The following is a 72,089-nucleotide window of genomic DNA, read 5'->3' on the forward strand; positions in this document are numbered from 1 at the left end:
CAGTCCCATGAGACCTAGGAATGCAAGCCCCTCTGGCCTCTAGAGCCAGACACTCAAGGGGTGTTCCTGGGCTGCTGCCATAAAAACTGGGATCCCAATGTAAAAAACCCAGAGTACCAGACATGTGTAAAAGTTCCCCTCCATGAGATGCTGACACAGCGGAGCGTGGCAGAAGAAGAGCACATGAACAGCATTTTCTTGCTTAATGAGGTCATGAGAGAGCTCAGGGATAGTACTCATCAGCTTTAGTGAGACAGAGGGGGATGGCAGGGGTGGCACCTGCTGGCCTTAGCAAGGCATAGGGGGAGCACGGGGATGGTGCCTGGCGGTTTTAGAAAGTCAGGGAGGATGCATTAAGATTAACAACTAAATCTTTTTCACATATAGTCTGGGCACTTTTCAAACTTGTGCTTCTGTTCTGGGAATTGGGGCAAGAGTGTCCACATACTGGACATTTTAAGAATAGTTTTTCCATTTGCTGTAGCTCTATGGTCTCATGGACATATGCCCCAATGGTTTAATGTTTTGGGGGCTCTTATCTCAGGTGCATATATTAAGACTTGGACTTCCTGACATAGTGTACAAATCCTTTGCTTTTCTGGGAGAAGCTCCAAATTTGTGAGATCTGTCCTGATTGTGAGTCACTACACTGAGTATAGGGTTTTTGGCTAGACATAATCTCAGCTTCTCCTACCTGCCTTAACGTGGCACTTTTCTCATTTGATGTGAAGGAGCTGTTCAGTTAGTTTTCAGGTATCTTTCTGAGGGAATTGTTCCCTATGGAGCTGTAGATTTGGCATGTCCCTGGGAGATGGTTAGTTCAGGATCACCCTGTTCTACCATCTTGGACCACCCCCTCCACCATTTACTTTAACTCCTTTTGCCTAAATTTCAGCATTATTTTATTTTTTTAAGTAAAACAATCATCCTTTTCATTTCCATCCTCTCAAACTTTCTCTTAAGTTTTCTTTATACATAAAAAAATTGGAATCATAAATGCATCTCTGTGTGTAGATGTATATGTGTAAGTGTGCTTATTTGAAAGAAAAATGTGTACAAACACACAAATGCGTACATGAAACTTTACCTTTGAATATTTTCTTTGGACTCAGCAAATTATGCTCAGACATTTTATTCATTTCTTGCAACATTCTTCTGAGGTTATGTTTACTTGAACACATTACTTTCAGAAATAATGAATTTGAGGCTAAAGGAGATTAAATTTTTAGCACTTACATTAAAAAGCCATTAATGTTTATCGTGCACTTTCTTGAATTATACGCAAATGGAAATATACATTGCATACCATAATTTTTGTATGTGGATTTTGTGATCTGCAACTTTACTGTGTTTGTTTATTAGTTCTAACAGATTTTTACGTAGTCTTTAGGATTTCTGCATGTATAGTCATGTCATCTGCAAACAGAGATAATTTTACTTTTGCTTTGTGGATTAGATGGTTTTTCTTTTTATTGCCTAATTGCTCTGGCTTGGACTTCCAGTATTACATGGAACAGAAGTGGTGAAAGTGGGCATCCTTGCCTTCTTCCTGATCTTAGAAGAAAAGCTTTCAGCTTTTCACTATGGAGCATGTTGCTAGCTGTGGGCTTTTCATATATGGCTTTTATTATGGTGAGGTAATTTCTTTCTATTTATTGAGTTTTTATCACAAAAGCATGTTGAATTTTTTCAGATTTTTTCCAGCATCTATTGAGATGATAACGAGATTTTAATCCTCTATTCTGTCAAAGTGGAGTATCACATTAATTAATCTGCCTGTGACAAACCATTCTTGCATCCCAGGGATTAGTTCCAGTTGGTCACAGTGAATGATCCTTTTAATGTTCTGTTCATTTCAGTCTGTTAATATTTTTGTTTAGGATTTTTGCAGTTATTTTCATCAGGGATATAAGCCGGACGTTTTCTCTTCTTATGAAATCTTTGTTTGCCTTTGGAATCAGGGTAATACTATCCTCATAAAAAGGAGTTTTGAATCATTCCTTCCCCTATTTCTGAAAGAGTTGAAGTAGGCTTTACAGTAATTCTTCTTTAAGTGTTTGGTAGAATTCATCTGTGAAGCTATCTGGTCCTGGGCTTTTCTTTGTTGGAAGGTTTTAATTAGTGATTCAATTTCCTGTGTGTTACTGTTTTGTTCAGTCTTTTGATTTCTTCTTGATTCACTCTTGGTAGGTTGTATGTTCTAGGAATTTATCCATTTTTTAGGTTATCTGTTTGTTGGTTTATAACTACTCATAATAGTCCCTTACATTGTTTTTTTTTTTATTTCTGTAGCATTAGTTATAATGTCTCCTCTTCCTTTTTAGTTTTTATCCATTTGATTCTTCTTTCTTTTTAAATTGGTTAATCTCTCTAAGAGTTTGTTGATTTGTTTGTCTTTTCAAAGCATCCATTCTTAGTTTCATTTATTTATTTTTTATTGTTTACAACATTGTGGTTGGAGAACACACAGTATTATTTTAACTCTTTTAAATACAATAACAAATTTTATGACCAACCATATGGTCTTTCCTGGTATATGCATTATAGGCACTTGAAAAATATATATATTGTTGCTGTTAGATGGAGTGTTCTAAAGTGTCAATTGGTAGATAGTGATGTTGAGTTCTTCCATATGCTTGCTGATTTTCTGTATACTTCTATTAATTTTTAAAAGAGGTGTTTTTATTTGTCTGTTTCTGCTTTCAATTCCCTCAGTTTTTGGTTTTCATATTTTGCAGTATACTGTTTGGTACATACACATTAAGGATGGTTATGCCTTCTGGGTGAGTTGACTCTTTTGTCATTACATAGTGCTCCTTTCTGTTTCTGGTAGTTTTCTTTGTTCTGGAGTCTAATTTATCTGAAATTAATAACACCAATCTTAACTGGCTTTTATTAATGTTTCTATGGTATATGTTTGCCATCCTCCTTCTTTATACCAACTTTATATCAAAAATATAGTTATATTTCAAGAGAATTTCTTGTAGACAGCATACAGTTTAGTTATATTTTTAATCCATTCTGACAATATCTATCATTATTTAGATATTTAAAGTTACATTTATATTTAAAATTACACTTATGGGATTATTGATTATTACATTTAATGCAATTATTGATATTAGTGATATGTTAGGCTTTGAATAACTTCATTTCAATGATGGAGACATCCCCTTTGGATATGATTTTATTTGCTATGCTGGGTGTAATGACAGACTAGTAACCTAGAATGAACTAGCTCCTCTAGGAAATAACTTCAGAACTGAAACTTGAAGGATTACTAAAACTTAAGAAAATGGAGAAATATTGAAAAAACACTCCCTACAGAGTGCCCAAACCATTTCAGCATCATTACTGGTATTCTCTCTGCGTCTGGTTCATTTGCAAACATCTGATAATGGCTTATTATGACTTCACCTCTTCAATCTATATTTGCTCTCTTGGGCAAAACTTTCACTTTAAGTTAATTATTTTTCTCTTCTTTCTCCCTTGGAATTCATTTTTGGTCTATCTCTACCTTTTCGGGTATCTTTGCTTGGCACCTAGGCAACAAGTCCCCTTAGTGACATAGTCTATAATACGGGCAGGGCTGGCTCTTTGTCTGAGAACTTGACTTCCTTCTCTAATTGTTTCACATCTGTGGAGGCCAGCTTTACCATCCTTAGCTTCCAAGTTTCAATCTGGGTCAAAGGGCTAGGCAAAAACCCTTTTAATGAAGATTCTTCACGCTCTATAACAGCATTCAAACTAATACATGCAAATTTCAAATAATACTCCCCCATTTAAAAAAATGAAATGTCCCACAGAAAATATAATATTGCGTATTCATTAATTATATTTGTATAGCATACTAGGGTAAACTGTAGAGGATTTGAGAGTATCAATATGTGGCTTTATAAATATGTACTTATGTAATGAATTGTATAAACATTCAAATAAAATATTTTAAACATGGTAATGAATAGTTGAGCTTTCTCTTGCAAATACAATTTTTAAATAGACTGTATTTTTCAGGTTAGTTTAGGTTTAGAGTAAATTATGCAAAAAATACAAAGAGTTTCTATATACTCACTCTGTCCCCTTCACAGTTTCCCAGTTTCTGATATCTTGAATTAGTGTAGTGCATTTATTACAACTGATGAATGAATATTGGTACATTTTTACTAAAGTCTATAATTTTCATTAGAGTTTCCTCTTTGTGTTGTATAGTTATACGGGTTTGGACATATTTAATACATCATGTATCCACCATTAGAGTATAAAACACAATAATTTTTCTTCTCTCTAATTTCCCTGTGTTCTGACTATTCATCCCATTACTTCTTCCTCTGAATCCCTGGCAACCATTGAATTATGGTTCTTTTTGCTGTTTCTCCAGGTTATTTTTCCAGAAAAGAAATTTATAATTCATATCTGTGATACAAATATTTCTGTTTCAAGGCCTAAATATCCTCCTCTGCTCTATTTTATTCATTGTTCTAATCTATTAATATTTTGAAATTCACTAAAATTAACTGGTTATGCTCTCTACTTCTAGCTCACATAAATATATTACCCTTAATCTGGACCACCTATGCTACAATCATAACCCAATATTATAAAACATTACCGTAATTGGTATGATTCAAGAAAAACCTTAATACCACCCCCAAAATAGAAAGAATTGTTAGAAGCACAAAGTAGATTTTATCGAAGATACTATTCTGAGCATAAACCTAACAGCCAAAACCTTCCTGAGATCAAAGACCTACCTCAGAAGGATGAATTTCCCCTGTATGGTCTGTCACTTTTCTGGAAGGATCTAAGTAAACACATGGTAAGAACCTAGAGTAAATGCTCAACATTTTGAAAGGAGATTAGGAGATTATATATATTGTTCCTTACCACATGAAGCTTCTACAATTATTTGAATCTGCTATTAATTAGACAGAACAACTAAGTTGAAGGTCCATGATCAAATGTGATGAGACAACTGTTTAATAAATGAAAATGTTTGGAAGATTTATAAGTTACCAAGCTGTGTAATATGCATAAAGGGTGAGAGTATCTGGAAGCAGAAACATCAGAAGGCAGCATAAGAAAGGCAGGGAGCACACTAGATGAAATCCACAGTGATGCTAAGCAGTCAAGAGAGGCAGAAACACAACTTTGAGCAACATCTAAGGTAATGGGCTGTACCACCTGTTTATACTTCATGGTATCTTTTCCTCTACATAAAATTAACTCAACGCTAACCAGTACATGTGTTCACGTTACTTTCAATCCTGAAGGAACTAGCTCTCATACCTTGAGACAGTAGCATATTAGCTCAAAAATAAGAAGATAATATTCTCTGGGGACTTCTTTTAGGTCAATGCAGACTATGAAGAAAATTTTGAAACTTCCAGTCTTCTTTTTATCTGAGATCACCTTCTGCTCCATAACTTCCTCATGGCATTTTTCACTTTGGCATTTCTCAATATATAAGTTAGAGGGTTGAACAAATGTGTCCAACTGAATAAAACACAGATATCAACTTGTCCATGGGGAAGGTTGTGGTGGGGTGTGTGTATATAAATATGCAAGGACCAAACTACAAGATGACCACGATGATGTGGGAAAGGCAGGTGGAGAGGGCTTTTTTCCTCCCTTCAGCACTGTGGTTGCTCAGAGAATGGAGATAATAACATAGGAGGATATCAGCATGACAAAAATCACTGTACAAATGGCCCCTCTGTTGGACACCAAGAGTAGATGGACCACATAGGTGTCTGTACAGGCAAATTTCAACAAAGGCTGCAAGTCACAGAAATAGTGATCGATCACATTGTGATCACAAAAAGGTAAACTCAAGGCCAGAAAAATCTAAGCTGAAGAATGCACACAGGACCCCACCTAGGCCACAGCCACCGAACTATCACAGACCCTGTGGATCATGATGGTTGTGTAGTGCAAGGGCTTACAGATGGCCACATAGTGGTCAATGGCCATGATGATTAGGAAGAAGGTCTCCAGACAGCCAAAGTAATGCAATGAAAACACTTGGATCATGCACTCATTGAAAGAGATAGTGGTCTTCTTCAACAGTGCATCCACAATCATTCTAGGAGCTGTGGAAATAGAGAAGCTGGTATCAGATAAGGATAAGTGGAAAAGGAAGAAGTACATTGCACTCCTAAGTATCTGGCTGGTCTTTATGGTGGTAATCAGCAAATTACCCTGCAAGGTCCCCCAATAGAAAACCAAGAATGTGACAAACACTATTTTCTTCCTAACAGGATCCTGGGTCAACCCAAGCAGAATGAACTCAGTCACATTATTGTTCAGCTACATCATTTTATTAATTAAAAGAAAGGATGTGGGGCCAGCCCGGTGGAGCAAGCGGTTAAGTGAGCGCGCTCTGCTGCGGTGGCCCGGGGTTCGCCGGTTCGGATCCCGGGCGCACACTGACGCACTGCTTGGCAAGCCATGCTGTGGCGGCGTCCCATATAAAGTGGAGGAAGATAGGCATGGATGTTAGCCCAGGGCCAGTCTTCCTCAGCAAAAAAAGAGGAGGATTGGCAGATGTTAGCTCAGGGCCAATCTTCCTCACCAAAAAAACAAATGAGAGAAGAGATGAACGTAAAATGGTTTATCTGCAAAAGATGAGGAATTAATTTATGATGTGATATGCAATCTTATGGAACATTTTAAGGAAAAATAAATACTCCTCTTGGAGGACATCCTAGCTGTGCTTTTTAAATAATTCATGTTAACACTTTCTTCTTTAAGTTTTAACAAACACTTTAAAGGGTTGTACAAAGTTTCAAATAAGCTTATGAATGTGATTTTTTCCTACAGGACTTTTCAAAGAAAATTCCTTGTTAGCTTTGATATGATTTTGATTAACTTTGCCAACTTATTGAATGCATGATTGAAAGACATGGCTGTGTTTTGTTATTTCCTTCATTTTTTCTCATATTAAAAAATCTTAGGGCCCATGTTTTGCATGGTGTGTAACTTGGCATTTAGGAAACATTTGACTGCCTTAGGATGTTCATGATATAAATATAAAGTCATACACCACTCTTAAACCTATAAATAATATCTTATTCATACATATATTTATGTATTATATATTTGCTAGACATATATACTTCAAAATATATATTATTTATATATATATTTAAAATGCTCCAACTCTTTCCTGAACACTTGATCCCAGATGTTATACCTTGAAAAAAGGAACTGGAAACATTTATAGCCTTTAAATAGTCTGCTATAATCTTCAAGAATGTTTGTGATATTTAGTAACACACAAATACTAATGAGCAAAAGTGAATATTATTTCATATTTGGTATATATCAAACATCCCCATTTCTATATTTCTATTCACAATTTTTGAAAATCACCCTTTAGAGCACTCAGAGTCCCTGAAGTTACATTTCTAAATGAAGGAGGTTGAGTTATTACTCTATAGTACATGTTTTTTGATTCAGCATTTCAGATCTCCAGTGATTTTTTTGCAGGGTTATGTGTCACTGGTGGTTAGTGTAGGACCCAGTCATTGTTGCATTCCCAGTAGAGTTTGTATTCTTCAAGTATCTGAAAACTACGGTTCCCAGAACAGAGAAAAGAAGACAAAGAGGAAGGGAGATGTAGTTTTTTTTAAAAAAGGCATAGTAGAGAGTCAATAACTGACTTCTTCCTTCAATTTGTTTTTTTGTCCTGGCAAAGACAATAATTATTCAACTTGGAAATGTCACTTCTTTCAATGATTTTTTTCACATCTGGAAAAAAATATCAGGGGTCTCACTTCCAAAAACAAAACTTTTCTCTAGATCTTTCTACTGAAGGCGATGCTGGAGGTGACACTATGTGCAAGTAAAAATGTAAACTGAAATATGGTGTATTTAAATATAATCTGGAATACTTATTTATCCTATTGTGTTCCTCCTCAGTCCCACTCAACCTTCAATACATTGTCTTGAAAGTTGTGAGTGGGAAAAGCATGACTATGAGAGACTAAATAGACACAAGATTTGCCTTATACATTTTTTCCTCTCCCTTGGTCAATTTTCCTCTTCTTAACAGAGTTGAAATATCACTTATTCCTGCAAATCAAAAACAACTCTAGGGAAAAATGTTTGATGAAGTTATTCAGCTTAGTTTTCCAAGGATTAAAAAATTGATCTCTGTGCACTGATCTTGAGCAAAATCTTAAACCATAAGGGAAATGAGTCTTGGTATCTTAATCATTATAAGTTCATTCTTTCCTTTATTCATTTAAAAGAGAGATGTATCATAAAATATTGGCCCTTGAAAGTATGGTAGGTATTGAGAGCAAGATGATGTGAAAGTCTCTGCCACATCAATGCTCCATGATATTGACCATCCCTTTGAGTGTACAGTTTTCAATCCTATTAGCCTGTCATTTTTTAGGACAAGCTTATTTCTTTCTTTACATTTGGATAGATATATTTAAGATAAGTTAAGAATCATAAATACATGTGATTACTTAACTTGTTAATAATTGTGTGTCCTGATAAAATATTTGATCAATAATTTCAGGATAACAGATCCCAGTAGAAGTTGCGTTTAGGGGGTACAATAATCATCATGAAGTTGAGGATGAAAAGGAAGACAAAAAGATGAAAAGGCAAGCCACCCTGTTAGCTGTGGCCCTCCAGTCTACTGAAAGTAACTCAAGGGAGAGAAAGAAAACACCATGGGTGAGTAACCCTTGCCCCCACCAAGTGACTGGAAAGCTACCAACAAAGTTGGGGGCTAACTAGTGCGCATACTGCAAACAGGAAGGGCACTGGCAGCAGGCTTGTCCAAACCATCCCCATAGAGGGAATAGATTGAACAAGATGGAGCCGTGGCAACTTCCCTTGACTACAGACTAGATGTGATGGGGCCATAGGGCTCCTCAGTTGGCTCCAGGCAACCAAATCTTCATCTGCCCTGAGGAGCCCTGAGTGACATTAACAGTGGGAGAAGAGCGTGTTGAATTCTTGCTCAATACTGGAGCTACATTCTCAGTGCTGAATACCCAAAAGAAGAACCTTTCAAAAAGAAAACATAGTGACATAAAAGGAGTATCATGAAAAGGAGAGAACAAAAGGTTTCTGGAGACCTTGACCTGCGAAGTGGGATCAAAATTGCCAAAGCATTCCTTTCTGTATGTACCAGAATGCCCTGTTCCCCTTCTAGCGATGGATACACTTTCTAATTAGGGGCCTCAATAAGCTGAGAGCAAGATAAAATAGAGATACAAGTCCCCAAAAGTTGGGGCGTTGAGTTTATGGCCCTATTAGAGGATACATCAGCACCTGAAAAGGAAGAGATTCCCCTTAATGTTTTAAGCCAAGTTAACTCAAAAGTATGGGAACACAGACAGGTGGGGCGCGGAGCCGGTGCCACACCAGTAAAGGTAAAATTGAAGCAGATGGATCATTGGCCCCGGGTAAAATATTATCCCTTGAGGCCAGAAACCATAAGAGGAATCCTTCCTGTAATTAATAGGCTTTAGAACAGGGATTGATCAGGCCATGTAGATCCCCATGGAACACTCCAATTTTACTCATTAAAAAAACAGGAACAGGAGAATATAGATTTGTTCAGGACCTTAGGACTGTCAAAGAGGCTATCCAAGACATACATACATCCTGTAGTGCCTAATCCATACACCCTGCTAGTTAACCTCTATGGGAACAGAAGGTTCTATACAGTACTGGATTTAAAAGATGCTTTTTTCTGCATACCATTGGATCCTGAGTCCCAGGAGATATTTGCCTTTGAATGGGAGGAAGCAGAAGCAGAATGTTGCTTCTGCTTCCCACCAGAAGCAACATTATTGCTGTACTGTCTTAACCCAAGTGTTCAAAATCTCCCCCACTATCTTTGGGGAAATCCTAGGCCAAGATTTAAGGGAGCTAAAATTAAAACAGAGTACTGTGTTACAGTATGTGTATGATATCCTAATAGCCAGCCCTACTAAGGAGATCTCCGATAGAAACACTATAATTATGTTGAACTTCTAGCCAGTAAGGGATATAAAGTGTCTAAAAGGAAGGCACAAATATCTAAAGAGACTGTAAAGTATTTGGGGTTCATCATTTCAGGGGGACTATGCAGCCTTCCCCAGGAGAGGAAAATGGTAATATGCCAACCTGCTCCACCAAAAACTCATAGGCAGCTACGAGGATTCTTGGGGGTGGCTGGTTTTTGCCATGTTTTGATCCCTAACTTTGGATTAGTCGCTAAGCCTCTCTATGATAAAGTACAGGGGCCAGAAATGGATCCCTTTGAATTGGATAAGCTATGTGACCAAGTTTTCAATAAGCTTAAAAACTTGCTAATAGGAGTGCCTGCACTGGCCTTACCAGGCCTGAATAAAGATTTTGACCTATATGTTTATGAAAGACAGGGAATAACTATAGGGGCGCTAACCCAAATGTTAGGGGCCCTAAAAAGAGTGGTAGCCTATTTCTCAAAACAGCTAGACACCGTGGCAAAAGGATGGCCCCATGCTTGAGAGCTGTTGCTGCCACCTGCCTGTTAAGAAAGCATAAAATCTGTCTCTGGGCCAACCTATGAAAGTATGGACCCTCCCCCCATCAAGTCTCTAGCCTACTAGAGACTAGAGGACATCTATGGCTATTCCAGAATAGAATACTACAATATCAAGCCATACTGCTAGATTCCCCTCAGATTTCCTTAAAGCCCTGTCATACCTTAAATCCAGCTACCCTCCTCCCTGATTCTAATTGGCCAATTATCCATGCTATCCCAGAAGTGATTGATCAGGTTTACTCTAGATGCAGAGATCTCCAGAGTGGACCATTACCTAATGCAGAGGACATATGGTTTGTAGATGGGAGCAGCTTCGTGAATAATGGACAAAGAAGAGCAGGTTATGCAGTAGTGTCCCTGCATGCAACCATAGAAGCCAAGGGGCTGACACAAAGCACCTTGGCCCAAAAAGCAGAAATAATTGCATTAACAGAGCTTTGGAATTTGGAAAAGAAAAAAATAATAACAATATACACAGACTCTAAATATGCTTTCTCTGTAATTCATGCTCATGGAGCCATTTGGAAAGAAAGAAGACTGCTTAATAGCAGCAGTAAAGAAATTAAACATGGGCCAGAGATCCTTAATCTGATGGAAGCAGTACAGGCCCCAAGGAAGTAGCTGTGGTCCTTTGTAATGGCCGTCAAAGTAGGAAATCTGAGGCTGTAAATGGGAATAGCTTGGCAGATGCAGCTGAAAAAAGGGCTGCTATATCAGGAGAGCTTCTCCAATTGACATTAATTCTCCTCTACCCTTCTATGAGTTTACACCAGTGTATTCCCCTGATAAAGTAAGGGAAGCCATGGCACAGGGTTATCAATGGTCCCCAAGAGTTAAAGGCTGGATGATTTGGGTCCCCAAACAAACAGCTTGGAGACTCCTTAAGAGTGCTCATGATTCTACCTATTATGGAAAAAAGACCTTATACCTATGGCTGATGGAGGTCATAAGCACATCAGATATAAAAGAACTTATTGAAAAATTAAGTGTATAATGCATTTATTGCCAGAAGAATAATGTACAGACCAGACCTCCTGTACCTCCCCTGGCCAAAGCAACTCAAATTTGGGGAACTTTACCAGGGTAAGACTGGCAAGGTGATTTTACTGTTATGCCCACAGCTCCCAGAGGGTACAAATACCTCTTGGTGTTTGTGGATACATTTACTGGATGGATTGAAGCCTTTCTTTGTAGGTCAGAAAGGGCAAATGAAGTAATAAAAGTGTAGTTAAAAGAAATAATTCCCCATTTTGGGTTGCCTAGATCAATTCAGAGTGACAATGGGCCAGGTTTTATATCAAAAATAACCTCTGAAGTAGCCAGAGTTTTAAAAATTAAATGGAGTCTACATGCCTCATAGAGACCACAGTTGTCTAGAAAAACTGAGAAGGCAAATCAAACTTTACAGAAAACCCTGGCTAAATTGTGTCAAGAGACACAGGAAAATTGGCTAAAACTGCTGCAAATAGCCCTCACTCGGATAAAGGCAGCTCCAAAAGGGAAATTGAAGCTTAGCCCCTTTGAGATGACCTATGGGAGGCCATTCCCTAAAGACTCAGATTTGCTCACACACCCAGACCCCAGAGGTTTCCATGGCAATCAAACACATAATCAATGTGAAGCAGGTGGTAGATGCACTCAATAAGTATGGAAACTCTTGTCTTCCCTTGCCTATGGAGGTCAAAATCCACCCATATGAACTGGGAGATTGGGTCTATCTTAAAACTCGGAAAAGCAGTTCATCCTAAGATCAGCTAAGTCCTAGTTGAGTAGGGCCTCACTTGGTGTTACCAGCCACACATTCTTCCCTAAAATTAGAAGGAGTCACTCCTTGGATCCACCACACATGGGTAAAAAGTTGTCTATGCAAGAACATCAAGAGAGATTGTCACAGATAATTGATGACTCCACGTTTTCCTGCAAACCACTCTCTGATTTGAAACCTTTGTTTCAGCGACACCATGCAGACAAGTAATGACCAGCTACCCACCCCAGTCTCTGCCCTGGATCCTAACCAATCCTATACCATTTAGGCACAGTATGCTTCCAAGGATGTTGCAGGTTCCTGGGCAGCAGGACTAGGTTCATCAGAGAAATGGGCAACCCAGTATCTAGACTATAAAGAGCTGATGGAATCTAGAGGAGGAAGGGCAAGTATGCCCAGATCCTAAACACATTGGGGCTATAAAATTACAGATGGTTGTTATGAACAACTCGGGGCTAAGCCTCTGGTAACCCATAAACCTGTTTGAGATTAGCTGGAAATTCTGCTCCTCTACTGGTCCCTATGACAATGCCCACGCTCAGCAGGAAGTAGTTACAGAAGATGGACCTTTGACTTGTGCCCCTCAAGAATGAGGATCAGGATAAAACTAGAGGGGACATTTGTCATCAACTAGGTTCCTTGAGAAATTCAATTAGAAGCAATTGACTGTTTTTCCAAGTTGTTTCTTTTCCTTTTGTATGTGAAGGAGATGTAAACACCAGCCATCCTGAAACTGACCAAGCGTTACCACAAGAGCTATGCCTATAACCTTTGCCTTATCTTTAATGCAAAGATCTCTCCAGGAGGATCTTAGGCCTCATTATGTGGAAGCATGTCCTCCAACTGAGCCTGTGTAAGTGAGCGCCTACCTCTCCCTTTTGAATATCCATTCCCCAACTGAAATAAAATTTCTTGCTTCCCTTTGTTTGGGGATGTCATGACTTTGGAAATGATTCATCATGGCCTCCTATTTGCTGCAAATACACTTTGCTTTGTGAGACAACTTCCACTGGTGTAGAGTCTTATTTCACTCACCAGGAGGCAAGCCCACTTGGTTTGGTAACACCTGGGACAAAATGAAAGGTTACCAGCCATATAAAAAGATAATACCACATGATTAGAAACCAAGAGAAAAAACAGACAATAGAAACAGCCCACAGGAGAGCCACACAAAGGAATTTTCAGACACAGATTTAAAATAACTAACACTAATATAATCAAAGAAATGAAAGATTGAGAAGTCTAGCGAAGTGAAAACTATTAAAAGTACAAAATAGAAATTCTAAAACTGAAATTAAAAACTAAATAGATGAGTGTAAGAACAGATTAGACATAGATGATGAAAGAATCCATAAACTAAAATGATAGCTCAGAAGAAAATATGTAGAATGATGCATGGAAAGAAAAAAACATAGGAAATACAAAAGAGAAGAGGGGAAGCAGGGAGGGAGGACAGTGAAAGGGATAATTAGGCACATGTGTGTGGTGTAATTAGTATTTGGGTGGTGAACATGAGAACATGATGTAATCCATGCAGAAATAGTAGTATAATAATGTACACCTGAAATTTATACAATGTTATAAACCAATGTTACCACAATAAACAAAAATTGAAAAAATAAAATGTAATACAGTGAAAAGGCCTAAAATGTGTGATTAGAGTACCAGAAAAGAAGAAAAAATGGTAATAGGCTGAGAAGTTTTCAAAAAAGAAAGATATAATGTTGCAGAATTAAGAAGCACAATCAAGCCCAAGCATGATAAATACAACATAAGAAGAAACTCACCTAGGCACATCATATTCAACTGCCAAGAACCAAAGAAAAAAGAAAATCTAAAATACATCCAGTAAAAAAATAAAAAAGTTTGAAGGAGCAATAATAAAACTATCTAAATTCTCAACACAAATAAATCAGAAGAAAACAAAACAACTTTAAAGTTCTGGGATAAAAGTAACATCCAACTGAGAATTCTCTACCAGGTAAAACTATTCATGAAAGTGAAACAAGGTCATATTCAAACAAACAAAATCTAAGAGAATTTTGTAGATGTAGGCCTGAACTAAAGATAATACTAGTGAGTTTTCTTTAGTCAGAAGGAAAATTACTTCTTATAGAATCTCAGAGATACAGAAAGGTATGTATTTCAATGGAAAAGATACATATTTAAATAATTTTAAATGGATATTAACTAATAAAAAATGGTAATGTCTTGTATAGAAAACTGAAATAAATTATAACAGCAACATATAAAGCAAGATTGGGGGAATAAAGTTAAAGTGTTCTAAGATCCTCCCATTATCTGGAGAGAGATACAAAAACTAATTTACATTACACTCTGATACCTAGGCTAGGTAACCCTAGCCACCAAAAGAGTATTACACATTCTTATGTATAACAACAAAGTAATAGTGAGATTATCCACTTATCATGTTAGAACTTTTTTCTTACACTTAAAAACCATACCATCTGACCATTGAATAAGTATTTATTAAGAAAATACTATGTCTAAATACTAATTGAGATGTATCAGTTTAATCAAATAACATACTCATGTGGATCTTACATTTCATTGAAGGAAGATAAACAATAAATTTAAAAACCAATTTAAGTGTATTATAGATTGGAAGGTGATAAATGTTATGGATAACAGAAAAGGTAAGCCAGAGTAAAGAGAATCTAAGTTTCTTGGCGGGGTAGTGATGGTAAAAAAAAATTCAGTATTAAATGTTAGAATAAATCTTATTGAGAAAATGAACTTCAAGCAAAGGCAGAAAGGTGTGGAGTTCCCCAAGCATGTATTTGAGGATGAATAATCTCAAGCAGAGAGAACATTATTACAACAACTATGAAGGGACTTCTGGTTTCTAGTTGTGCATGTAAGGAGCTTGGAAATCACCACTCTGTCCTAAAGCTCAAGAGACTGAAAAATCAACTCTTCTTGGATCTGTAAGAGAGGAGACACAGGGCAAACCACTGCCACCAGGATTGGAGAGACAGGTGAATGCAGGGAGTCACAACTCACCAGAGCAGAGACTCATCAGAAAACCAGTGTGGGAACCAGTGCCTTGACAGGAAAACCTGAACTGAATAATATTGTGAGATTTACCTCCAGGAGCTCAACCAGGTCCCTACAGTAAATATCATTGAAAAATCTCCGTATGCTTCCAGCACAGGGAGGAGAAAACAAAACATTTTAAAATACTACACCACGCACTCTGTACTTCTTAACAAGGCTGCCCTCAGGAGAAACTTGTTAACTAGAGCCTAACCTGCTGGGGTTTTATCAGAGCCTAACTGTCCTGGGGAAGGGAAATACCCAACTCCAGCCCACTTAGCCATCCTGTGCCAATTTACAGGGGAGAAAAAAAATCTGGAAAACACATGTGAAGTTCACAATCCAGAGACATTGCATCGCTAAAAACTGAGACCTAATCATAGGACTATAGAACACTTCTCCTCCCCTGACAACTCACCACCACATCACTAAAGGCCTATTTATAGCAGCCCCTTTAACCGGGTACATCATGTTTAGCAATAAATAAAAAAATACAAAGCATACAAAAAGGCAAAAAACACAATTTGAAGAGACAGAGCAATCATCAGAACAAGATGTGTCAGGAATGTAGGAATTATCAGACTGGGAATTTAAATCAACCATGGTTAAAATGGTAGAAATCAAGAACACTGTAACAAAAATGAAGACTGTCTTTGATGGGCTTATTAGTAGACTGGACATGGCTGAGAAAAGAATTATTGTGCTTGAGGATATGTCAATAGAAACTTCAAAAACTGAAAAGCAAAGAGAACGAAGTAAAAAAAAAAAAGACTATCTAAAGACTGTGGGACAACTACAAAAGTAGTAACATAGACACGATAGGAATATCAGAATAATAAAGAGAGAAAGGAACAGAATAAATATTTGAAACAATGACTGAGAATTTCCTCAAATTAACATTAGAAAACGAAGCACAGAACCAGGAAGCCAGAGAACACCAAACAGAAGCAATGCCAACAAAAACTATACTTTGACATAAAAATTTCAAACCACAGAAAATCAAAGATAAAGAAAAAATCTTGAAAGAAGCCAGAAGTAAAAATATACCCTCACCTCTAGAGGAACAAAGATAAGAATTACATCTGACTTCTCAGAAACCATGTCATATAAAAATCGATGACCTCTTCCCAGGAACCAAATATTGCAAATTAGGATATTTCAGTGTGTGGAGGTCTTAATTGACAGAGAATTTCCCTACTTCTGATATTGGGATTTGCCCACCCTTTCTTTACAAAATAAGGAGAACCACTTTAAAGATTTACAGAGCAAACACAAAAATGTACCTCCAAGTGAATTTCTGTCACTGCCTAATATGAAGAATCAGCTGGGAACAGTTCTCAATAATAAAAACAAAACAAAAATCTATCTTAACATGCACCACATTATGCTTATAAAGACTGAAGGAAAAAAAACATGGTGCTATAAGAGCAAAATACAGAGGAGCTCTAATTGAGATTGGAGAATTAGGATAATTCTCGGAGTGGAAGCAACACTTAAGCAGTATATGAAAAAGAAGTAGACATCCATTTCAATACGGTAGGAAGAGAATTCTAGGCAGAAGAATGCATTAGGATATCAGAAGTGATAATTGGTTTGAATATATTTGCATATACTTGGAAAAGGAACAGAGAGAAATTCAGGAAATTTACAATTATCACCTGCTTCCTGCTGTTCTCCTCCTAATCCCCTTTCAATAGATTTTGCATCATATATGTTTAAGAAACAATTAAAAACACAGACAATACTTCAGTTTTCTTACTAGGACATGACTATCTCAAAAGGTGAATTGTTGTTTAAGGCATGTTATATAATTAAAATACAGAATAGAGCCATTTTAAGGCAAAATCTGACGGGAAAAGAAACTGTTGGTCTTTTTAGATAAAATTAGGAAAATTACATTTCCCGTTGTCACACCTAAGCCCAAATTTTAACAATTCTTAGTAAAATGGCTTTGGAAAATTTGACACAGACTTAATTGTACATAATCTTTGACCTAGCTATTGCTGGGGAAGAGGGAGAATCCCCTCCCATCCTTTCCCTTAAGGTTCTTATGGTTGGTCAAATAATTAAAAGACAGTTTAGCAGGAGAAAATAATATCAAGTTTAATAACGTGTATACATGGGAGAAACTAGGGAAACTGGGTTTTCTCAACAAAATGGTGGAGGTTCTCATCTAAATACTATCTTCAGCTAAAGAAAATGAAGATGTTAGGGGTGGGGGGATTCAGTTATGGAAGATTACCAGAAAAGCACAGTAAGCAAGAGTAAGGTTATTATTCAGATTTAAGGCCTCACCTTCCACATTGATAAGTTTCTAGAGATGAGGTCATTCCCACTCTTCCTAGTACAGAGAGGGAGATGCCCTTACAAATGGAGATTTCCCTTATAAATGTAAATGTTTGTCTGACAATCCTTTACAGGGCCACCTAGAGAATGTAGCTTGGAAGAGACAGAATTTTTGATAAGATGGGCTTGTTGGTGCTTTTCCTATTGTAGCATCTATTTTACATTATATTACAGCCATCATATGGTAGTGGCTCCTTCCTGAAACAGGCCTTCTATGTTAAATTCTTTAGATAGTTTGGGGGAGGTCAAATGTCCATCAGAGAAAATAATCAAGGTAAAGAGATATATTTCAGGATGGCCAATTTTGATCTCCCACACTATCTTGCATTTGAAAATCTATACTATAGAAATATAAATACCAGGCACAAAGGTTGCAACATCATCTGTAGGAGGAATAATAGAAAACAACCTGTATTTGTATCATTAAAATAAACATGCATTCTTTCTATGAAATGTCATGCTACAAAAACAGTAAAATGTAGTTTTGTATGGACATATTTATGATGATATTTAGTATACTTTTCAAATTTCATCATATTTGCATTGTGTTATTTTTAACTTAGCATTTTGTTATCATTTCAAAGTTTTTAATAAGGGGAAAACTTAACCATTATATATGAAAATTATAGACTCTGGGGGAGGAATTCAGATCACTAGAGGGAAAAAGTCAGAGACTGAAGCCTAGTGTTGATGAGAATCTCTCAATTTTACTTAGCTTTTGACAAAGATTTCATTCACCAACGCTTAGAAATGTTTCATGAAATAAGAGAATGTTAGAAGGTATAAGTAGCCTTAAGAGAAGGCATTGGGCATATCACCTCAATTTATTTATTTACTGATATATTCATTCATTCATTAAGTTTTAACACAGATTGCAGCTTTTCATAAGTGAATTTTAATGACAAAATTAAACATATTTGTTGTAAAACAGGTCCAAAAACTTAGACGAGTATGAAACACCCTCTTTTACTACTTGAATGTCACACTGCTGAAGTAACCAATGTTAACAGTTTGGCCTGTAGCCTTCCACACTTCTCTCCATGGTCCTGTACATATGCACGTATCAATATATTTTACACATTAGGTAAGTTTTACTCCCACCTTTCTTTTTTCTTACAAAGCATGATCAGTTCTACAAATTAAACTTTGTCTTGATTTTTTTCCAACTATCAATGATTTTATCAGGGAGTTTCCTCCAAAGCATGAATATCGAACTCATTATTTTTATAATTAACTGCACAACATTTCAAAGAAAGAATGGTGTTGCAACATTTGTGTCTGGTGTTTATATTTCTATAGCATAAATTTCCAAAAGGAAGATAGGTCAAGGATTATGTGCATTTTAATAAAAATCATCAAATTAATTTCTGAAAAAAATAGCTATTCACACTCAGCTACAGTAGCTAAGTGTAAAATTGCTGTCCATATCCAAATGGTAACCTTACCAGCATTGCACATAATCATTTTAATGTTTGCCAATCTGATGGATGAAAAAAAGCACTGCATCGTCATTTTTATTACATTTACATGAGTAGTTGTGAAGTTGAGCAATTTTTATATATTTTTTTATTTCTAGCCATTTGCATTTCCAATTGTGCCAACTGCCCATCCATTTGTTGGTCCTTTCTACACCACGTTTCATTTCTCTGCTGTGTTTCATATACATGTAGATATAGGTTCCAGCACTTTCCTACTGGGACATTAACTCATTGTGACTTGCTTGTTTTGCAATTCTTCTCTCACTTTCCACTGTCTAACTTTTAACAATGTCTATGGCACCTTTGTTAATAAACTCTCTTAATCTTTCCCTTATGATATTTGCTTTTCTGGTCTGTAATAAAACGTCTTCCCACATATAAGAATATATAAATGTTCTGCATTTTCTTCTGGCATGTGTTACATTTATACTTTTAATGTATCTGAAAAATATTTTGTATTCCCCATCATTTTGCAAGTGAGAAGACTGAAGAAAAAAACAATATAAACAGGATTTCCAGTATACAAGTGACCTGGTAACTGGAAGACTTAGGAATTAAAGAGAGTTTCTAATTCTCAGTCCAGTATTCTTTTTACCACACATTATTGAATCAACATCTGTGGTGCGGAACAATTAGAATTCTATTTTGTCTACTTCCTATAAAGTTTTTCCTTTCAAATTTACTCATGAATGCATTTTTCACCTCCTTGTTCCTCAAGCTGTAGATGAGGGGGTTCAACATTGGTATTACCACAGTACAAAATAGAGAAATCACTTTATTGATATCCAGGGAGGAACCTGAGCCAGGTTGAACACAGATAAAGAGTCCCACATAGGATGGGGATGGCTGCCAGGTGAGAAGAACAAGTGGAGAAACCTTTCTGCCTCTCATCAGCTGTCTGGACCTTCAAGATGGCCACCAGGGTAAAAGCCTAGGAGACCATGATGATCAGGCCACTGAGTATTCCTACAGATCCAGCCCAAAACTAAAGCATAAATTTAATCATCGAAGTGTCCACACATGCAAGAAAAAACAGTGGTGAAATATCACATAAAAAGTGATTAATGAAATTTGGACCACAGAAGGGTAAGCAAAAAGTCCATGTCATAAGGGTCGTGGTGCTTATAAGAGCCGTGGCATAAGGTCCTACTACCAGCTGCACACAGACCCTCTGAGACATAATGAGTGTATACAACAAGGGCTTACAGATGGCCATATAGGGATCATATGCCTTTCAGTTGACACAGAGACCAGAGAACCACATCTGTGCAGCACAACTCATGAGAGAGGTACCTTTTTTCTCCACAAAGGTATCAAACAGCATCTTGGGGGCAATGGAAGAGGGGGAATAAATATCTACAAAGTGGCTAAGGGAAAAGTACATAGGAGTGTGGAGTCTGGGATCAATCCATATGAAGGTGATCACCCCCAAGTTACCCCACAGTGTGATAAGACAGACAAGGAGAAGCAGGACAAAGAGGACAGTCTGCTGAGGGAGATGATCTGTGAGGCCCAAGAAAAGAAATCCAGTCATTGCTGTCTGATTCTCATCTTCCATTGCACGGTTGTAATCTGTTACAAGAAAGAAAAAGAATTGTTATCATTAAAAAACTCAATCATTAGCAGTTACAAATAATATTTTAAGCTAATAACAGATTATTTTACAAAGGTCTATGACAAACTAGTTTTGAAATGTTGTTGAACTGGAAGACGGTATTTCCAGACACCAGGTCTGGGAGTTGTACAGATCCTGGCAATTCACCCTTGATATCTTTGGATTCAGTCCTCTCCCATAAAAAAAGAGGGGTCCAACTATTTTATCTAAAACTCTCTCAAGTTATATAATTGTATTTGAAATGAGAATTGCTCTCCATGTTACATCTTACTATATTACAGGATAATAAAATACACTTAAGAATATCCATGCTGGGAATACAGTACAAACCAATGAGATATTCAGATCCTAATATTAGACATCTGGGAAAGACTTTTCTTGTTGAATGATCAGTACCATTCTAAGATTATTAAGACACAATTCATACATGGGTTTATCAGTCTACTCCCTGCTCCCACATATCATAGGATGTGGGAAGAATAATGTACACAATTGACAAAGAGTTTACTCATTCTGAAGATTCACAGAAGTAAATGATAGCTGTTCATGTTCATAAAGAACTGCCCTGAAAAACAGTCAAAGATTTAACATATGACAGATGTGAAGACAGAAAAGCGTCACGAACTGAGGGTATGAAATGACAGATTAAGAGAAAGGATGGGGGTAGAAATTACTCCCAACCACATAACTCAGTAAAGGAATATGATGCCAAGGAATGAACAGAGATGTGCTGCCTTTGTGATCAAGTAATCTGGTAAATGTTGGACAGCAGATTGCCATGGAAATTAGACAGAAAATTAAGCAATTTTTGCACCAAAATAATGTGGAATTATTTTACCTGATTTCTCTATTTTATATAAACTTATTTTAAAGCATTTATGCTGAAATTTGTCAGGCAATATCAATTATAGTAATAATATATACATCAAATATCAAATGCATAATATTTTATGCAGGGAACACCTTCAAGAAAATATTACTTTCTGACTCATTAGTCAAGGAAGAAAAATCAAGCTGTTTAAAATTCTTAGGAGAAGATTATTATGGAATAATTTATATGAAAAAATCTGGTTTTAAATAATATTTATTATCATTTCAAGTAATGTCTTCTTTAAATAAAATTAAAACGATATACTACTCTTGATTATACAAGAGTTAAGGTGGAGCTCCAAGGTGGAGCTTTATATATGATATAAATAATGACTGTATCTATTAAATTTATAATCATATTATCATTATCATGATTATTTATTTAATGCTATGTGGAATATATTTTCAGCTGTCACAAAGACAATTCTAGGCTTACTAGGAGCATTATCCATTGAATGATTGTTTCTGTTTATCCTCATCCAAATATGCCAATATAGTTGTGTGGAGGTATCTCTTTCTTATTCATTTGAATATAAGTCATTGTTAGTTTTCTATAAAATGATGAGGAAGATATCTATATCCCTCTCATGTCTAATATTCTGTGACATTAGAATTCCTCATGGGCTCTGAAGTATCACTATATTATAAAGAAATAAACAGGAAATTCAGTTCAGAAAAAGTCACACAAACCAATAGCTTAGTCTCATAAAGATGTGGACAAAATGCCAAATCTTCTCTCCTTAGAGAACCTGGGGTGGGGAGATCATTTTCCTAAAGTTGAAACTCATCCTGATGTTTCTCCACAATACTTCAAAAACTTCATATTATCCACTTCTTTAAGGATACCCTTTATGTAGTTCCCTTAACTGCTTCAAAGGAAAAGATCATTTTCTAGAAGGAATGTTGGAATATTCCACTCTTCTCATGGTGGTGACCTTTCCCTAGGGGCAGGACTCTCTAGGTGCTTGGTGAAGAAGAGTAATCCCCCACCTTGAAGAGTTTGGGAGTAATGAGATATTCTTTGACCTGCACATTGATTCATATACTGCATGGAATAAGGGACATTTTCTTGAGAATTTGCAATAATTTAGAGCCAGGTCTCCAAAGAACTAAAATCTCAAGAATTTACACCTGAAGGGACAAAATTAACATGATCTTGGTGGCATTTTGACCACCAACTATTATTTCCTAATTGTCTTTTCTCAAAGAGAGGATTCCTAAGAAAACAGAGCTGTCCCCCCCCCATTGGGATCCTCCTTTGCCAAAAGAGAGCCTTGTTTTCTATCAGTGGGGAGTGAAGCATTGCGCAGCCAGCACCAGCTGAGATGAAATAGTTTGCTGCCTGGATTCTGGAGCCACATTGTCTGGGTGTAAATTGGAATTCCATAGTTACTGGCTGTGTCACGTGGAGCAAGTTTTTAAATCTCTCTGTGCCACATTCTCTTCATCTCTAAGATAAAGATAAATGGTTTCTAGCTCATAGAGATGTTGGAAGGAGTTAATGAAGCAATAAATTTCAAGTACTTCAAAGAATGTCCAGCACTGAATTAGTTCTCATGAATGTAATTTAGTATTACTAGAGGTCTATAGCATAGTTGAGGAGACAATACTGAGACACAAAAGTAAAACAGCAGTCCAAAAGAGCATTCGCTTATCTCTAGGCAAAAATTTAAAAAATGTTCACTGGACTCCACAGGAAGGACAGATCTCTGTAAGCTAGAATAGATTTTCAGAGAAGGAATTGATCTGGAAAGACAGGTAAAACTTAGAAAAACTGAAGTTAAGAGGAAAGAGATTCCAGGCAGTGCTAAGGAGATGAATAGAAACAGGAAAGCAGGAACAGAAGCGAGGAAATTGTTCGGGATGGAAGCGTCACAGGAGAGAGAAGAAAATGTAGAGTCTGATGACATAGGTTGAACTATCTCAATTATCACCTTCTCTCAGAACCTTATTATTTATCCCAAGAAGAGCTGATATCTCATTCTATCAACCCCCATAGCATTGCATTGGTAGCTCACTGGTAGTTCAAATTATCTCTCTCAGAAAGTTTCCAATAATAGGTGTTCTGTGAGTATTTGTCGAATTAGTGGAAAATAAACAAACTAAAAAATAAAAAATCTATCATTCATAATGGCTTTTATTTAGTATTTAAGGTTATATTATACACTTTTGAATAGAGATATCTAAGAAAAAGTATTTCTCCCTGTTATTCTTCTTAAAAGCAATAAGAACAACAACAACAAAAGAATAAACAAAAAGAAAATGACACCTCTTTAAACCTAAAAAGGAAAATAATAGGAAAAAAGTATTTTCTTAACAGAAACAAATATAGGAAAATTCTTTATTATATTTTTAAAAATAAAAATATCTATTCTGTGGAGTGGCAAGGTTGAAAAAAATAACCAAATTACAGCAGGACATGGGAAGTAAGCAGACTGAGCCCAAGAAAGAAAACGGTGTGAGAATTGTTGTCACATAGAACAAAACAGAAGCGGAGTATAGACAATACTTAAAACAATCACAGAAGACATTTGAGAAAATTTAAAAACATAAAATTTAAAAATAAACCACAACTTCAAATAGTTTAGAAAAAAATGGTTAATAAGGCAGAAAGGAAGAGGTAACATACGAATAACTGTATCCCTGAAGAAGAGAGATGTAATTTGTAAAAAACTTTCTAAAACATAAGAAGATCTGTATCTATGGAATAAAAGAACACAAATATGTCTTAAGGAAAAATATAAGATAAATAACTCATAGTTCATTCTGGTAAAGTGTCTGGACTTCATTTGTTTTTCTTAATTGAAAAGGAAACACTCAAAGTGTTCTCAAAATTCTCCATAATATCCTTCTACACTACATTCATTACTGTGAATACTCTTATAGATGATGAGATTGAAAAACCAAGGGGATTATAGGAAATGGTGATATGACACTATGATATAATCAATAATGATACTAATACATCTAATAATAATATAGTAATATAATAATTAACACAAACTTGAAATGAAAGAAGAGGGAATTTTACAGATACTCTTAGCCCACCAATCCCCTCCTCTCAGTGTAGGGGGTTATTAAATACTCTTTAAATGTGATAAAGACAGTATTTTAACGTAAGTATGTTCTAAAACATAAAAAAAATTAGGGATGTTAATACAATCTATCAAAATCAGTCTGTGGAAGAAAAATAAGAAGAAATACAAATGTACAAATATTAACATCCTTCATAGTGATATGGTTTTAAAGTAATAATTTAAGAAATGGAAGTTTATTATATACAACACTAAAAGTTAACATCAGAAAAGATAAAAATAAGTTATACAAACTTCAAAGCATCATAAGAAATGCACATATTTTAAACATGCTGCAAAATATGAAAAAGTCATACTATAAAGTAAAATAATTTTTAGAAGAGATATTAAAAGCAGAAAGCTTTAAAAATGAAATGGCACAAGTAAGACAAAATCATTTATTGTTGCAGCATTAGTTAAAATAGCAAAAGATTGGAAATAATTTCTTATCAATAAGGGACAGATTAAATAAATAGTTTTCAAAATGCGCCATCATTAACTATCAGGGAAATGCAAATCAAAACTACAATGAGATATCACCTCACTCCTGTCAGAATGGCTATAATTAACAACACAGGAAACAAGTGTTGAAGAGGATTTGGAGAGAAGAGAACTCTCATACAATGCTGGTGGGAGTGGAAACTTGTGGAACCACTATGGAAAACAGTATGGAGACTCCTCAAAAAATTATGGATAGAACTACCATATGATCCAGCTATTCCACTGCTGGGTATTTATCCAAAGAACATGAAAACATCAATGCATAAAGATACATTCACCTCTGTGTTCATTGCAGCATTATTCACAATAGCCAAGACTTGGAAGCAACCCAAGTGCCCATCAAGGGACTAATGGATGAAGAAGATGTGATATATATACACAATGGAATACTACTCAACCATAAGAAAAGATGAAATCCAGCCATTTGTGAGATGTGACAACAGCGTATTATTCTAAGTGAAATAAGTCAGAGGGAGAAAGTCAAATACCGTATGATCTCACTCATAAGTAAAAGATAAAAGCAACAACAATAGGGGCTGACCCCATGGCTTAGTGGCTAAGTGCACAGGCTCCGCTGCTGGCGGCCTGGGTTTGGGTCCTGGGCATACACCTACACACCTCTTGTTTGGCCATGCTGAGGTGGCGTCCCACATATAGCAACTAGAAGGATGTGCAACTATGACATACAACTATCTATTGGGGCTTTGGGGAGAAAAAGGGAAAAAAAGGAGGAGGATTGGCAATAGATGTTAGCTCAGGGCCAGTCTTCCTCAGCAAAAAGAGGAGGATTGGCATGGATGTTAGCTCAGGACTGATCTTCCTCACAAAACAAACAAACAAACAAAAAAACAAAGAAATACATAGATACAGAGGTTGGATTGGCGGTTACCAGAGGGGAAGGAGGGAGGGAGGGGGCGAAAGGGATTATTAGGCACACGTGTGTGGTGATGGATTGTAATTAGTATTTGGGTGGTGAACATGATGTAATCTATGCAGAAATAGAAGTGTAGTGATGTACAACTTAAATTTATACAATGTTATAAACCAATGTTACTGCAATAAACAAACAAATAAATAAATAAATAAAGGGAACAATTTGAGAACAACCTAATCGATAATAGGGATACTAAAGTAAAAGGATGTTACATCCTTAGTGTGGAAAATTATGTAGCCATTTAAAGTGCTGCTTTCAAATAATATTTTACAGGAAAAAAATAATAAAGAAAAATATGCTAAGTAGATAAAAGCAGGAAACAAAATAGCATAGATGATTTAATTTGCCCATTTTTTTAAAAAAGATATAAATACATAAGTGTGTATATATGTGCTTATATGTGTGTGTGCATATGTGTGTATATAATGATCTCTCTAAAAGGGAGGTGGCCAACTCTGTGTGGTAGAATTAAAGGTAATTTATTTTCTTCTTTATGTTTTCTATAGAGTCGGACATCTGCCATTTCACTCTTTGCTCTACTGGAAATAGGGCTCATGTATATTCCTTTGGGTAACTACCTCTCCTGGGTTGACATGGATGTGCTTCTAAGCAGGTAACCTCTTCAGGTGGATTTATGACTTCTTGGGCTGAGTTCATGAGTGGGATCCAAGATCTAGGTTGTGAACATGGCGTCTCTCTTCCTGGGGCCTTAAAATGAGAGTCAATCCGGTCTCTTTTTTTTGCACTATTGGGAAAGAGATGCTTTTTGTATGGATTTGAAGTTCAAACTCTGCTAGCATTTACCAGGGAAGTAATATGCCTGAGAATGAGGCCAACATGGAGAAGAACCAAGTTGAAGGTGGAGGAAAAGAGGGGAGGACCACGTCTTGAAAAAATCACTTTTGCCCATTAGATCTAGTCATGCTTAAAGGCATGCATAGTTCTGGACTTTTCAGTTTTTTGAGCTAATGAATTATCTTTTTACATTACTTTTTGGGGAAATACATTGCATTTTTTCTTAAAGCAATTTGATTTATGTTTTATCTGTCAACTAATGTAGTAATTATGGACATGATACATCTTTCAAGAGTATAGTACAGATATTGAATCAAAGAGGTCACTTCTAGCCTGAATGATTGGGAAAAGCTTCTCAGAGAAGAAGAGAACTGAGCTGGACCTTGGAGAAACAAAGGAGAAAGCAAGCATAAGAATCAGAAGTAAGCTTGTTTTTACATAGGTGTAAATGTAAGGTGTTTGGTAAGATGCTTCTGAGGTAGAGAAGGTGTTGGCCAGCAGTAAGAGATATGGTAGGGCCCAAATTTTGACAAGCCATGTAATGGGTTTAGAAATTAGCCTATGAAATCTGAAAGATTCCTTAAAAGTTTTTTATAAGGGTGTGTGACATTTTGAAAATTATCCTCCCAGGAAAATAATTTAGTGGGAGTCTTACCTAATAAAGGTGTACAAGGGGGTTTCCCTTTGGCACCCTCCTTTACCTTTCTCTTCCTTCTATGATCTCTTTTCAAAGAAATTTACCAGCTAATCTTCTAGCCTTCCATCTACTCTCTGATTTACCCTCCATACTTTTTTTAGATGGATCTTTTCAAAATATGTCTGAGACACTTAAAAAGCCAAAATGTTTCTTTTTTGAATTTTATTTATTTATTCATTTTTTTGTGAGGAGATCAGCCCTGTGCTAACACCTGCCGATCCTCCTCTTTTTTTGCCGAGGAAGACTGGTCCTGGGCTAACGTCTGTGCCCAGCCTCCTCCACTTTATATGGGACGCCGCCACAGCATGGCTTGGCAAGCAGTGCGTCAGTGTGCGTCCGGGATCTGAACCTGCGAACCCCAGGCCACCGCAGCAGAGCACGTGCACTTAACTGCGCCACCAGGCCGGCCCCCAAAATGTTTCTTAATGTATGTGCTGCAACTTGGATAAATCTCACACTGATTGTCTTGAGTGAAAAAAAAGCCGGACTCCCCCTCCAAAAAAATACTTAGCATATGATTCAATTTACATAAAATTCTAGAAAAATAATAGATATCCAATTAAGGATTGCCAGGAATTAGGATAGGGCTGGGGGGGATGTGTGAGAGAATGACTACAAGAGGTCATGAGGAAAATTTTGAAGTGATGCACATGATCAGTATCTTGATTGTGGTGATGGTTTCATGGATGTATATCTACGTCAAAACTCATCAAGTTGTACACTTTATATATGTGCAGTTTGGCGTGTTTCAATTATACCTCAATAAAGCTGTTTGAAAAGAAAAAGAAAAACAAGACAAGATGACCATGTGGTCTAGTCTTAAAGCAGTAAGCAAAAACGTACTGCAGAACTAAAAATTAATTTTCAATATAGTGCAAGTTCTTTTCTTGGGTTTCTTTAACCCTATAGCAATAACTCTCTAAAACATCCCTATTCACTCTTGTTCTCATGTCTTCTGGATCACTCAGCTGCTCTCACATCTCTTTACTTTAAACTTCCTGAAAACTTCACCTTCAGCCACCAGTCTAAGTAAATATATTCTTTATTTTTCTAAGTCGTATTAAATCTAATTCCAGACCCCAAATATTGGCAAGAATTTCCCAAGTCGAGCATTTTTTAGTGCTACCCTTTGCCATTTTATGGAATGAGAACCTCAGGGTTTACCTGGCACTGAAGGAAATAAAATGATAGAGGATGCCCCATTTTCATTTCATAGCAGTCACCCTCATTACTGTTCGGCATTTTTAGCTGTTAACATTTATTGACTCTTCCATTGTGCTGTGCATTGAGCTAAATGAATTCTCTTATTCCTTATAAGAACCTATAAGAAAAGTGCACAGTACCCGCATTTCCCACTCACTTGCTGTGTAACTTAGGGCTGCTCACTTGCCTACTCTGATCATCAGTTTTCTCTTGTAAAGCAATATGAAACTATGTGTCTCTTCCAACTCTGACATTGGCTTTTTCTCTTTCTTTATTGCAGATAAAAGTACAAAAAGAGAGACTGTAATAAAGGAAATAGGAAGATTCCATGCTATAAATGTGTCCCCTTTCTCTGGACTGGCCCTCTAGGGACATTCATTGGCCAAAAGTGACTTTGTTACTTGTGCAAAATACTGTGATCCTCTGAGGACAGATTCGGACCACAAGGAATTCTCTGGAAGCATAGATACAGTCAAGTTCTCAGAGACTTTCTGATCGCTATAAGATCTTGGTTTCTAAATATAATTTCCTGTTAACATGAACCAAATGGCTGATTCCATGGCAGGAAAAGTGAACCTGGTACATCTTTGTATGCCAGGAAGTAAGGATGTGCTCAAAAGTTGATGAGGATATATCAAAAGAACAAAACATCAGCTTGAAAGGGCTTCCTTTGGCCACAATTGGTAAAATTTGCATGAGGAATAATGATAGGAATGGATAAAAGTCCATTGATTTAAAAAGAGTCCATGGGTCCTTACTCATAGAAATAAATTGGATAGATAGATAGATAGATAGATAGATAGATAGATAGATAGACAGACAGACAGATAGACATACAGATAGAGGTGTCCTTATACACGCAGTGTGAAAGAAATGAAGCAAATGTGGTAAAAGTGTAGGAGTATGCACTTCTTTATTCTTGGGACTTTTATGTAGGTTCCAGATTTAAAAACATGAAAATTTGGGGAGAAAATTGAACCAAGTGATGTTGTTATTAAATGACTGTGAACTATGAACTTCAAAAATTCTCTGGAAATAACATTTTATCTCTCTTTGAAGCCAAGAGGTCCAACAGATGCAGTGATCATTGATCAATAAAATCTCACCATGATCATCCACAAGTACTTTCTGAAATTTAATTAACACTTTCACGAAGACAACCTTCATGTTCCATTTCGTCAGAATGTTAAGTTTTGCTATCCTTAATTCTTATAAAAGGTAAATTGTTTTGCTATGATAATTAGAATATGCATAGTATATATCTTAACTAATAAGTTTCTAGTTCTATGTTCAACACTGATGTAATAGAGGTGATGAAAAAAGAGGTAAGAAATATTGAATGCAAAATAAACAAGAAATTTATTTTAGTTATTTTCAAAAGGCCTCCACACGTCATATGAATCACCATAGTGGATTCCTATCTTCACACACAAAGACCTGCCCAGATTGTGCCTACAGAGCAGCTTACTCTGGCCACATGTTCTTCCTTCTTCTCTGTGAAACACACACACAGAAACACAAACACACACAGACTTATTACACATGCACTTAGGGGACTAACCACTAAGATGATGAGAAGAACAATGCTATTTTTCTCTTCACTTGAAGAGCATGGTGAAGAGGACTTACTTTACTAATGTCTGAAATGTCCACTGAAGGGGAGAAATAAAGGAGAATAAAGAAAAAAGGGAGAAAGAGGAAAAGAAGAAGAGAGGGCAAGGTGAAGAAGGAGAGAAGAAAAAGGCCAGAAATAGATGAGAAGAATCATCAAGACTTCAGCTGTATGACTGAGTCTATTTCAATAAATCAGCATGTTTCAATAATATTTGCCCACAAACTTGACCCCAAGCATCCACAGTGGATATGTAGGAGGGGTATGTAAACACCTCTGGATGTAGCCTTCACATCCTAGAGGTCAAATGATATTATGCAAGGTTCAACAAATCTGGGGACCATGAGCAGAGTGTCATATGAATCCACACGATAAACCTACAGTATCTTCCAAAATTGAGATGAGACTATACTGGATATTACTGAGCAGGAATCAAAATTGCCATGAAGTTTTAAAATAAAACTGAATTAACCAGTCATTTGAAGCTACTTGAAGCGTGACCACCAGGGCATGCATTTATTTTCCTTGCATATTATTTAGGGAAAAATTTTAAGAGGCCATCTCCATCTCCACCACTTTTGAGCAGTCTAATCCCTGGCACTGTATTTAATCTCTCTGAGTCTGATTTCCCCAGCCTAAGACATGGGTCTAATAACACTTACCATATACCACTATCGTGAGACTCAAGTAAAATGAGGTAGATAAATATGATGGATGAGTGGAAATCCTTAACAAATGTCTCTTCTCTTTACTCGTTCTCTCCACAAATGAAGTACCTGAGAGACCAGCTAAAGGTCACTGGTGAACCTGAAACTCAGTCCCATCCCCCAGTTGTTCATTCATGCATTTATTCACTTATTTAGCAAATATTTAATGAGGGCCTAATCCTAGGCCAGACTCTACAAATAGAATGACAAACCAAACAGGAGAAATTACTGCCCTCCTGGACCTTAGAATTTAATTTCCTCTTCCATCTTCTAGCCATTCTCCTCTCTTCTTTGATGAGTTGAGCACAGAAAATCTTGGGTGTTCATGTTTTCCTTTTCATGACTAGGGCTCCATTTCTCCATTCTCTCTGTGAGATAAGGCAGTAGCTGAGACCACAAGAGTAAGTGATTGTGATGAGTCTGTAGGAATATGAGGCCGCGTCGCCCCACTTGAATCCTGCTCATGGTAGGACCAGGGCCAGCCAATCACCAGCTGTCTGGAGAGCAGCTGAGTGCCAGGAGCCTCTGTGCCTAAGGATGTCCTTCCTGAACCTCTGCACTGTGACCAAGCGACTCTTCAAGGCCAAAGCACCAGTAGCGATTTGGGGTGTTTTTCCAACAAACTTTGTTGAAATAATAAGGCTCCTGGGCCTTAATAACAATGGTCATTTAAACGAATTTTTTTAAAAAAACAAATGAAATGAATTGAAGCCCAGGGAGCTGAGAAAATAACTAATAGACACAGGTAACTACATTCCTGAGCAAAAATTAAAACGTGTACAATAATAATAATAACAGCTGCTACATCTATTGAGTAACTCCAGGTATTAGGCACTAGCCTAGGTTCTTGCCATATGTAATACAACTTAATCTTCTCTACAAATTTATGAGTAGAGTTTTTGTTCACCCTTTTTTATAGAATAAGAAAACTGAGGAACAGAGATAATAAGAATCTGGTTCAAGAACACTCAGCTTTGATATGCTGGCTCAAAAGTTTATGTTGTTTCCAGTATTGTAAACAGCCTCCCTGCTTCCAAAATGAAACAAGTACAAATGTTTTAAAGGAATGGGTAGCTATTTTTGTAGTCTACTTGATATCTAACCTGGCACAGACAGGAAACTAACAATTCTAGAGCCCTTGCTATGCACCAAGTGTTTCCAATGGTAACGCCAATGGAGGGATGTGAAGGTCTTTAGCTATCTCCCTCAATACACACACACACTTCACACCAGTGTGTCTGTGTTGTGTGATACGGCAAAATGACACTAACTCAAGATTACATACAGTGCCAGCCAAGTCCCCTGGACAAGCCCCTTACCTGTCCCTGACAAACTTCCAACCAGATTGTTGCCCTCAAACTTTGCTTACACTGAAACTCTGGACCTGTCCTGAATTTATGTATTTAACCCACTAAATGAACGAAATGTATATATGTTGGATTTGTGAGACTCCCATTCAGAAACCATAGATACTATCGAGGGTTTCTGTAAATACCATGGCACTCATGTTAATTTACTGTAATCCTGAAAATTGTGCTTATTCTTTCATTTTACAGATGGGAAAACTAAAGCCCAGGGAAGTAAGGTAATTTTCATGATATTCTATAGTTAGAAATTGGTAGAGTTGAAATACAATCCCAGATCTAGCTCCAAAATCCATGCTTTTTCTTTCTTTCTTTCTTTGGTTCCCTATTTAAAAAAACAAACAAAACAAAACCTGCTTTTTCTAATTTATAAAAATAGCATGTATTAATTTGTAGAAAATTTGCAAAATACCATAAAGAATAAAGAAGAAAAACACTTCAATAATACTATAATCCAAAGAGAACTAATGCCAACATTTTGACATTTTTCCTTTGTTGGAGAAGAGGGAGAATCCCTCTCCACCCTTTACGTTAAGGTTCTTATGGCTGGCCAAATAATTAAAAGACAGCTTAGCAGGAGAAAATAATACCAAGTTTAATAACATGTATACATGGGAGAAACCAGGGAAACTGAGTTTCTCAACAAAATGGTGGCAATTCTCATCTTAAATACCATCTTCAGCTAAAGACAAAGGAGGTTCTTGGGGTCTGTGATGGTTTTGGATTTCAGAGGGGCAGAAGACAATTCACATGTAAAGAGAAATGTAAATGTTTGTCAGACAATTCTTTGCAAGGCCACCTATAGAGAATGTGGCCAGAGAGACAGAAATTATAGTAATCAAGAGCATGTAGACTTAAGTCTTCTCCTTCCATCTTGATAAGAGTTTCCACAGATAACGTCATCCTCCCTCTTCCCAGTACACAGAGGGAGATACCTTTACAAATGTAAATATTTGGTAAACAGAACTTTGAAAAGATTGGGCTTAGTGAGGACCCTGCCAGTCTGTCCATACCCAGAGTTAAATTCCTTCAGGCAGTTAGTGGGGTAGGTCAAATGTCCATCAGAGAAAATAATCAAGGTAAAGAGATATATTTTGAGGTGGCCAAATTTTGATTTCCCACACCTTCCAATCATATACTATTCAGTAAACAGAATTTTATCGACTAATTTTTTCACTTCTTATATTGCAAACATGAGTTCATGTCATTAAAAATTATATAAAAACTTTGTTTTTAATATCTATATAATATTCAATATATACATAGTAAATCAGCCTTTTTCTTTATTGTTGGACATTTAGGCCGTTTCTGATTTTTAACAATTATAAATATGACTGGAATAAAACCTTTAGTACATAAATCTTAGCCTGACTTACTGCTGATTTACTTGGGACTCATTCCTAAATATGAGAATGGGCTTTTTCTATTATTTCATGCTGCCTTTTTTCTTAAAATTAAGATCCTCTCCTACATCTCACCCCCATCACCAAACTGGAATGTCTCCTTCTCCCTCCTTTCTAAACCACTGAGTCAAGTTATTATTACACATGTATGTCTAGACTCTAAGTTTGGAAAATAGAGTGGAAAGTGTTTTGATTTGGAATCAGAAAATCCCAATTCACGCACCAGTTAACTTCTTGCTGAGAGGGTGACTCTGGCAGTTACCTGAGGTCTTCAGCCTGTATTTTCTCACCTGGTAAAGGGGACACCAGTAGCACCTTCCTGAAAAGATCAATGTGAGGATTAAATCAGATAAAGCATGTGACAAGGGCTGAGTAAATCATCATGTGTTCTAGCAAATGTCAGTTGCTATTACCTTTAGCCATATTGACAGACTTTGTCAGCTTTCAAAGGGAAATAAAAGAGATAAACTGGGGGGCCGGCCCCGTAGCTTAGCAGTTAAGTGTGCACGTTCCACTACTGGTGGCCCGGTTTCGGATCCGGGGCACGCACTGACACACCGCTTGTCCTGCCATGCTGAGGCAGCATCTCACATACAGCAACTAGAAGGATGTGCACCCATGACATACAACTAGCTACTGGGGCTTTGGGGAGAAAAAGGGAAAAAAGGAGGAGGATTGGCAATAGATGCTAGCTCGGGGCCAGTCTTCCTCAACAAAAAGATGAGGATTGGCACAGCTGTTAGCTCAGGGCTGATCTTCCTCACCAAAAAAAAAAAAATTAAAAAAAAATTAAAAAAAAGAGAGATAAATTGGTTAGCTGTTGATTTTCCTTTTTGGTAAACCTAAACCATTCTTTGAAAAAAATGTTTTTAAAGAAGTTTAAAAATTCTCACATGCTGAATTAACAAATCTAAATGTCTTCATTCACATGCATGTCAGAGAGCTGGTGAACCCAACCCAGCCTGGCACAGAGCAGAGGAGTCATGTGACCCAAGCCTAGCCCCTCCTCCCTGGAGCACACTACAGCATTCATCCTGGCTGCCATTGGCCTCAGCTCTACCCTAAGGGTCATTTAACTTTGAAGGATGATCCTGCTGAGATATCAGCCAGGAGGGAGAGGAGAAGTGAAGATGGAAAGGTGGCCCAGCCTCCATCAGGGCAGAAAAGGTTCAAGACAGACAGAGAAGTTAGAGGCTGGGAAGGTGTTCGCTCTCAGTTTGTGAAGAAACGCTATGCGAAAAGGTTTTATGAGTAGGAATCATACTGCTATGGAATAAAAGAAGAGGAAAAGGGTCATTTTATAGTCCAAACAGAGGTGAGGATTAGGAATTTCAGGAGTCAACCCAGAAATCCCTTGGTTCAATGATAATGAAGTTTGAAGAAAAACATGAGGGCAGTGGGAGCCCTACAGGAAAGAGTCAGCCTTACCTAGGTGAGAGGCATCAGGGGAACAGGAAACCAGCAGCAAATGGGAAAACTGAGGCTTCCCTAAAGCAGGAGGCAAATGTGCAGTGTAACATGCCTGAAAGAAGCCTCAACACGTACAGCTGGCAGGAGATCCAGAGACACAATCAGGAGGCTGACCAGTGGCTGGTGATCAATTGCAAGGTCTATGATGTTACTAGATAGGCCGACAGGCATCCAGATGGGCGTGAAGTCCTCAGCCACTATGCCAGGGAAGATGCCGCGGTAAGGAACTCAAAGCTCTGCCCCCTCTCTCTCCCAGCTGCTGGGTGGTTGGGACCTTGGTTCTCTTCCCACAAGTATTTCAAGAACACGTTCAAGCTCCACAACCGCTCCTCTCCTCCCAAACCAATTTTTCAGGATTCCTATCCCGTGAGAATTTGGAATCAAATTAAGCCTCAAAGTCTACCTATTATCTGCACTGGGTTTGGGATGAACTCAGATGTTGACGTTGGATAGTATGTTTGTGTATTCTGGGTTTTGTTTTGTTCCTGGTGCTTTGATTGTTTTGAAGTGGAGTCACTGCCTTGTAAGAAGGAAGTTACAAATAGGTGAGTAAAATTGGAAAAGTATGTCTGCACACAAGTAGAAATATCTCAGACTCTTATAAGTGGAGTGTATAAAAGAAAGACAGCGTCTGTTAGGCATCAAATGTTGTTAGTGACAAATGATGAAAACCGACAATTACATAGGCTTTTAGAGTTTGCAGAGCTCTCTAGCACTCTATAGCTCATTCAGCGTAATACAGGTAATACAACCCACTTTTACAGAAGAAGAAATTAAAATCACAGAGGCTAAGTGACTGGCCCAAGGTCACTCATTGGCAGATCTCAGATTCAAAACCTTTATCTTTCTTAAACTCTATTTTTTCCACTTTTCTTCACTGCTTCTCCTCATCACCCTCTCCCACTAAAATGGCTAAGAAGAAATAAATGAACATTTATTGGAGGCTGAGAATACCCTAGACACATTCAAATGAATCACCTCACTTACACCTCACTATGAGGAAGGTGCGTATTATCCCCATATTACGGATGAGAAAATTAATGTTCAAAGAGGCAACTAATGTATCACACAGCCAGCAGCTAATAGTGCCAAACTTTGAAATCAGGTAGGTTTTTGAACATAAAGCCTTTTAATCCTTAATCCACTTAATCCTTATAATAACTTAATGAATTGAGTTGCTATTATCATCACCCCCATGTTGGAGAAGAGAAAATACAAGCAGGGACAGATCAAGAGACTTGTCCAGCATTACACACTGGTAAGTGCAAAAGCCAGAATTTAGATGGAGGAAGGCTGCTCCAGGGTCCACTTTCGCAGTACTATGCAACACTGTCACTCCAGAGCAATGTGTATGACTTCCACATATTCAACTTACAACCTTGGTTATATTTCATTTTAATCACTCCTGTCCCCAACACCATAATAGAAAGAAGTCTAGCATCTTTCTGTTGGAGAATCTTCCTTCCCCCAAAACTGTTTAAATCCCTAGGAGGCAAGAGAATATCTCTTGCCTCCAAATATGAGCAGGATATGAGAACCACCAGTGCTTCTCATAGCCACTTAGATTTGCTACTTAACATGGGACCTGAGATGCATTTGTCTTAAGCTACCATCATCAACTTTCACCTGTCTTTCTTCAAAAAGAACTTAACTCAAAGGTTTCATTCTCCTGGGCCTTGGCCAAGAACCAAGAGGGAGATTTTGATCAAGATATGATTTGCATAGCTGCGTGCTCAGTTTCTGCATGGCTCAGATAGTGTGAGCAACTTCCACAACAAGCCTGATGTTGGACATTAAAGATTCATCATGGCACATTAACTCAAGCCAACTATTTCCTCTGGTGCTCAGTAAAACAAGCAGTGATATCCTCTAATGCTTGCGGATAACCTGGCTACATTGGACTAGCCTAGTGAAGCAGTGCATTCAGTAGGTGAATCTCCAGCATGAGGTTTTCAGAGAAGGTTTCCAAGGGTAATTTGATCAACTTGAAGCATCAACCTGGAGTTAGAAGCAAATTATCTATAACAGATTTTGTACTGGTTCCCAAGATGAGCACAGGATGAGGTAAGGAAAGGGACTAATCTGTGGATATGCATGTCTCTTTTAAGCTTCTAATAATTCTCTCTGACTTACAGGATGTCTTCAGAGCCATGCACCCGAAGCTTGACATTGCGCAATTGTACCTTAAGCCACTGCTCATCAGAGAGCTTCCCCCAGGAGAGCCCAGCCAGGAGGGAAACAAGAATGTGAGTGAGGTCTAAGGACTCAAGAGTGTGTAGAGGGATGGGGAGAAGGCATATTTCAGGGCCAATTTATCATTTTCTGTGAGAAACAAGCCATCATGCCTGGGTGGACCAACAATAGCATGAATGAGTAGATTCCGCATATTTCAAAAACAATGTCATCCTCCTTAGACCGTCAGAGCTCTTAAATCTCTCTGAAATAAAGGAATGGAATTTTCGCTCCTGCCCCAAACAGGAATTCCACGTTTCTAAGCACCTACTTGAGGTGAGGCAACCGATGCCTATAATTTTTTTCCTGTGACTGCTTGTAATTAGTTGCTTGTTGTTTGTGTCTATGTTTCCTGTAAGACTAAGGTCCATGAAAGCAGAGAATATGTCTGTTTTGCTTATCTCTGTGTCCTCAGCATCTACTCGCACAAGTTCAGACGTGCATTAAGAACTCTCTAAATAGCTGTTGAATGAAACATGTGAATATCTTAACTACAGCCCTTTTTACATTTGGGGAAATTATAGTTCAGGGAGAATAAATTACTTTCTGAAAGTCCCACAGCTGGTGTGTCAAAGAACTGGGACTCCAAGTCACTTCTTTCTGGCCCAATTCCTTAGGTATTCCCAAAGCAGGGCACCACTCTTTCTTCCTCTAACACTTAGTCTATCTGAAATACTGTCTTTCAAAGGACAGGGTCTCCATAATACTAAAAATTCAGTAGGGTGGTTTACTTTAAGTTTAAAGGTATTTTAACTAATATTGAACTTTTCATTTTTTTGCAATTTATTTTGTTAAACAGCTTACATTTCTATAATTCTTTTAAAATAATTTGCACAAAGTGTTGATCTATGTATCACTGTGAGGCAGACAGAATAAGGATTATATTTATGTTTTAAGAAATGAGGACATAAACTCACAGGAGGACAGGAGGCATCTGAGGTCACAGACCAGGCTACATGCCGACCTGAGACAAACACTCGGGCTCGCTCCTTAGGGCCACATGCCTCCCGCACATCCCACAAGGCTGGTGTCAGGAAGCGCAGCTCTGCATTTGAAGGGTGAGCTCTGAGGGTGGTCAGCCTGGACTCACAACCCAGCCTTGCCACAAGTTGTGTGGGTTTAGGCTGATTACCAACCTCTCTGTGTTTCAGTTTCTCTCTATATAAAATAGCAACAACAATAGCACCAACCTCATCAAAGTTATTGCGCAATTATTGAAAAAGTTAAAGGCATTTAAACCACAGGGTCTGGAACTAGGGAAAGGCTAAATAAATTTTAGATGCTATCAACCACATGAACACAATGGTGGCACTAGTAATTGACAAACCTATAGATATACCCCCATAATTTGGGACAGGAAGCCCTAGGTTAAAAAGGGAAGATGATGCAAAGCTTAATTATTTTTCCTAAAAATTTTCTCTAAGGAAAAGAAAATCCCACTAATGGCTGAGGGCTGTGAGATAATCATTCATTATCTAAAAGAGTGTTGGTCTCTGGGGGTAAAAGTCCACCATAAATTTTGTTTAGTACATCTATGTGGTGATATATATATGAGAGAGAGAGAGAGAGAGAGAGAGAGAGAGGGAGGGAGACAAAGAGAGAGAATGACTGTTTGAGCATGAAACTGGGTGTGTCTGGAAGTATAGGTTTAACTCCAGCCTCTGTCACTGACTTGCTGATGGTTTCAGACCTGTCACTTTTCTGGGATTTGGTGATCCCCTACTATGTACAATAAATGGGTTGGAAAAGATGACCAGGCTGGGAGGCATTCTAGAGATGAGCTATTAAAATGGTTGATGGCAACCTGATTTCCAGTGTTGATGGGGGCTTGAGAGATGAGTCCATCCAGACTTTTCCCAGGCAGTGGATCTTTTAAATGTTGCATCATTAAATTTTGAAATAAAATTTTTGCCTTCTAGGATTATGTTCATAGCTTTTTCTTTTTTGTTTCACATTTTTCTCCTTTCTTACACCTGAACAATCCTGCTCTCTTTCTTATACCCTGGTCACTTTCTCAACTGTCCTGATTTTAAACCCATTATAGTCATTTAGCTAAGAGAGATTTGCTTTCAGACTTTGCACTGACTCTCCAGCATAATGTGGCATGCTTGTAAACCAATGCTATCATTATACATACGCACACAGGCGTATGTACACAGGACCAGGACCCCTCCAACCAGCAGACACACACCAAGGTCACTGGAGACCCTGTGTCTTGTTTCTGGAGATCCATTGAGCAACTCACAGGAAAGTCATCCTTTGAGCTAATCTAAGGGAATTATATTTGTCTATTATTTATCAGCATCTATGCGAGAGCCCTTTGCACATATAAACAGCTGATGACATTGAAAACACTTAGTAAACTCTACCACTAACGACAGTAACACAGATCCATATAGACAAGAGAGTTCCCCAAGACATAACCAGAGATCAATCAACACCTGAAATAATGCTGTTGGTTTAAAGGACAACTATTAGACTTCTGTATCTCTTTACTGAGCACTCCCCACTCACGAAAAGAAACTAATTCTAACTGAATTCCATAACAGTTTGAGGACAGTTTGCAAATCACTAGTCGTCTTTCTCTTCTCCAGGGGAAAAAATTATCATAACCTTTTTAAAGGTTTTGTTGCTCATTATTTTTTGTAATTCTGCTCAATTAAATTTATTAACATTCATATGTTTCTTTTTGTGTGTGTGTGAGGAAGATCAGCCCTGAGCTAACATCCATGCCAATCCTCCTATTTTTGCTGAGGAAGACCAGCCCTGAGCTAACATCTATTGCCAATCCTCATCCTTCTTTTCCCCCAAAGCCCCAGCAGATAGTTGTATGTCATAGTTGCACATTCTTCTAGCTGCTGTATGTGGGGCGCCACCTCAGCATGGCAGGACAAGCGGTGCATCGGTGTGTACCCAGGATCCAAACCCAGGCCACCAGTAGCAGAGCGCACGCACTTAACCACTAAGCCACGAGGCCAGCCCCAACGTTTATATATTTCTATTAATAAAATTAAAGATTTATAAGTTAATAAAGATTATTAATTATGGTCATTTGTGTTCCTTTTCCCCTGAAGAAACTAATTCCTTCCTTGAATATTTATTTCACAGTCCAAGTTGTTGGAAGATTTCCAAGAATTGCGGAGGAAATTAGAGGCTATGAACATGTTCAATGCCAATCTGGGGTTCTTTTTGCTTCTCTTTGCCCAGATCTTGATTTTGGAAGCCCTGGCTTGGCTGATGCTGTGGCATTTTGGCAATGGCTGGCCTATTACAATATTCATTTCCTTTCTTCTCACAATTTCTCAGGTAAGCAGGTATCCTAAGCCCAGGCAGTGGCTTCTGGGGAAGGCTCAGAATTGTTTCTGCTCTCTCTAGATTGGTTTCAGCTGCTGCCTAACACTTCTTGGCAAGCTGCTCATCATTGCCTGACACTAGCAAGTTACCAAACCTCGCTGGGCCCCGGTTCTCTAGTCTGTAAAATGGGGATGACAAACTTTTTCATGGAAATATTCTGAGGAGGGCTAAACAAGTTACTGTGTAAAACACCTAGTATATGGTAAATATTTAATTCATGACAGTTGCTACTCTTTGCCCGATTTTATCGACACAACTTCAGTAACTGAAGTTCTATTCTCTGCCAGGTAGCACACATATTTATCTTTCATTCATTTACCAACCAAGATTTATCAATGCATCAAACCATGAATTCTTCGAGAGCAGAGATTACATCTTATTATATTAGGATTAAGAGTGTACGGATTTCGCCAGAGAGGCCAGCCCCGTGGTGTAGGGCTTGGATTCCAGTGCTCCATTTCAGCAGCCTGGGATTCACAGGTTCAGATCTCGGTGTGGACCAACACAGCACTCGTCAAGTCATGCTGTGGCCACATCCCACATACAAAAATAGAGGAGGATTGGCACAGATATTAGCTCAATGACAATCTTCTTCAAGCAAGAAGAAGAAGATTGGCAACAGATGCTATCTCAGGGCCAATCTTCCTCACCAAAAACAAAAAATAAAGAATGTATGGATTTCACCATAAATGACAGCCAGCAACTGGCAGATAGCAGGGCATTTGATAAATCCTTGTTGAATAAAGCATGAATCTGAGCATGGCCTTCCAGGAACACAGCACTGTATTATGGATATAAAGGCAAATGCATCTCGTCCCTGTCCTTGGAAAATGAGTTATCCACTGAAGGACGCTGACATTCAACTACCTAAGCATACTATACGACAGAATGACATTGATGCCAAGGAGAGGAACAAGCATGTGCTGTTTGAGCAGAAAGAGGCATTTAATTCTGATTGGAACAACTGGGGGGGGGGGGCGGGTTATGGAGAATTAACATCACTGTTAATTCCAGAATTTTATATGTTAATTTTTTTCTTGTAAAGCTAACTTGCTTTATTCCTTAAAAAGCAACTTTTGGAAACAAGAAAAGAAATAAACATTTGTTTAGTGCTTAGCACTTTACATATATTTATGTTGTATAACAGCTCCATAAGAAAGGTGTTAATATCCCTGCTTATCAGACAAAGAACTGAGGTTCAGCATGACTGATAAATTGCCAAGAGTCACGCAGCTCATTAGTGGTGAAGAATGGTTTAGAACCCAAATCCACCTGACTCCACAGCCATGCTCTTTCCACTCCACACTGGAAGACTTTGACAGTGGTAAGGAGAGTGTTCTAGGCTAAGAGTGCCACCTGTGCAAAAGCACAGAAGTGGGAAAGAACGGAACATGTGTGGGAAATAGAAAGTAAACTTAGCTTGAGATCAGACGAGATCTCCCACTGTTCTTCTCAAACGGGCTCCTGAATCTACTAGCAGACTAATTTACTAATTTCTTGACTCCCTCACTTCTCTAACAATAACTTCATCTCTTCTAGACTCAGAGTTCATCTTTGCTGCATGATGCAGGACACTAATCCGTATTTAAGAAATCCAAGTGGATCCACCTGGTGCACAAATTTGTGATGTGTCATCTCAAGGTACGGGATGCTCAGAGAGCATGGTGGGATTCTTGTACATCATTTCCTAACACAGTGGTTTCCAAGTTTCTTTGTGCACTCATATCAATAAAAAAATGTTTGTACAACCTCACAAATAAATGTAAATATACTAACAATGTAGATATTATATATATACTAATATGTAATATCACATTATAATATATAGGCTAAAATTAGAATTTTATGAGAAAAAGGTTTATTTTTATTTAAGAAGTTCTAATATTTTTCCTTACCCCAACAAACTGTTTGGCCCAATCCCTGGCACCCCATTAAGAACCACCTCACAGGGGAAGGATTATGTCTTTATAAATGAAGATGTGCCTGAAAAATCATGAGAGGGAAAATTCTTAGAAGAGGTCTGGACATTTATTGCTGGGAAGCTAGGGGAATCCAGCAAGCCTGATTAGTTCTGGGTGGGTGGGGCTATGAAGAAATAAAGGAAAAAATGCAGGAAAATAGATAAATGTGATGAGAAAGAGAATAATGGACAAAGAAGGTCAGATGGCTCTGTTCAAGAGTCTAGGGTTGCAAAACCTAGACTGCTGGAAAAAGCAGGTGGCAATGACAGCAGTTGGTCTCATCCTCCTATAACATAAGCTCCAGGAGGCAGGCACACTGTCCTATGCACCATCGCAATGCAGCAGCTAGCAGAGTGCCTGGCATATAGTACGCCTTCAATAAGTGTTTGTTGAATGAATGAATGAATGAATGAACGAACGAATGAACAAACAAACCAAGGTAACAGTACAGGATTGCTAAGAGTGGCTTTTATCTCTGGCTCTGATAATGCTCACTATGTGACCTTGAGTAAGTCACATACTATCTCTGGCCCTCAGTGGTTTCAGCTCTAATATTAGGAATTAAATTGGATCTCTGCTTTTTCTATAGCATTCTAGGATTTGGTGACTGTCTACTCTGGCCCAGACTAGCGTCTAAGGGTGGGCGGGTGAGGAATGCCTCTGAGGCTTCAACTAAGCCAAATCCTTGCATTGAAGTCAGACCATCTTAGGAAAACTCATAATCACTGACTCAGAACTTATTTGTTTTTCGTTAATTTGCTGGGTTTATACTGAGTTGGAAAAATCTTAGAAATCACCTAGTCTCGTCTTGCCTGTTTCCGTTGAGCAAACTGAGGCTTAAGTAGATTAAATAACACAGGATTGGATCTGGATTAATATTAGAAATATGTCTGTCCCTCAAACGGCTAGAATGGATACTATATTGTCATTCTATGTGAAAAGTTTCATTTAACTAGAAAATAGATACATTCCTGGTTATCCAGTTCCCCAGCCTCTAGCGACTTGGAAGTCACCAACTAATAGGAGAGTACAGGGAATGCTAGAGTCACACCCACAGAGTAGGGAGCAGAAACTACTGATAGTAAGTGATAAGGATGGCAGACAGGAACTCACATTAGATGAGACCCTGCCAAGTTCCAGGTTCAGAACCAGCTTCTTTAGGCAATTATCTCATATAATGCTCATGTGGTAGGAGATTACAGTGCCCGTATTTTACCACCAAGACTGATGTTCAAAGGGGTTGATTAACTATTTAAGCCAATGTCCATAAGCTGATGAGTGAGAGAAATCATAGCACGGTATTAAATTGTGCATGCTGCAGAGTAGTCATTTTGGCTTCTCCATTCTGGCTGTCATTTAGAGTCATCTGAAGAGCTTTTAGAAACACTGCTGCCCAGGTACCCTCTCGAGAGATTCTGATTTAAGTCATCTGTGATGGAGTCTGGACATCAGCACTGTCTTGAAAACTCCTCCATTGATTCTAACCTGCAGCCAGGATTAGGAACTGCTGCTCTATAACAGACCTGCCTTCTGTGGGAATTCAGCCACTAATTAGATGGGTCACTTTGAGGAAGTTACTTAATGCCTATGAACCTCAGTTTCTTCAATTGTAAAATGGAGATAGATGATGGTTTCAACCTTATAAGGATGTTGTTAGAGTTATATGTGATATCCATGTGTTGTGCTGAACACAAAGCCTGACATGTGGGAAATGCTCAATTATTGTTAGCTATTACCACTACTAGGAGCAATCTTTCCATAATCAAAATGAGGACCCAGAATCATTAAGAAAAATGTTTAATTGTGATGTTACTGAGAAGATAGGCATGTAGACCATAAATCACAGCGTCATTAAATTGGAAGAATCTTAGAATCACCTAATCTTCTTATCTGCTCTCTTTCCAGTTGAGCAAACTGAGGCTTAAGTAGATTAAATAACACAGGATTGGATCTGGATTCGTATTAGAAATATGTCTGTCACTAAAATGGTTAAAAGGTATAATATATTGTCATTATATGTCACAAGTTTCATTTTACCAGAAAATTTCTGTAGACACACTTCTCTGCCCTCTATCCACCAGTGTTAGATAGTTGAACATTTCTGGATTCACCCAGAAATCTTTATCATAGAAATAAAGTAGAGATGGATTCTTATGTCATTGTGAGATTCAACTAATGGACCCTTCCACCCTCCCTCCCCTGTCTGAGAAAATCAGAGGAAAAGTGAGACTCATCTGCCCTGGAGGTAATTGGCAGTTGGTTTAGTGCCGAAGTATTGAATATTTGAAATCAGCCCAACCCATGCTGATGCTTTTTGAAAACCTCAATGCTTTTCCATTGGTCCAAATTTGTACACAACTCTCTCTATAAATTGTGTCTCTAGAAATAATTTTGCACTAGTTGAAATAAATGTAACTTTGATGACTCATGAATAGAGAGTAATGGGAAATAGCTCTGAAAGCAAACCAAGTAAACTATGCATTTTTGCAGGCAAAAACCAATGATTCATGAGCAATATGAATATAAGCTTCAGCTATGTGAGGAGAGAAAATTACTTGTGGTATGAAAAAGTGAGTGGGAGGGAGGTAACAAAGAAAATTCAGATATAAACATCAACATTCCTGCCTTATATGTACATCACAATTTTAAATTTCAAAATTTGATTTCATGTCAATTTTCCATCCCCCTGAAAAAGGCAGAGATATTGAGATTCTTTGGAATTTCCATTCACTAGCTGTGCAAAAATATATAAGTTCTGAACTTTGAAGCTTTTGCACAATAAAAGACCCCTCCTGAAAATAAAGTAGGAAATTGCACACATTATGGACTTCTGTGCAATGCTAAAATCAAAATGGACTCCCTTTTAGCAGAATTTTCAGATCACCGCCAGTGTGTATGTTTCAAAACTATAAGAATCAAATGATATTATAGGGATAAAAATGCAGAATATTTGAAATTAAGACCTTCCTTGAAAATCTGGCTTATACTGTTTTCATGACCACATCCAGAAACATTTTTGGTAGGAGGAGTATCAAGCATGTTATTTCTGTAATCCTTCCAGTAACCTCATCCATTTTACAGATAAGGAAGTTGCCCAAGGCCACACACCTAGCAGCATGGATTTAAATTCAGGACGATTTCAGTCCAGAGTCTGGATTCCTTATGCTGCACCAAGAAAGGACCCAACTTGGAAATGAGGAATGACTTAGGGTGGGTTCTGTATGGAACTTGGTGCAGGAGCAGCCTATTTTACTTGGAGCTGATAACTCTTACTTCCTTTTGGATCACTCTCTCGCTGGTCTCCAGTAAGAGTGGCCTCCAGACAGATAGGCCAGGGTGGAGCCAGCTGCTTTAGATCACACCCATAATTACTCTAACCACTGTTCTAAGCTCCAGTACCTGGAGCTGTCAAGATCTACTCCCCAACCTATCATGAATCAAACCTGTCTCTCATATCAGCAATTTCCACAATTAGGCATTAGCTGAAAGGGTACAGTCAGCTAGTAGAAGAGGTCAAAATGATGACTCTCAGAAGATTTAATTGAAAAAGAGAACCGTTCCTCATCACAGTGTTACCACACAAAGGGCATGATCTGCTCACCGCGAGACAAAAGCCAATCGTCAAGAAGCAAGATGGTGGAAAAGAACGGCCAATTTATTACAGCTTGCTAGCAAGGGGGAAGATGGCCAACTAAAGTCTCAAAGAACCATCTTCCAGAACAAAGACCACAGGCCAGTTATATAGAGGGCTGGTCTCTGAGTGGGGGAGGCATCTGATCCCAGGGTGGGGCATGCATCTGATTACTGGGTGGAGACATCTGGTCTAGGGGTGGGGGCATCCATCTGGTCTTAGTTCCTGGTAGTCCTTTGTTTTACTTGATATGCATCAGAGACTGGAGCAATGCCCTATACCCTGATCTTTCAGTTGTCATTGTTGATGGCTGTCAGCATAGACTCTCTGCCCCGGGGGTCATCACATTCCTAAGAAACTCAAAGGAACAAAGTTATCAACTTATAGCAGCTGAGAGGGGCCATAAAGTCCAGAGTTAGTCAGAGGTCATTCCAAGTCACAATATGGTTTCCCGTCTACAATATGGCTTCCATTATGTCAACACTGTGTTGAGCCAGTATCAACAGTGTTCTTGTTTACTGCTCCCATTAGATTGTATGTTTCATAAGTGTGGGAACACCATTTTATCATATCTATCTTTATACTCCAAATGCCTATCTCAGTATCTGACACATGGGACATACTTCAGAATAAATTATGGATGGGTGAATAACTGAGTGAATATAGAATTTTAAGAGTGAATGAGTGGTATGCAATTTAATAGGAGAAGTGTGGAGTGTGATGGAGCCCCAGAAGGGGGAATAGAAATTGAGTAGCTTACGTTGAGTTTGAAATATCATGAGACATCCAAAAGGAAATGTTTGGCAAGTGATTGCCCATTCAAGCATAAGATTCAAGAGAGAGATCTGGGCTGGAGAGAGAGAGATCCCACTGTAAGGATATTAGGGAATGTTAGAGGTGAGAAGAGAATACCATTCCTGATGGATTGGGGTAGGGAGTGGGTTGCTAAGAGAAGACTCAACAAACACTATGGAAGGTAACACTTACAGATTTTCAAACATACTCGTGCCCCTCCACCATAAATGAATAGACTAACATAGACCAACAGAAATGTAATGCTAACCAGATTTAAATGACATAAGCCATTTTAAATTTTCTAATAGCCACATTTTAAAAGGTAAGTTTATTACCCTACATATATGCAAATATTATCATTTCAACTTGTTATCAGTATAAAATTATTAATAAGATATTTTACATTCTTTTTACATCCAGAATCTTCAAAATCTAGTATGTATTACACACTTACAGACCATCTTAATATGGTCACATTTCAAGTGCTCAATAGTCACAGGCTATTGGCTATAGGCTGGTGGCTACTGACTTGGACAATGCAAATCTAAAAGATGTATAAGCCAGTTACTGAGAGATTCAAATACTCAATAAAAAACTACTGTTACTGCTTATTCTTCTGTAAATGATTAACATACTAGGGGAAAGGAGGGGAAGTGAAATATGCAAACATTTTACATAAAGCCTTTCATGACTCCCCACACGACCCGTGGATGTAAATGTCATTATACTATATTCACTGGAGATGAAATTGAGCCTCAAAGAGGGTGGGTAATTTGTCCAAACCACACAGCGGTATTTATACATCTAGTACATGAAACTAGGTTGATGTGCCTCTGAATCCTTTGCTCTATTAAAACCTTCAGACTTTCATTCAAAGAGATAAAACCACAGACTACCTCATCAGAGATGATTCCAGCTTGGCATCAGTTGAAATATTTTTATTCTCATTTATTCTTATATGAGAGCACTGACGCCTGTTCATGCAATGATCTGAGCCAACTGCTCCTAGGAGATCACTTTAGATTCCTAATTCTTTGAAATATTCATTGAAGTAGGATTCTTCAAAGTGAAGGGGCCATTTTTCCCCAGAACTAAAGTCTTGGAGCTGAGGTTTCTTTAATTGTACGATAGGAAGAATACTCTCTGCCCCACCTACAGTCAGATTATTTTAAGTGAGAATCAAAAGCAGAAGAATGGAAAATATTTTATTTTGAGAGGTTTTTATGAGGTTTCATTGTCAAGAGTTGTTTTATCCTGAATTTATGTTCTTGAGTCAGATAATTATTATATAATTATATCTGATAACCATATCAGAGATGTAGGCAGAAAACTCTGATAGTGAAGGATATTCAATGAGAGAAACTGTGCAGTTAATGAACCCTCTCTTCTCCTCAGGACTTACCAAGAAACTGGTGGAATTATGGACACTTCCAGCATCATGCAAAAATGAACATCTACCCCAAAGACCCAGACATTTATATGGGCCCAATTCTTCTGGTTGGTGATCTGCAACCTGTCAAAGTACATTTAGAAGTGATGGGCATCAGAGAAGTGTTCCTGAAAGTGGTTCTTGGAAAAGCCTACAGCCTTGTCTTGGAAAGATCAAGCTGGAATTTCCAGCTTCAAGCATATTCTGAAATCACCTCTCCTTCTTTTACGTCCAGGTTACAGATTTGAAATAACTGAATATAGCGTTGTAATAATAGAAGGAGATGTGGAGTGCATGACTCTATGACCATAAAGGTCATTTAGTCCAACCTCCTAGAGTAGGAAATATGATAACCCATATCACTCTGCTTGAGCAATCCTGGTGACAGAGGGATCCCTGCCCAGTGGGTGTCACTACCTCTGAGACAACCTAAGCTCATGTTACATAGTGAAACTAGATGACTGAGATTGGCAAAGACTCTCCAAAGTTTAACAAGCATATAGAGACACTCATTCAGAGAAAACAGTTCAGTGTATTCAATAAGCACTAAATCACAACTAAATATTTAGTTAACTAATTCCAGCTCAGTTAGAAGAGGCTATGCTGTTATTTTTAGACCATGTTCATTTTGGTTCATTTATACATGAACCACAGCCCAAATGCCTTGTAAGACACTTAGAGACCTCACTTCTTAAGCAATTTGGACTTCTTAAGCAATAGAAAGCAAAGGTGAAAATTCAACTCCAGAAATACTCGTTGATTTTTTTAAAAAAACCTCAACTTAAGTCATCATCTAAAGAACAATTACCAAGTTTCTTAGAAGGGTGTCTTGTCCCACAAAGGAGGCTTAAGGACAGCCACAGAAGTCTCTCTCCTCAGGGGGACATGAATCTTGAGAACCAAGTACTTAGGAAGAGTCTGCTATCTTTTTCTAGAAGAATTTAGGAGTTGTATAAAAATAAAAGAGCGTAGTTTTCTCAGTTGCTGCCCAAGCCTTGGGCTGCATAAACCAAAAATTGTACAACTTTTTGAAACTTTTTGAACTTTTTTCTCAGCTTTGGGGAACTCAACCTCTTCCCCAGCTGAATTAGGAAACAAAATATCTTACCTAGATTTAAAAAGAAAATCTTTGGCTATGATCACAAATAATTTGCTTTTGACAATGGCTCCACAAACAGATGCTTTAATTTCTCTAATCATGCTCCCAGAGCTGGGGAGATTTGTCTCACTGAAGTTCCTGAAGCAGCCTGACTTCTCCAGGAGTGCCTTCTTTAGAGCTACATTCGATACATGTGTTGCATCTTCACCAATGATGGAGGCCACCTCTCCGAGTTTTACAGCTGCTCTTGTGACCTGTCCTTTGAACCCCGGAGTTCTGTACAAGGTAGTTTCAAAGCTACCACACGAGACATTACTTAAAATTATTTAAACTTTAATTATATAAAATTATTTAAAATTCAGTTATTTCAAATCAAAAATAGTTCTGATGAGTCCAGAACTTTTCCTTTTTACTCATTTTACTGCCAGTCTTTATACTGCTTTCTTCAAACATTCATTCCTCCAACAAGCATGAATTAAATCCACATACCAGGTCCTGTGCACCTGGAAGACTCAGAGTCCTCCTTTGCAGTGATACTCCAGTTGAATCCTTCACTCAGGTTTGCCAACTCCCAAGTATTTTCTACATACTCTTTCTTCCATGTTTCCCACTACTGAAATATTTGGACATTTGAGAGTAACTGCAAATAGCTATCATTACTTCATCACCATGATATTTCTTTTTACAATGACAATAAGAGAAGGAAGGAAAAACTCTATTATCCACATAAGAGAAGACATCTATATGTAGGAGAGAAGGTATCAAAGGAATGAGGAAAGCAAGAGGCAAACACCGCCCATAGTGTTGTGACTGAGTGAACATATAGCAAAAATACAGAGTGAATGTAAATTATCATTTATTCACTCATTCCTTCAATTAAACATTGATTGAGTGTCTTCTAGTTACTGGAGATATAACCATTACTTCTATGCCTCCTCTCAGGATATTTGCTGACTTTGTGCACTGAAACACTAAATTAACTAAGGATACCTGAAGAAAATAAATCAAAGTCCTAGTCTTGAGATTATATATAATATCATCATGCCTTAGAAATAGTAAATCACAGCATGAGATCCATGATGAGAACACAAAGCAGGAAAGATGAGACAGACAGGAGGGACCACGCCTATATCTTTTGTCACATGACCATTCAATAAACATCTGTTGAATGAATGAATATAGATGGTGACTGAGCTTCAAGCAGAATTCTAAACACCACAGTTGAAGAACAGCTAGAAAAACTCATCAGAAATATTCCTTCTCAATCACCATTCCACTCCACATAAGCACAAAACATCTCAAAATGGCTTCAGGGGAATAAAAAAAAAAAGATGATGGCAATCCCCATAGTCAAATGCAATAAACCATCCACGCAAGAATTTCCCAAGTTTAATTAAAGCAAAAAGATGCTACAATATTTCCCTCACAATATTTCCTCCCATTCCAGTTCTGGTTCTTCTGGTGCCTCAAATCTGTCAGCCAGTGTACTCTGATCAGATCTCTCTTTCATAGAGATTTTAAACACTTGCACACACACATACACACACACACACATACACACACACACAGATGTCCTTGAGCATAATGGCCAGGGGTATTGTCTTTTATCTGAGTTGTATTCTGTCTCTTTCAGTATGGCAAGAAGAAAATCAAATACATTAACTATGAGAAGCAGCACCTGTACTTCTACATGGGTGAGTCTCCTTGGAGCCACGTTCCTTGTCATCCCATTTCCTTGAGGCAGAGTTGTCAAGCCAGAAGTTAGACTAGAACCCTTCCTTAGAGACCACCCCATGTCTTATTGTGACCAAGAAAAACAGCATGTGTTATTTCAGACTTCCTGGAGTTAAAACATGAAAAGGAAAAGGAAAAAGTAAATAGCAATTTTTAATAGTCATCTCATCACTCTGGGTACTGGGTAGGGAAGGAGATGCTTCAAGAAGGATGGAAGGCAGGATGCCAATCAAGGGGCTTTGCATCTGGGATTCTCATCCTGGAAAGGCTAAACACATGCCCAGAAGACAAGAATAGTGGTATTTGGGTAAGAAGGAAAGAGAGATAGGAAAAGAGTGCCAAAGCATTGACAGTATGATGCCAGAAAAAGTAGAGGCCTGGGATAAAAATCACCTATAGAGCTTCTGTGTGGAAGAAAGCTGACTGTTCCCACAGCTTCCATACAGCTGTAGAAGATATCTTAGTGGACACATATACATATATGTAGGTCTAGTTTATATATAACTGATATATATCTGCATCTCTCTATTGAGCAATCAATAAATAGATTGCTAGATAGGCATAGGTATATATAATATAAGTCTGAACGTGGTCCAGGCAGAAAAAGAAATAAGATAGGTGAATAATGCTGGTAACAATAGAAAAAACATCAAAAGCAAAAATGCTTTGCTCTTAATCAAAATAAAACTCAAACAGCTCACAAAGAAAGGTCTCATGGAACACAAAAATATGTTTATCTAAAACATTCGGGAAATAAACTCATATCCAGGAAGGTCCCAAACATTTCTTGTAGATCAGTGATTCTTTACCAGGAGCAATGTTGCCCTCAATGGGACATTTGATAATGTCTAGAGACATTTTTGGTTATCGCAACGAAGGGGGAGGGATGGTATTGGCATCCCGAGGGTAGAAAGCCAAGGATGATGTTGAACATCTTACAACACATAGGACAACCCCTAATGATAAACTATTATCTGGCTCAAAATGCTAACAGTGGTAAGCCTGGGAAACTCTGTTGCAGATGACCTCATTTGCCCAGATGTTTGTCACCAGTGGTCATCTGTAACATGCCTGACCAGAATGTCCTGTAGGCTCATTTTTTTTGAGATATGGGAGTCAACTACCACTGCTGCCCCTGCTGGAATTTTAGCCCCATCCTATGGTCGTCATCTGCTCCTTTTCTTGCGTGGCCAAAAAGAGGAATGAGGACATTGGTGCCCCATTTTGAAAAGTAGCTGATCCCCAGCCTAACTAGATGTGTGTTCACATAAGAAAAAGCTGTTGGAGTTTCTTTTCTGAACTCTCCTCCCTCCCATCTGTAGTGCTGCAATATGCCCTTACCTTATGAGGACTGAATGAATGGTGTAGAGTCACTGCAGAATGCCGACCTCACAAACCATACTGCCCTCAGGAGCTGTTTCATTGTGCCTTTTCCCTTCAAATGCTTACCTAACAACTTGGGTACAAAGGAGTCATACTCAAACTGTCAAAGAGAAACAGAGCTGGGCATTTGTTAAAGGTGACAAGACAGATTGTATTCAAGCTACTGCAGTAGGAAAGAGAGTCGTCAGTACAAATTGAGCTCAACTTTCTTGAAACAAAAGTGGGAGACTTTTTAAATACTGGGGCATGATAAATGAAATTACTGAAAGACGTTGAGGGGAAGGGAAGCTGGTCAATGTGATTAGGCCATCTGTCTTAGGCTCCTACCCTCCCACAGAGACATGAAGAGAGGGCCCTATCCTTGTTGATGATTATATTTCAAAAAGATGATTCCTAGGTCCTTGAGAAAGACATTTCTGGATTTAGAAGATACATCTCAAAGGGACATAGAAAGAATTTACAATTGTAAGTTTTCTAACATAAATGCTCCAAGAAAAGGGAAGTCAGAGGCCTATATTAGGTTTTGCCTTGAACAAACAGTAAATTCTTTTGACAGTGTTGAACTTTCTTAGGAAGGAACTTTAAGGGGGCTGGGATCATACCAGAGATGTGGCTTTGAGCTGTTAAAAACTATGCTAGTGTTTGTTCAATTCTCTTTGTGTGGAGGTTTGATGAAATAATTTGTGCTCAGAGTTTGCAGAGTTTGAGAGTTTGTAGACCAATGCTGAAGCCTACTCAAGAAGAGGATTCAGAGGACTTGACTAAAGTTTGGTCTGGGAGAGAGTCTGCCAAAAACCAAAGGGTCTCCAGATCACTCCTATGTGCTCTAGGCAGCCTCATTAGTCCTGGGGGGAAAGCAAGTAAATAACTCTCTACCCAGGAAATGAGTACAACTTCTTCACTTCTGCCACATCTGCATGTTGCAACAGGGTCCAATTCTAAAGACTGTGGAGTGAAGGATTCCATAGACCTTGAGAAAACTGGAAAGCTCACAACAGAAGCTCTTCCAAGATGCTTCCAACAAGAAGGACTCAAATCTTCAAAGCTTCTCTAGTCTCCTTGAGAGAACATAAACCAAATTCCTAGGTAGCCTCAGAGACTCAAAAAACCCAGCGGAGTCTAAGATGTGGTTATGGATCTCCACCTTACATCCCTCCTCAGGGGCAACGTTTCAGGGGTGGCATGTGAAGGAGATAGACTCCTGCTGCCTTGAGGTCACAGTCTGTTCATTTATTCACCATCTTTTCTTTTGTTCTTCTCCAGTTGTGTTTCCCTTCTTCATGCCTGTATATCTCAACATGCAATCCATGTGACCGATGTACCTCCAAAGGTGTTGTGGGGTGAGGAACTTGACTCATTCTCTGAAGCTAAATCAGGTAGAAAATGGGAAATAAAAATGCGTCTTCTCTTCTAGCTGTAGCTTCATTGAGTAACAGGACATAAGATTTAGCCAGTACATGAAGGGACTGTAACCCAATGAAGGGGAACTGAAATCGTATTCAGAACATCTAACTTTCAAACACTTCTCTCTGCAGGATATTGCCTGGGTCAGCAGTTTTTACATCGGCTATTTCATCACATTTGGCCGTTTCTACAGAATCTTTGGAACCATCTTGCTCATATATTTGGTGAAGTAAGAAAGCAAGAATATCCTCTTATTCCCATAACCTGGATGGTCCTCTTACCTTCCTTATCTAATCTATTTGTGAGTATCAGATGATTATGACACTATGCCCCATTCTCTATAATAGACATTTCCAAGAAAAGGTAGGGAAAAAAATAGTTGAAATAGTTGAATAAGAAGAGTTCCTTGAAAAAAAATTCCCAATTTTCTCATTTTTTTCCACTTGCTTCCTTCACAATTGCATTATTCCACCTGGTCCCCAAGTCCTTTGAAATTATAATCCAGTTGCACATCATAGTACTTGCCAAAGATAATGGAAGGACAGGAATTTTTTAACCTTATTTTATGACTAGGGATTTTCCAAAAACCAAAGTTAGAGAGATTAAATCACTTGTCCAAGCTTACAGAGCAAGCAAGGACCAGTGGCTGTGCCAAACCAGAGTTTGGAATCAGCTCTATCTGATTACAAAACCCAGGCTGTCAATCACTTTGCATATGCCCTTAAGTTTCCTAGATATCTTTTTATATGTAAACCAATGCTACAGCAAATTTGGGGGCACTGCTGCTATACATTAGGCAGCAAGGCAGGTCATGTGACCAAATCCCCAGTGTTATCTCTAGATATAAAGGGCCTCCAAGGAACAAAACAAACGACCACCATTTTTTGGAGCTTTGGGGTCTCTTCCATTTCCTTGAATGCTCAGCCAGCTCATCCAGCCCAGATATTGGAATTGAAGCACTCCAAGGGGTCATCACTTCCTCTTTTTATTCTCTTAAAGATCTCTTGAAAGTCCCTGGATGGCATTAGTTATCCAGATGAGCCACATACCAATGAAAATGAGCAGAGAAGAGAATCGGGACTGGCTTAGCACTCAGGTAATAATGGAGTTCCTGGAAGAGGCTACTTCAAACCGTACTGATTTAGAGTCTGGTTACATCAAATAATAATAATTCATAGTAATTGAATGCTTTCCGGGGGCCAGGTACTGTCAAGTGCTTTGAATGCAACTACTTGAGGAAGGTGTTATGGTTCTTCCCATTTTACAGATGATGAAATTTAGGCATTAAGAAGTTGAGTAACTTGCATAAAGTCACACATCTAATAAGTGTAGAAGCAGGTCTTTAAACAGGCCAAATCCAGCACACTGCCTGTTTTCATAAATAAAGTTTTATTGGAACACAGCCGTGCTCATTCATTTACATATTATCTATGACTGCTTTCATGCTATGACAGCAGAATTGAGTAGCTGTAACAAAGATTTAAAATATTTACAGTCTGGCACTTTACAGAAGAGTTTTACTGACCCCTGCTTTAAACCTTCACATGACACAGCTTTTCACATGAATCTGAGAGTCATAGAATTGCAGAATGAATTTTACCACTAGAAGGACCCTAGAATTCACCTCACTTCATTGTGTAGAACAGAGACCCAGAGAGGAGACATGACATGCTCTCCAAGCATGCCATTGATGATTAACAGGGTTGTGATCAATGCAGAACACCCCTGCCTCCTAAGTCTTCCGCTAGCCATGCCATGATTACCTCCAGAATACAGTCATTATCCTGCTTCTTTCTCCAAGCTCATTCCCAAACTCACTGGACCTTCCATGGAGCATAGAGTAGTGATTCTCAAACCTTTTGGTCCCAGAACCACTTTACATTCTTAAAAGTTACTGAAAACCTCAAAGAGCTTTTGTTTGCATAGGTTATATCCATCAACATTTATTGTATTTGAAAATAAAACTGAAATTTTAAAAAAATTAATTAATTTTAAAATGACAAGAATGAAACCAATGCATGTAAACATCAGAGTTGTGATGCCATCGCATGTTTAGTAACCTCTGGAAAAATCCGTTGTACATGGATAAGAGAATGAGAATGAAAAAGGCAAATAATGTGTTAGAGGGATTACGGAAATAATTTTCAAACTGCAGCTCCTCTGAAGGAATCCTAGGGATCCCAAAGTTTTTCTGAAGTACGCTTTGAGAAACATAAACATACAACAGCCACAAAAATAGCATTCAAAGTGGCAACAACCCCAACTGCAATTAAACCTTAGAAAGGCATTGAACAAAATGACCTTCATAAGAGTTCTTAATCTTGGCAGTCTGGAGAAGACTATGAACTCCTTCTCAGAATAAAGTTTTTCAAATACATAAAATAAATACATTAGATTACAAAGGAAGTCACTAATATCAAAATGCACTTCTATACATAGAACTATTGAATGCCTTGCTCCCCATTTAGAACTCCTTCAACTTCACTAGATGGAAATGGTATTCTAACCTCTACCATCTTTACCAGAATCTTACAATCCCATTTCCAGCTTCCAAAGTCTTCGTTCATGACACATTAGTCTTCTGTATTCAAGGGCTGATAGTGACTTAGCCCCCTCAAATCCTGCACACTTTTTCATTTCTATTGCCTTGTATATACTTCTTAGTAAAATGTCTTATTGCCTTTTTAAATTATGAGCTCCTTGAGACCCAGGACTGTGTATCTTTTTTACTCTTCATAGTTTCTTACACAAAATAGGTACTCAATAAGCACTTGTTGAATGATTGACTGAATAAAAGAATAAATAAACATTTTCTTTGTTTGACACTTGGGCTCAGTCACATTTAATGTGAGCTTTTTCTTTCAGGTCTTGGCCACCTGTAATGTTGAACAGTCCACTTTCAACAACTGGTTCACTGGGCACGTGAACTTCCAAGTCGAGCACCAGTGAGTGATAGAAACAGTGATAGTAGTGATCACAAGGGCAAGAGGGCTGTCACTTATGACAGCCCCCCAAAACAGTCCAGAGCAGAGCCCTAGGCTCAGAATCTCAGGGGTGGGGGGTTGAAACAGAATTATCTAAAGACTGCTCTCTTTCTATTAACATCAATAGTAAGGAAGGGAAGAGGGAAAAGAAGGAGGTATAACAGATTTGAGTAAATGGAGTGAAATCTTGGAAAAGTATCAGTGCCTCAGTTTCCAGATTCCTATGGACTTAGGAACTGGTGATTGTTTTATTTGCACTTGATTTGTTTGCAAAACTCAAGAAAAATTATACCACTTGGGTAAAGAGTGGTAATGAAACGTAATCACGATTTAATTTAATTATCTCCCTATATCTGTATCTTTAGAGCCAAGGTTACAAAATAATCAAAGATAGAATCCAATCCCTTCTGCAATTTCCAAACAGTATCTGGAAATACTTTACCAGTGGGTCAGTTAAATAGACATGCCCTAAAGAAAGAGAAAATGATAATACTTTGAGTGTCAGTCTCTCTAGAATATTCCAGGGAGGGACTTTCCACATCCTATCCGTCTAAGCCGTATCTGTGACAGTCAGAGAAGGAAAGAGATCTTCTATCTACTCATGATATTTTCTCATCCTTTCTCTCACATCAGCCCTTTAAAATGTTAGCAAGAAAAGAGAGGATTATTATTCATATTTGGCCGAGGAGGTTAAAACTTGAGAAGGTGATCCGGTGATTAGTGAAAACCTTGTGTGTAAACCCACTTCTTATCCCTCACTTCACATCCCTGTCTTAGGACTCCTCCCCGTGTATCACGACTGCAGCTTATTGAACACGCGTCTGTTCGTGGTGCAGGAGTTACATGACAGACAGAGACGGAGAGGGAGAGTGCACGTCTCCAACTCTCCAGGCCATTCAAACTGGAGGAAAAACCCATGCTTTCATTTGACCTGGCCAAAAATAAACATTTTCAATGGAGCTAATATTTGTTCTCTTAGCTCTTCTTAAACTTTTGCCACCCACAGGACTCACCGAGGGTTAAGAAATAAAATGAGAGTGTTCTGGCAAGAGTTTTTGAATTTCCCAGGACAGAAGTATTATGCAAGATCATGGTTGGGTCTGCATTGCAGATATAATTTTATTTAGTAATAGGGGAAAGACACTTCTGCTTCGGGTTTCTCTTTAGGTCCAGTTTTATATCTCCCCTCTCTGCTTCCCTAGTCTGTTCCCCACAATGCCGCACCATAATTATCACAAGGTGGCACCTCTGGCGAGGTCACTGTGTGCCAAGAATGTATTGCAGTATGTGGAAAAGCCCATGTTGAAGGCATTTGGAGATATTGGTCGGTAATAACAGAGTCTCTTTGAACTCACAGCTCTCATTTCTTCACTGCTGGTCCCCAGACTATTCCCTGCTTGTGATTCATTCACCCAACACCCATTCATTAAGGAGCATCTGTATGCCCACTACGGACATGAGACTCTACAAGGCACAACCTCAACAACAGCAATGATAATAATAATTCTTACTGTTTACCTACTGACTTGTAGGTACTGCTTAGTGAAAATGCCTTGCTGTCCTACTAAATGTCAAGCTTCTTAAAATCAGGGCTGTGTATTATTTGTCTTTGTATCCCCTGCAGAACATCTACCTGCTTTAGATTTAAGTGGGGGAAGGGAGTCTCAAATCACCTGGTCCAGGGTTGCAAACTTAGATGCCTGCAGGGTTTGGTGGGACATAAATATGTGAATCAGGCAGGGGTGAGGGATCCCCCATATCTGACCCCGGGGTAACTGACTAAGAGTTGTGAGGCTTGCATAAATGGAAAATCCATACTCATCATGAAGCGTTCACAAGTCCCTAGAGAACATCATGCTGGTCAAATTAACAGCCAGCGAGCTGGGTTTAATAACTTTCTGTTTATCTTGGATGAGGCCCAGCCGGCCAGGCCCAGTCTGAGCTGACCCCTGACCAGCGCTCTGGTTTCAGACTCTCCACCACGCCCTCCTCCTTTTCTGCCTCCAGATGTCTGGCCTCCCCTCAGTTGCAGCATGTCTCCTCGCCCCTTGACCTTTTATTTCTTGTGCCACCTTTTCTTCTGCCTGGAAGGTTCTTCATCCCACCACCTCCCTTCATATCACTTTGTCAACTTGCATTCACTCTCCGAGGCTCATGTCAAAGGCCTTTTCCTCATCTCAGTCTTTCCGGACCCCCAGGCTGATTCCACCACGTGCTCCTGCAGCACCTGGGTCTCTTCATCCATGACCTTTATCACAATCATGGTTAAGTAACATATTGGGTAATAAATTGTTTAATATGTATCTCCCAAGCTAGGTCAGGAGCTCCCTGCAGACAGGATTCACATCTGTCCTATTCATTGCTGTATCCCCAGAGCCTTGAAAAATGTCTTTCACATTATAAAATAAGATGTAGGAGGATATAGGACAGGGTGGTTAGCTAGTATCTGCTTTATCTTATAGTGACTCAGAGAATATTTTTTATTTTAAATACTAGAGAAAGAGATAGGTGATGACTTGGGGTATAGAAGGGAATAAAGTGATAGAAAACTCAATCCCCTCTGTAACGGAAAGGTGAACTCACCTGCGAAAATACAATTCCGTGTACTTGACTCCCTCCACAGGGCAACAGAGAAAGACATTCTTCAGTTATAGTCGAAAATGATAATACTGCCCTGAACCAGATAAAAGAAGAAATGTTCCGTGGGGTAGCTCCTTCTACCTTAGAGTCTCACCTGCTGGTGATTTTGTTTATCCCTCCCACAGGGCCTTGAAGAGATCTGCAGCCCTCTGGATGGATGCTTACTACGAGACATGGAAACAGGATGAGAATATCAGACTTAATATGTGTGAAATTGCATCTCTGAAGGGGATTGGTGAATGTGAAAGAGTTCTTGTTTAACTGTGAGCACCATTGGCACACCTGAGTGTGCCAGGAGTGTGAATTCCAAGGACACATGAGGACCCCCGTCCCTGAAGATTTTCTCTGTGAATTAGAAGCAGAGCAAACACAAGATGGCTTTGCCCAGGGTGACAAAAGGGACATGGGAGCCAATGTTTTCATTTTTTCAATGGGATCTTGAACTTAGTTCTATGAATATGCCTTAGTCAGATTATCTGGTCACTGGGCATAAATCCAGGAACCAGGTGAAAGCTTTCCTGATGAAGAGGGCTTAGGCAGAAGTGGGCCACAGGAGGGACCTCTAAAGGGGTACTTTGGAAAACAGTGCAATTGCATTTAGAAGAGAATCATGTATTTAAGAAGTTCTTATTGAAGTACAAATTTTTGCTTATTCCTCTTTCGAATGTGTGAACTTCATTTGTTAAGAAAATTGAGTATAATTAACATTAAAGTCTCTTTAAATAGTCCAATATTCACTTTAGATTTTAATTATTGTAGATGAATATGTGTAATTAATGTGTGTATATATATTTTGTGTCCAAGTTATAAAATCTCTTAAAGGAGCTTTCTACATCCAGGCCCAATAGCAACTGATCAAACAGGTTAAGGTTCAGTATTTAAAGGCGACTGGTGCTCTGCTAAAGAATAGACTGTCCCTGAGTGTAAGATTTGTTTGCCTAATCTCTACCCACCAGAGCAGAGCTACTGTACCTCATTATTGGGTGACCCTAATGAAAGAAAGAGACTTGTTTTCTATGATGTTGACCCAAGGCTGTGTCAAGGCATTTTTTAAGCTTATCATTGAATTGTGTGTCTTAAGATGAGAAAGGTTCAATGCTAGCAGGATGAGAGGACATTCTCAGCACTATGCTTGTATCTACTGTCTGTGCTTTTGATCATCTGTTCATGGGCGCATGTTAAAGCTGACCTTAGCTGCAGGGAGGAAATGCACAACAGCCTAAGCTTCCATTCACAGCTCCAAGTGAGTCAGCAGAATGGATTTATCTGTTGTTTGATAATCTTCCAGGAGCATTTCCTTTCCTTACTCCAAACCCTGCCAAATACTCTTTTTGTTGGTTTGTTTCATAATTAAATCCCTGGGTTCAGGAGCAAGGACCCTGTGGCAGAAGGGTCTTGGATGACTTGAAAGAAGCTATTGGGGCTGAAGCAGATGGCACAGGGGCCAGAGTGGTACAAGGTGGGGCAAGGAAGGACAATACGTTAAATTGCTCACCAGTCCTCGGGAGTCAGCCAGGCACATCAAAGCTAAGAAAACAAGAACTGGTTGTCTGGGAGAACTGGGCATTGAAATGGTAATAATATCAGATAGGGAAATTCAGCAGAGGATGAAAAGGGAAAAAAGCTTTGTTGACTTCGTGATTCTCATAATACACTCATGCACCACATAATGGCACTTCAGTCAATAATGGACAACACGTGTGACAGAGGTCCCATAAAATTTTGATGGAGCTATCAAAAATTCCTATCGCCCAGTGATGTCACGGCTGTCATATCATTGTAGCACAATTTGTTACTCACATGTTTCTCATGATGCTGGTATAAATAAACCTACTGCTCTGCCAGTCATAGAAAAGTATTGCATGTACAATTATGTACAGTACATAATACTTGATAATGATAATAAATGACTATGTTACTGGTTTATGTATTTACTACACTATACTTTTATTCTTATTTTAGAGTGTACTTTTTCTACTTATAAAAAAAGTTTACTGTAAAACAGTATGCCATGTTATGCCAGCAACAGCCTCATATATACCATGTTGCCTAGGTGCAATGAACTACAGCATATAGCCTAGGTGTGTAGTAGGCTACACCATCCTGGTTTGTGTAACTACACTCTATGATGTTCCTACAATGATGAAATCACCTAATGACACATTTCTCAGAATGTATCCCAGTCATTAAGTGATGCAGGACTGTATAAGCCCCGAGGTGATCTGGCAGGAGCGCAGATGCCTCCTGCTGATGGACCTATAGATGATTTCTCCTGCTTGAAATCAGGGTTGCAAGTGAGAGTGGGGTACAGTCATTGGTTTTCTCTATCTCATCTGGTTTAACTACTAGAGATGCTGAAGCATCATTTGTTCTCCTGGTCTCTAGAAATATCAACCAGACCTCTCCCTCAACAAACTTACCACCTCCAAGGCATTCCTTCCTCAGTGTCAAAACTAGCCAACTTTGTAGTTCCCCAAATGGTGTAGGTTATGTGCAACTGAACAAACTTGGGAGATTTAGACAGATCATGTAGGGGAAACGTGAAATCAGTCCAAAAATGTTCTTGGTAAGAATAAAAATGTATGATGGAGTAAATTTGAACTGTCCTTGTGCTAGTCAATAAAATAGTCGTTTTCCTAAATTCAATATCTCAACTGATTTCTCTCTCTGACCCTGTGGTGACTGGTATTCGCACTTGGTGAAGCATGTGACTGTATTTCTACCGCTTGTTCAATAAGCCTCCCAGAGGAGGAGAACCAAGCTTGTTACTTGCACAATTTCCCAGACCACTGAGCACTGAGTTAGAATCTAGATAATCACCATCCTGCAGGTCATTTCATTCCTGCCATCTGTACTGTAGGGCTCTGCTCTATGGCTGTATGAATGAAGGTAGCTTAAAGAGGCTTCTGCCTCTTTATACTAAATGACTCCTGAGAGTTATGTTACAGCCCTACCTAAAACTGTTCAATGGATTCCCATGGCTCTGGATGGACCAACCCTGAAGATTCCTACAGACTTGGCCTGCCTTAGCCCTTCCCTCTGCACCTTACCCCACCTTGTACAATTCTGGGCCTTGCTGCCTCTACTTCAGCCCCACAGGCTTCTTTCAAATCATCACACCCTCTTCTGCCTGAGGATCTGTGCTCCTGAATCCAGTGTCTGAACCACTCTGTCACAACCTGTGCCCTCACTCTTTCTCACCTAGTTATCTGCCACTCACCTGCAGATTTCAGCACCATTATCACATCCCCATGGAAGCTTCCCCACTAAGTCAAGGCCTCTTGTGATATACTGTTTAGCAATTACTACAGGTATAATTTTACATTTATTGGTGTGATTCCTTAATTAATTTGTTTGTTTGCCATTCTAGCCTGCAAAATCCATGACAGTAGGGACGGCCTGACATGTTAGAGACACTCGGTAAAGATGTGCAGAAAGAAGGAAGGGAGGGAAGAAGGAAGGAAGGAAAGAAGTCAGAGAGGGAGGGAGGGAGGAAGGGAGAGGGAGGAAGGGAGGGAGAAGGGTAGAGGGAGGGAGGAATAGATGTATGTGAATATAAATCTTTCTAATTAGATACAAAGGTAAATTTTATCAAATATATTAAAAGCACATATATATTCTATCTCTGAATTACTAAAATTCTTACCAATACTTCAGAGCATCTACCAAGCAATAAGTACTGTGTTACACCCTTCATGGGCATTATTCCATTTAATCCTTATAACAACCCCGTGGGGCAAGTCCTATAATTAATCTCACTTTAAAGATGAAAACCCTGAGACTTAGGGAGGCCAAACAACTTGCCTGATGTCACACGTAGGAAATGACAGAGTAGATTTTCAGACTTAGGGATGTCTGACTCCATAAGCAACATTCATTAATTTCTATGCCATGAAATTCAAAGTAAAGGGGAATTAAGAGGCATTAGAAGGCAATCCCTTCTCAATGTTTTGGAAAAGATCAAGTACAGAAGACATGGGCAGTTGGCATTTCTGGAATATTTCTAATAGCTTTCCAGAAGCTGATGGAATAAGCATGACAATAGTTATCTTTCTACCTCAGGGAGAACAGGTGCTTGGGGAGGGGAAGGTGTGAGCAGTATATGACAGCACAGCAGCAACTTAGAAGGAGTGCTTGTTGACTAACTTCTACTCAACAATCCTAATAGATTATCCAGCTCAGAGAAATTTCACTTGGGAGTAGTTGAGGTGAGATTTAACGTTTCAGAAAGGACAGACACTGCATTAAACATGGAAAAACAGGGTGAAGAAATGGATTTGAGAGCTTGTGGTGACTTAGCACGAATTCAACACAAGGGAAATTCACCTCCTCTGTGGCTATCTTCATGCGGCCTTCCCTGAACCCTGTTTCCTCTGAAGCTTCACTCCTCTTGGCAAAATTAGGCTGTGGGAAATTATGTGCATTTTCAGTAGGTCATTAAGTAAGGGTAAGTGGACTAGAAGTCAGGAGCCTAGATTCTAATTTCAGCTCCATCACTTAATAATCTACAATGAAATTGGCTAGATCATTTATACAGTTCATACCTCAATCTGTAAAATAGTTATGGGGCACGATATGACCTGACCTCTATGCATCAGAGCAGGGGGTTGGGACAATCAAATGAAGTAAGGCAAATGGAACAGTTTCATAAGCCAGGAACACTCATTCAGTTGCTGGTTTTTGCTGTTACTATTATAATGAGGGCTCCTCCCATCCTAGACCCACCAAAAGCTAGAGAGGCCATAGAGTCACACAGACCCAAAGGATGGAAAGACACTGAATCATTGTAACAATTACAGGAGCACTTTTCCCCAGATGAGAGGCTTATGAGTCATGAGGGAAAAAATCAATTATCTTGTTACAAACAACACCCCGAGTCACCTTCCTTGTCTGACTGTATTAGATCCCCCCTGGGACCAGCATGCACATCTCACACTGGAAGGGTAGTAGAGAGCCAGGGATTCTAATTATCCAAGCTTCTGGTTAACCATGTGGGTGCACAATTCTTATTGTTGAAAACCACACCAAATAAGTATATTGTTTGTTGCTTAACCGGTATGTAATAAAGGACTTTCTTGATGATTTCCCTGCTAATCACCAATGCTAATGTTGCAGAGAGTGTAGGAGATTGAACTTAAACTCTGTTGAGGGCAGGACCTTACTCAGAATGTACTTTTTCCTTCTTAACATGATTTATGACATTTTGCAAACAAACAGCAATGTTTGAGCAATGTTAAGAGAATTTTACAATGAACATCTGTATAGCCATCTCCTAAATTTCAACTTGAACATTTTAGTAAACTTTTTTCATTTCATATCTACCCTTGTCACTATCTCTCTATCCATTAATCCTTATTATTTTTTTATGTACTTCAAAGTAAATTTCCAGGGGCTTACTTTTAAAAACAAACCTCAGATTATACAAACAACAAAGTATATTTCTCCTGTTCAATAAAAAATTGGTGAAAATTGTGCTTGATCTTTAAGGGAATTTTGCTATGTTAAGGGAATAAAGTGTAGTTAACTTTCTGAAAAATCGATTATTAACTCCAAACAGTATAAATCTTCTCATGCATACATTTATCTTTCATTATTTTTCATTTATTCATATATATATATATATATTTATCTTCATCCTTCTCTTTCATTTGGCAACATTTATTAAGCACCTACCATGTGTCAGACATTGGTGTAGGTAACGTGAACAAGAGAGACAGGAGCCTGGCCTTTTGGAACTGACATTCTACTGGAGAATACAGTAAATAAACAAGTACAAGGAAGAAAAATCAAGATGATTAAACATAAATACAATAAAAGAGTGTTATGACAGAGAATTATAAGTAGGGGACTAGTTTAGATAAGGGGGTTAGGGAAAGATGAATATGAGAGGAATGTGAGGGAGCCTGCCATGAGATCCTGATGAGCAGGATCATCAGAAGCAAGTTCAAAGGCCCTGAGGCAGGAATAAGCTCCTGTTCAAAGATCAGAGCAGGGGGTCTGTATGACTATAGAATAGTGTGATAGGTGTTTTCCTCACTGTCACTTCAACTTCATTTCTTCGCGAGTGTATTTCACCTTGGCTTTTCATCAGCATTCAAAAATAATTTTCTGTTATTTGTGTGAGGCTAGTTTTCTCTGGAAAGTCTTCCCTGATTTAATTGACCAGATTAACTCTCCCTGTGTAAGCTCTTGTGACCTGTGCACCTCACTGATATGACTTATTTCTGCCTCTACACCCACTAGACTGAAAACTCCACGAGGGAAGTATGCTGTTACTCACCATTTTATCACCAGCCTTAGTCCACTGTATGACATTGACTGGGTGTTCAATAAATATTTTGAGGAATAATTACTTAATTAGAGTAATGCTACATATGCCTAGAAAGTTAAATTAGGGTTTATACTGAAAAAAAATCTGAAATGCCAGCCTGGAAATTATATGCTTGACTAAGTAGACTACATGGGTCCACAGAGAATATTTGAGCTGGAGAAATGTGTAATTGGAATTGGGCCAGGGAAGGACCCCTATTGGAGCCACACAAAGGGAAGATTGGAAGAGTGAGTGTCACGGCAGTGACTATTGCAACAACCTGGGTGAGAGATAAAAGGAACCTGAGTTCAGCTGGTGGTACAAATATGAAACTGAAAGGAATGAATGGAGACACATTGTAGAGGCTGGGTCCATGGAACATGGTAAGTAGTTAAACATTGGGGAAACCTTAAAGACAAGCTAGAATTTGGATTGTAGGTGGTGACACTAACCAGGAGAGAAAAAGTAGAAGATGAAGCAAGAGTGATGGGTTGCTTTTAAACATCTTGAGTTTACAGTACAGAAAGAAAACCTAAGTGGAGATGTCTAGCAGGTAATTGGAGGAAATGGAGACCTTGGACCTTGGAATGGAAATAAGGACAAAAGATACCAGCTTGGACATACTCTTCAGAGAGGTCACCAGGAAAAAGAGTAGAGGGAGAGACTTGATTTGATGGAGAATCTTAAGAATGTTTTCACTGTAGAGTTGGGAGGAGGAAAATGAGCCAGCAAAAATACATGAGATTAGCTGGGTCCTAGCAGCAAACACAAGAGAATGTATGAGGCAGAAATTGGGAGAGCATAAAGGTTAGAGAGTGGCTGATAAAGTCAGATACCGAGAGAAGGCATTAGAGGGAAAAGTTCATTTACTTTAATTTAACTTTGTTGAGTTTGCCAAAGTTGAATTGGGTTCGTCTCAACAAGAAACTAAGCATCCATGCTGAGGACTGTGTACTGAACACATTGCCACCACATTCTACAAGGATTATTTTGCTAATATTTGAAGGTTTGTCATCATTTTAAAAAGCAGAGATAAGGATTTTATATTTGCACACCACCAAAAATTTTTATTTAATGGCACAAACATAAAATTAGAATGTTTACGTGAAACATAAGGGTACATGGAATAGGATGCTTATCCAGCAAGATGACCCACCCGGGAACGATAGCTTCCCCAAGCCTCATCTAGCTAAATTGAAAGATGTGGGTATCAATATCCTAGCATATCAGGATGTCCCAGCACACAAGTTGGAACATTCTGGTCCACATCACCTCAAGGGACATGTCTGGGTGTCACTGCTTTTCCTCCAGGCAGAGATAGTAGTCAGCCCTTTCAGCTGTATCATTTATTAAAAGATTTAGACACTACCATTCTTGTTATTAATGCCATCTAGTTGATTCCTACTCCTAGTGACTCTGTGCTCAGCAGAGCTGAATCCTGCCTGGTCTTTTTGCGCCATCCAGTGAATGGTATCAGACAATGATCCACTGCTGTCTGTAGGTTTTTCATGGCCAATGTTTTCATGTGGGTGGTCAGGTCATTTTTCCTAATCTATCTTGGTCTAGAAGCTCCATTGAGACCTGTCCACCGGGGGTGACCTGACTAGTGGCACAGCTTTCAGTTTCATGGCAACATGCAGCTCCCAAAGTATGACAACTGACAGATGGGTGGTGTGGTTCCCTGACCGGGAAACAAACCTATGATGTGGTGGTGAGAGCACCAAATCTTAACCACTAAGCCAACAGGGCTAGATAGAGGCACTACCTTATCAGTTGGTAAATAGCGACTACCCTCTATCTTAAGTTCCATAACTCCCCCTCCCTGACACTCCCTCCTTTCCACCAGGACACAACCCCCATCTGCCCCAAAGTGAGGATGAGTGGGTGAGTGGTACATGTCCATACCTTTTAAGCCCTGTTCAATGTACTGAGAAAGCAGATTATTTACAAAAGACAATTATCCTGTCCAAAATAAAATTTAACCTCTAGAACTCATATTATTTGAGCTTGACCATGTCAACATGACCTACAAAACCTCCCAATTAAGAACAACCACCAAAGCCACAAAATGTCACTACTTGTGATGAAAATAGTAAATGATTTTTCTTCTCATGATCAGCATTCCAAAAATTCCTGGTACTTGCCACCCAGAATCCAACTATTATTCTGATTCTCTCTGTTCAGTATGAGAACCAAAAAAAAAGCCTAAGTGGATAAAATTGTGAAAGCCTTTGCTCAGGCAATTGAAAAAGGATGCACATGAGTGATTTGAGTCCCCTTCTCAATGGGACAAACACAAACGTTGACTCACGCCAAAAAAAATTGTGTTCTGATACGTGATTTCTTGAGGGAAGGACTAGGTAGAACTGAAGAGACCAGAGGATAAGGCTGCCCTAAGCCACAATGGGGAGTTATAGCCATGGGCGTGCAGTGACCAGAGTCCTGAACGTGGGTTCTTTTAAGAGTTACACATCTACTCCTAACTAACCATGTGATCATGAACTTCCCCTTCCTTTCTAGAGGTTACCTCCTTTATCCATAGATCATGAATTAAATACAAGGACTTATTTTGATTTTTAAAAATACAGTGTATGTTAAAGTGTCAGTACTTTGCCTGGCACTGGTCAGATTTCAAAGGCTACTGCATTAGCTTCCTAACTGTTCTCTTTGCTTCCCCTCTTCCTTATCATCAGCACCTTTGTACTTGATATTCTATCTATGTGGAATCTCCTGGATATTTTCCTGAGGGGTACTTATTTATCATTCTGGTCACCTTCTATTCAAGCCAATTCATACACAGAATCCCTGTGCCCTCCCCCACCACAATTGCCTATCATTCTGTAACCACTAACCTGTTTTATTTCCTTTGTAATTTTTAACACCATCTGGAATTATCTTATTTATTAGGCATCTCAACTCATTGGAGTATCAGTTTGTGGAAATTAATAAAAGAAGCCCTAACTAAATTGGAGTTGAGAGGGCCTGTAGGGGAACTCTCATGCCTTATCACACATCATCAATTACACCAAACAAGAAGAGACTGGAAGCTTGCATCTTTGACAGGAAGTAAAACTATTTTACTACTGAAGGAAGATTTCTCTCCACACCCAGCAACAGCCGAACCAATGAGAAACACCACAGCCCAGCCAATGAGAAGCCATGGTCACCCTGGTCTATTTCCCCCTAATGGACTTTCCTTTAGAACCATCTCTGCCTACTTCCCCTTTTTGTCTATAATGGCAGCTCCTCTCCTTTGTTCTCTGGGTTTGCCTATGGTCTGCCATAGCATGCCCATCCAGAATTATAATTCTTTTGGCTATTCCCAAGTAAACTCATTTTGAGACAAATAACAGCAAATTTGCTTTTTAAGCAGACAAGTTTTATTACAGAAACCTAAACAGTGCTTTGCAAATGAATGAATGAATTTAAATATATCCTTTTCAGTTGTAAAATGGAGGAAAATGGGAAAATAACATTAGCTGCTTGAGAGCAGTGATTTCTGACTGATTTCTTTACTGTTATATCTTTAGCAGCAATGCTGGCCCAGAGTGGGTGCTCAATAAATAATTGTTCTTGAAGGAATGCTTTTTTTCCCCTTCAAGCCATGAAATACGTCTCAGAGTGGTTCTGTAGAGGAAACAAGCTCCAGGCCTGGCTGGAGTTTCTGAGGGCAAAGCCACCAGCAGCATCCAATGGAGTAATATTTGAAGAGAGACTTCATATGCCCGCCTTTTGAGAATCCAACAACATGGAGAACCTACATTGGGCTAACATGCATTGAAGGCACATGAAATATGAGCACACCATTGTTCTGCCCTCAAGGAGTTCACAATTTTATTAAGAAGCGAAGACAAATATAAACTTTAAAGAAAGACAAAATTAAGACGGTCCAGTGCTGTGTTAGAAATAGCAGTAAGGGGCCTGTGTAATGGGCGCCTGCACAGTGGCTGCCCGTGTCTGTAGCTGGGGCAAGTCGCAGGGCTTCTGCTCATGTCACAAGGCCGGTGGGGGAGGTGAGGTGCAGGAGCACCACATGGGGCACAATGTCAAGGAGCACAAGGCAGAAAGAAGCCACCTGTGGAGCAGCAGGTGGGCCAGGCCCAGGTCCGGGCAACAGCTGGGGAAAGGAGCATCCGAGGCCCCTTCCCACGGTCCTGAAGAAGCTGATGGAGAAAGCCCTGTGAGGTGCACCTCCATAAGGAAAAGAGAAAGGAAAAGCTGGAGGAAGACAAGGCCATGGCAGCCAGCACCATGGCTGCCTCAGCCTCCCTCAGGCCTCACATGTTGGATGAGACCATTCCATGTGACGGCAAGTCTTTCCACCTGGAGTACATGGACTTGGACGAGTTCCTGCTGGAGAATGGTATCCCTGCTGGCCCCACCCACATGGCCCAGAACCTGCTGCTGCCTATGGCCCTGCTAGAAGAGGAGTCCAAGGTGCCTACACCATCCTCCTCCAGCATCGCCTTCCAACCCCCTGCAACCATGTCCAGCACAGCTTGGTGATGGGCCTTTGGGCAGGGTCACCTGCCCCATCCAAGGAAGTCCACTTCACACTGAGGGCTGCTTGTGTCCACATACCCAAGAAGCGCCATCTCTCAGGGGAGGTCCCGGTGGGCCTTCAGTGTGGAGAAACCCTCTGCTCCCCATCCTTCAGCACAGCACAGCACAGCAGTCCCCCCAGGGCTGGAGGTAAAAATAGCAGTCACATCAGTGGCGGTGGGAGCCCTTCTGTTCGTTGGTGTGCCGCCTGTGGTCAGGAGAGTGGAGTGAGCCCTTCCAGCCTAAGGCTTCACAGCATAGAAATCCCATTCTGCATTTCCTCAGTGCTGCTCTTTACCCCCATAGGTGCTTTGTTACAGATTATTGGGAAGCTCAGGCAATAATAATGATAATAATAATACCAGCTAATGTTTATTTAGCACTTACTTTGCCAGGCATTAACACGTAATCCCCACAAAAAATTGATATTATTATCCCCATTTTATAGGTGAGGAAACTGAGGCACAGAGAAGTTAAGTAACTTTCCCGAGGTCGCACAGCTGATAGGTAGTGGAGGTAGTACTGGAACCCAGGATGTCTGTCTCCATAACCGAATACTGCTTAGGCACTGGCTTGAAGAAGGCATTCCTGTCACCCGCCGGAACAAACGTGGCCTATGGGATTTCTCCTTCATCCTCTTGTCCTTCTTCTGTTTTGCCTTAGGGAGTGAATGAGTGTGTTTTCATGCCGCTTGGACATAAGCCCACCAGGTGAGGCATGGCCCCTGTTTCAGGGGCTCTGTAGAGCTTTCTGCAGGCTCAGTTAGAGGCTGAGATCAGATCTTCCTTTATTTATCATGCAGTTACGTCCCAATATCTGTTGTTAAGTGGGTAATATCACAAATCAAAAATGCATTTAATACATCTAACCTACCGAACGTCATAGCTTAGCCTAGCCTACCTTCAATGGTCTCAGAACACGGTCATTAGCCTAGAGCTGGGCAAAATCATCTAACACAAAGCCTATTTTATAATAAAGGGTTGAATGTCTCATGTAATTTATTGAACACTGTACTGAAAGTGAAAAACAGAATGGTTGTCTGGGTACAACATGGGTGTAAGTGTATCGGTTGTTTACCCTCCTGATCAAGTGGTTGACTGTGAGAGCTGCAGTCCAGGGATGTTAAAGGAGGGAGGCAGTATGTCCCCTCCACCGGCCAAACG

The 72,089-nt window shown here is 38.9% G+C and overlaps 3 pseudogenes; 1 reads left to right on the forward strand and 2 right to left on the reverse strand.

Annotated features, from left to right (window-relative positions):
• Positions 1-5,405: 5,405 nt before the first annotated feature.
• On the reverse strand, positions 5,406-6,312 carry LOC131399573 (olfactory receptor 4C16-like; annotated as a pseudogene).
• Positions 6,313-19,792: 13,480 nt separating this feature from the next.
• Positions 19,793-20,741, reverse strand: LOC131399531 (olfactory receptor 5G3-like; annotated as a pseudogene).
• A 14,523-nt stretch (positions 20,742-35,264) lies between these two features.
• On the forward strand, positions 35,265-60,335 carry LOC131399532 (fatty acid desaturase 2-like protein FADS2B; annotated as a pseudogene).
• The last annotated feature ends 11,754 nt before the right edge of the window (positions 60,336-72,089 follow it).

The sequence above is a fragment of the Diceros bicornis genome, chromosome 38 (assembly GCF_020826845.1).
Source record: "Diceros bicornis minor isolate mBicDic1 chromosome 38, mDicBic1.mat.cur, whole genome shotgun sequence".
NCBI lineage: Eukaryota > Metazoa > Chordata > Mammalia > Perissodactyla > Rhinocerotidae > Diceros > Diceros bicornis.